General features: G+C 33.3%; 2 protein-coding genes across 2 annotated transcripts; both read left to right on the plus strand.

Moving 5' to 3' along the window:
- Nucleotides 1-4,627: 4,627 nt before the first annotated feature.
- On the plus strand, nt 4,628-20,225 carry LOTGIDRAFT_201804 (hypothetical protein). The gene is made up of 22 exons (XM_009053009.1): nt 4,628-4,718; nt 5,671-5,775; nt 6,186-6,257; nt 7,955-8,092; nt 8,763-8,804; nt 9,208-9,288; nt 9,582-9,725; nt 10,186-10,206; nt 11,159-11,296; nt 11,888-11,971; nt 12,524-12,667; nt 13,174-13,254; nt 13,682-13,825; nt 14,228-14,308; nt 14,521-14,664; nt 15,132-15,155; nt 15,708-15,854; nt 16,443-16,601; nt 17,135-17,299; nt 18,129-18,278; nt 19,049-19,201; nt 19,475-20,225. Exons 1-22 carry the CDS (start codon nt 4,679-4,681, stop codon nt 19,588-19,590), a joined length of 2,373 nt encoding a protein of 790 aa, XP_009051257.1. The 5' UTR covers nt 4,628-4,678; the 3' UTR covers nt 19,591-20,225.
- A 5,063-nt stretch (nt 20,226-25,288) lies between these two features.
- Nucleotides 25,289-41,431, plus strand: LOTGIDRAFT_239125 (hypothetical protein; the record flags this gene model as incomplete). Its single annotated transcript, XM_009053010.1, has 26 exons — nt 25,289-25,337; nt 26,397-26,498; nt 26,930-26,977; nt 27,624-27,719; nt 28,112-28,159; nt 29,654-29,734; nt 30,763-30,843; nt 31,164-31,247; nt 31,832-31,975; nt 32,342-32,425; nt 32,746-32,829; nt 33,240-33,380; nt 33,662-33,739; nt 35,039-35,122; nt 35,584-35,667; nt 36,013-36,036; nt 36,340-36,489; nt 36,889-37,047; nt 37,477-37,632; nt 38,116-38,259; nt 38,842-38,982; nt 39,556-39,705; nt 40,012-40,161; nt 40,326-40,475; nt 40,624-40,767; nt 41,189-41,431. The coding sequence occupies 26 exons, from the start codon at nt 25,289-25,291 to the stop codon at nt 41,392-41,394; spliced, it is 2,862 nt and encodes a 953-aa protein (XP_009051258.1). The 3' UTR covers nt 41,395-41,431.
- Between the last annotated feature and the right edge of the window lie 30,658 nt (nt 41,432-72,089).

A 72,089-nucleotide genomic window follows, 5' to 3' on the forward strand; every position in this document is an offset into this window, starting at 1 on the left:
TTATATGTTGTATTCTCAGAGACTGCTGAAAAAGTCTTTAAACTGCATGGAAGCCAAAAACGTGTACATAAACTGACGCCTTTCTGATGCCTTATGATTATTAGACTATAATTCTGGGTAAAACAGCACTGAAACTGCGAAGACACGATTTTGAAGAGACTAGACAATTCGATACAAATTTTCTGTGTTGAAACCCAATACATGACCTTTTTGAACTAGTTGATGTCATAACAAGTTAATAACAGTAGCATAATAAATGTATATCCGGTTCGAATCGGGTATATAAAGCGATAAATGAAAATCAACTATTTAAGAAAAGCAAACTGATTCGTCATTTATATTGCTAAAATGAAGTTGTTCATTCTAACTTTAGCTGTTTTTACAGGTAATCGCATTTTATTTTTATAAATCTGTTTCTAATGGTGTCCTTACACCATAGCGATTACCAGTTGCGTGTGGTTGCGAATATTGTCCCAACGCAGCTGACAACTCAGTTGCATGAGAGTTAAATGAGCACTATTCCCATTCGCAACTTGTGATCACTATCGTGTAAGGGACACTTACACTTAGATAAGAGTGTGATATTTTATTAATTGTGGCATGAAGCTTCCTTACATCAGGAACCTTTGTGCGTATCTTCTTACGATGTGGAATTATTTTTGTACGTTTTAATAAGCTAACATTAATTTTGACATATCACTTTCTATTTCGTAGTTTACTATTTAGTGCCCTGCGATAAAATTAACAAAACGTTCTGTAGCCTTTTTTCTATTTGTGTAAATTGACAGTAATGCAAAGAATACTATTAGATATATACTTTACGCGGTTAAATATGATCATCATAATCATGGAGCTCTAAATCAGATTCATTACCATGCCATTCACTGTATTTTTGTATATTGCAGTTGTATCAGGAGCCCTCGTGCCAGGTAAAATACTTTATTACATACATGTCTAACATACTATACGATTCAAAGAGATTCACAATTAAGGTTCATGTGATAATTGTATCCAATTGTCGTAATATATAGAAAACGGTCGGAACTATGTTCTCTACTGGCGTCATTTAATTGCATAACCCTTAAGCCATCCAAACACCAGTAGACTAAAAATTTCCACAAGCGTTATTTACAGATTTGACCAGAGTTTAGCGAATTTCCCGGTGGATGTAATATTCCCGAACTCTCCCAAATGTCCGAATTGTGTCAGAAAAGATCTAAATCTAGGCTAAATTTCCGATTTCCAACACGTAGATTCATTATTCCTATTGTTCATGACGTTCCCTCAGTTCTCAGACATTCTTTTATCGCACTAATATGTTTTCATATAGGATCATGTCCCCCTGGAGAGATGGTTCACTGCTTCGTTGATCCATGTCGTTTCGCAACTTGTAGTAACCCTGATGCACATAAATGCGTGTAAGTATAATTCATCTTTACAAAATGTCCCTTAGTTTGTTATTGAAGCAATGAAAGGTTCCCCAGAAAAGTATCAGCGCAATTTAAAATAAATTAAAATGTAATCTAAACTAAAAACTACGTAGATAATTGCGAAAAGGAAGCAATCACTTTGCAACAGGGTACATAGAATATAGTAAATTGTTTAGTATTGTTTGATGAAAGGCAATAATTAACTGAAAATGTAGAAATAAGTGCCGCAATATCTTCCAATTCAGATGGTTCTCCTGAAAATTCTTTTTCTTTCAGATCTAATTATTGTGGTGGCTGCAATGCTGTGTTCTATGATGTTAACGGAAATATTGTCAATTGTTAAAATTATTAATATTTTCTTTAAACATGAATAATAAATAACATGTCATTTCCTGTTATTTTCATATTTTAGTGGATTTAAACTTGGAAATATAATCGGGCGTCCTATATCAAACAATCGTGATGGTTTCTGAGAATTTAGAGAGGCAGAATAAGATAACCTTTCTGACACAACTCTCATTGAATATTTTCAGATATCCATAACGCTATGACCAGCATGTTCACGTGAAATTTCTCCGCGCTACTTGATACGATATCTCAGAATAGATGCACTTAGATAACCCATTAGCACCCGGTTTTCGTCCAGCTCACGACATCCGCCATAGAAATTAAGATATGACTCAAATTGCAATGTCTCAATTTAGTTTTGTCACAACATAAGGTTCTATAACACGATATAATGTATTGAATCAGAACGACCATTACGATTTAATGGGATCAATTAAAAATATATAGAGCCCATATCATGTCGCCACGTGTTGCAGATACACAATCTTCACCAAGAAGTCACTCAGGAGCATACATAGGGAAATATACTTCATATAAGGATCTAAAATCCAAGAAAATTTCTTCATTGAAATGATTTTATCGAATTCAATTTTTTTTGAAAGTTTTTTGTTGAAATATTACTTCATTATGTATATTCGTTATGAAACAATGAATTATTTCTGTCCAAAAATATTGCTGAAGTATTGATTATTAAACGCCTTCAGAAACATGAAAAAAGACTTTCAATTTGAAAATTATGTCTATTTTTCTCGGTACAACTGTACTGAAGCTATGAGAACAGGTGCACTAACAAAGAGAAGACACATATATACTAGTAAGAGGATGGGGCAAAATATTTGGTATATAAGAGCAAATTCAACATGTAAAATCCTTTTTCATCCGACCTTTGGGTCAAGGATTTCGGAAAACGTATTGCTTGTAAAATGACACCAGATGGCCAAATCCGAAATCCCATCTTCACGATTATGAGTACATGTACTAAGAGCACTTGGCAGTATGGACCTTGGTTCTTGAATGTATTTTGGGTCGAAAAACCCCAGTTATCATGGTGGGGCGTTGAACGTAACACCGTTATTGTCTGGCAGATGTACCCCATAGTTTGATGGGGTTTTAGGAAAGTGATCGCGAACCAATTTACCAGTTTTTCAGATCTAACCCAACATATCAGTTGGGAATCGAAATTTGTAAACAAGTTACATCGCCTTTACTTCCATTCCATTAGTTAAACAGGGAACAAAAACACTAGTATGAAAGTTTCATTTGCAGTTTTCACACTCTTGTAAATATACTGTCTGCAGTCAAGCACTCCACCATGTTTTGTAGGGTTACAAAAGTGGGAACGGCTTGTTATTGTTAAATTTTTATTCGGGATTGTGCCAGTAACTTATGTCCTGTGGTAAACTAGAGGATCGTCCCGGATTTCCTTGTATCTAGCTTTGAGGCTTTTGGCTTATGTCAGTTATTAAAATATAGCTCACGCGACATAAACATATTAATATATTTAAAATTAAAGTTATTGATATATGCATGATATCAATGTGATTAATATTTAACGAGAAATGAAATTGACTGGCAACGACAGGCAGAATGTGAGTAATGAGGACAATTTTCCAGGAGAGCAGAATCAGCTGAATTCGATTTCAAACTGTCGTGGGTTGGGTCTAGCATAACCTAGGGCAAAGGGGCCTCGAAAATGTTCACATCCGCTATGGAGGCTTTTCCAATGGCAGCCCGTCTCTGACCTGCATCGCTGACTAGATATTCATCATAAGGTATGCACCGAATTCAAAAGTTCTTTTATCTGTCACCACATGTTACATCATGAGTTGGTATTGTAATGCGCAGGTACTTGTTAACATGTATGCAAAGTTATTTATGAAATCAAAGGTTATTAATGAACATCTGTCAATGGATGTATTTGATAATTGCTTGTATGCATCACAGAACATGGAAGATAAATAAAATAACCTTGTATTTCCTTGATCTAAACCGAGCTAGGGTTCCAGCTACGCATGCCACGATTGGTCATTAGTAGCTGAACGTTAAAATTCTCTAAAAACAAAAGAATTCTAATCGAGTCACTATGTTCTGATACGATTTATTGTGCCCGTATTCAACCTGTTGTTGTCACGGTTCAGATACAATTGCACACTTTCGTATTGAGTCAAGATTGTGGCCCAATCTGACATTATCAGGTTCCCCGAATTCCCAGATGATCTTGTACGTGCAGATACGTTCATCAAGAATCGGTGCTCTAGGTTATGATAGGATACGATTGCTCATATTCAATTTGGTCACGATTGATCGATCTTCCGTCCAGATACAATCACACACTTTCCGCAATTGACGATGTGATCTACTTCGTTACAATGATAGACGATCGGATACCATGAACTCGATTGACAAAAATTCGGTAAGGATCATCACTATTTGTCCTGGAATATTTCATTCATGCTGTTTACGTGATAGTGGGAAACCAGCACGATATTTGCGTAAGTTACGATACAAAAACAAATGAGTAAACGAGCTGTGAACTGTGAACTCTCTGATTTAGACTGTTTATTGACCAATATCTCATACAAAAATCATTTGGACAAGTAACATTGAAATTGAATAGGCCAGTCATTGAAACACTTGACATTATTTTTACTGTGAAAAGAATAATTACTCCAGATGGTGAAGTGAAGAAAGTGAAGAAAAATTCCTTTGATTCACGTGACACGTACCTGCGTTGACTGACGTATGGTTAGAAATTGAACCATATTGGAGTGATGTGATGTCACAGCCAATGATTGACTGAGGTTTGATTGAAAATTGAGGTATATCCTGTTTAGAGTGCGAATATATAAGGCAATGAATGAAAACGCAATTCATTTTGGTTGAGAGGATTTCATAGTAAAATGAGGTTACTCATATTTACTTTGAGTTTGTTAGTAGCAGGTAGGCATACGTAAATTGAACTTCGTCTTTCAAATAGTGGTAGATAATTTTAATTTTTCGGTATCGTAATTTCCAATTGTCGAATTTTCAGATTTATGTGCAGCAAATGTTAAGAATCTAAATGGAAATAATCCATTAAGTCGTTATACACATCAGTCTTAATCATCATTAATAGCTATAGGGTAGAATTAAAATGATAGATATTCATGGCCCGTTGTTCATTGTTAAGTATCTAGAATCATACCGGTATATAGGAAATATTTTACTATTTTTGAGAGTTTTGTTAAATGAAGACATTGCATAGACAACTTGCAGCGTCTTTAAAATTATACATATTATATACAGTGGCTCAACTAGATAAGTTGACCTTGGACTTGGTTTTATTTAAAGATATTGTTCTACATTTTTATCTTGCGGTGGGGCCCTTTCAGGGGTAGGGTTCGTGGACTTGGTTCAACCAGTAGTTGGACCACATTCTTTATTCTGTCATTGAAATGTGAACCTTTTTTGAATAATATGGAAGCAATTAGAGGTAAATAGTTTGTTGCCTGCACCCGGCAACAGTCAGAATTCATTGTTTTGGTGGTTTTCTGTAATTTCACACACCGATACCAATACATCGTAAAAGCGCTATACCGTCTTCTAGGTCGCAGTATAATGGTGATTTTTATGAAGTTCGTAAATTTTACGAGACTTTATCAGAGACATTTTCTGGCGTTTTCTTCACGTTTACTTGCTATCTAAGTCGCCGTAAGATATTTATGATATGTTGGTGAATATTTGAATATTTTCTTTAAAAAAAAGTGTTGGAATTGTTTTCAGCTTTCTATTCTCGATTTTTTTAGATTATTTGCATCTATGTCCCTTTTAGGTATTTTTAGATTCAATTAAAAGAAAGCTTTCAATTGTTTGTCCTCTGTCGCTTATATTTATAATCTCCTGTCTATTTCAGTAGTAAGGTCTGTAGATGCGTCACAGTGTCCCGAACCACCATCAGGATTTGGACCCTGTGTTATTACAGATGCCAATTGTCTTACAGATTCTGAATGTTCAAACGGTAATACATTTATATTTTACTGATTTTTGTACCATTGCATTGTGCATAATTAGCAATACTTAGCCATACATTCCAATGATGCGTATCATTTTCAGTAACGGCATATATGGATACAATAATTTGAAAAAATCCATAGATTTTTTTTCTCGTAATTGAAACAAAGTCAATTGATTTGAATTTCAACGTATGTGTTTTTAACGGAAATAATATGCATATCTATAAAGATATCTGTGAAGAGGTTTTCTAACAAAATTTTATGTGTTTCGGGAACACTGATAGCAACAATTTTTTACTTTAACATTTTCCCCGTAACAAAAATTGTATTTTTTGTAGAACGCATCCTCCATATCTCACTTATATCTATTCGCCATTACAGTACTTCTTCATACAATATTAAATTCTATTATTAGGTCAGATTTGTTGCCCTCATTTATGTGGTAAAATATGTAAAGATAAAGTGAGTTTGACTGTCGTTAAACCAGGTAAGAGTTTTATATTATATATTTAAAAGTTAACCAACATTTCTAAAACAATCTGTCGTGTTGATATTAGAAGCCGGAAATGAGCATTAGTCAATTAGAATTTCATTTCAAAGGTTATACTCTAAGCTGAGATATCTGATCATTAAATGAATACTGTATATATGCAAATCTATTCTGCTTGTCATTTAAAATATTATTTTCTAAACTTGACCATGGTCAAGTCTAACACACCAAAGTGAGACTTAAAGGAATACACTAAATTTTAACTTTACATTGTGTGTTTCGGAGGTCACGGCATCCTTGTTTGCTCGAACCTGAGTGCGAGATTTCCTCCCCGCTGGGAAGCACTGCCTAGATATACTCTCGTAGATCATGCGCGCTGTGTCAGATAACAGCAAACCGTGGTAAGAAAATTTAAATGTTTTACCACACTATACCTCCATGTTACGTCACGGTCTATAAAGCACTGCACGTTTTGTTACGATCACCCAGTTTTAGTTCTTTTAAGATTCGCTGCCGCACCAAGGATTCCGTGAATTTATTACAATTTTAAATTTTGTTACTTCATCCACGGCAACTACAGTCTTCCATCCCTTTGTTATCTAAATCCATCCCTTTTTGTGCACGTTGGCCTGAAACGTGATTTCCGTGGCTGCTGGAAACGTAATGTTAACTAAGCACAACGATCAAATAAAAGTTCAGTAGTACTGAGTTCTTTTAAACGGGTGTAACACTTTTAATGTTTGAAAAAGGTTTATTTTTTCTGTCCTTAACCCAAATTGCAAGGCCGTGAGAATTTAACAAAAGGTATTTTTTGAATCCAAGTTAAAAGACCACTCTAAGTCTAATTAAAATATACTCAGTTATTTAGTACAGTATTGGCTTTTCATTTTTAATTATTGACACACGTCCACGTCATCAAAGTTAACATAGTTAACTTACTTCGACAGATATAACTTAAATTTGATATCTATCATACCATGGTTGGTGATAAGTTATATTTGTCATTTATTTCATTATGATACAATTGCAAAAATACCAGATGCATTTTCGAAACAGTAGAAATTGGACGAAGCGAATCGTTTCCATTCAGTATCCTCGGTAGCTTCCATAAACTGAATTTACCTCGATAGTGAATTGAAGATTTCGTTGTTTTATTCTGGGTCGAGCGTCTTTACTTACGGCAATTTGCAGTAATTTTTGCAACTACCGTTTGATTCCATTTTGAAAGGACCCGTACCTCGTGTATTCGCACTTCTATTATATCCGCAATTTTGAGTCGTACACATTCCGTCGTCTTTTCACACCATATAGGCCCTAACGCACCTGGCGCTAAGGAATTCAATTGAAGGTCATACACTTGTTCATCACATGAGCTACGGTGACGTAGAAAGAGCAGCACTGAAATTTCCTCTTTGTCTTCCATATTGATGGATTGAAAAACACAGAATTTGAAGAACTGATTCACCACGTAAGGTGATGAATAATCATGCATCTCTTGGACATGTCAGCTTTGCAACAGCGAAATTCCACTGCGACCATAAAAATATCGAAACTTTTACACGCGGTGGTTAACGGTACCTCGTGCGAAACCGAGTCAGGTCTATGCGTTTTGACCATAACCCTTAAATAGCCTAGTTTTTGGCTTTCCAAAACTGAATAGCATCATTGATCAAAACAAGATACTTTCGCTTCAGGTACCTGTCCATCGAATGCTGCCATATCATGCTTCGTAGGTAGTGTTGCTGATACTTGTAGTTCTGATAGCGATTGTCCGGGAAACCAGAAGTGTTGTAATTTGTGTGGTAAAAACTGTTCACCACCACAGGGATCAGGTTTGTCAAAATCCATTTTCTTTTCTCAAAACTATATCTTGAAGAACATATTCTCAGATTAAAGTAGAACACAGCTGCTACTTTAATCTGAGAATATGTTCCTACTTTAATCTGAGAATATGTTCCTACTTTAATCTTAAGGAGTAATTGCATTCTTTTCATTGCAATACTACAAAAACAGCTAGATTTCTATGATCCAATATTCGGGTAGTCTGATTTTTTTCTATTAACTTTATTGGTAATTGTGTTCACAATATGCGTGAATTTGTTTGAGTTTGAATTTGATTTACAAAAAATATTAATTTGGGTGTATTTGTCGACAAAAACGTCACGTATTATGTAAACAGTTTGGTGTATCAAACCTTAATGGTGTGCAAAATAGTCTATATTAACTAAACAATACTACATAGAGTCTGAATTAACAGATTTTTAGCTTATTTTCATATACCATAACGTAAGCTGATACGTATGCAGATAGATGTTGTTAATTAAACTAAGATTCCAGATTGAAAAAAATTAATTGAACCTAGATTGAGGACCTTTTATTCAAAACATATTGGCAATTGGAAAATAGTAACTGCCGTAACTGTTGTCTACAGTCTGACTTATAAATGGTAAGAGCCAAAGAAGGCCTTACTTTCTAACTAATGAAGTGGGTTTAATTTTTCAGCTCCTCAGTTACCCCCCATCGGTCTCCCTGCTCCTCCTCCAGGTATTTATTTATTACCATTTATAAACATATCAAGTCATCCCATTCTTCGAGCGAAATTAAATCTCATTAAATCCCTTTCATTTAATGGATGTTTAATATAAAATCTCATAGTTTTTTTATATCTGACCTCCTGTTGACGTTTTGTCAGTGTTATTGTGAATTAGATAAGGTATATTGGGGCCTAAAAAAAACCTTTCCTCGGACATACTTCGAGAAGTGGGATTTCAAATATCATAGGCCATGTTACCAGACGTAGTAATTTTCAGTGTAATGGTCAACCACTATAACAATTTATTTTCAGCTCTTTCTTCAATATTTACGACCAACATCACTGTTACGCTTTTGATACTTTGAATTTCCAAATGAAATAAATTACCACAATGAAAGTAATCTTCAATTTCAGTTTGCCCTCCAGTTTGTGCAATCGCATGTGAATATGGAAATGTACTTGATCAAAACGGCTGTCCAACGTGTTCATGTAAAAGTACGTACCAGTTTTTTTTTATATTTAGTTATATAATCTAATAATAATAAGATATTTTCACTGTTAAAATAGTGCTCAATACAATAATTGTAGAGCAATAATCTTTATAAATATACAGCAATCAAGTACTTTATTATTTGATAAATAATGACATTTTTCCATTATTATGTCTGCTTTACATTATTAAACCCGCCCTATATCTCATCCGATACTGGAAATCAACACTCTTGATATCACTGTCCCAGAGTTATTTATTTGTGTTCTCAATTGTTGGTTATAAATTACTTTTCTAGAAACACCATGTAAAGGAGAAGCTCCACTAACCTTAGATAGGAATGGTAATACCATTAATTGTGGTCGTGGAGGAGTAAGATGTCCACTAAATTCAGAATGTAAAATTCATCCAGCTGATGCTTATGCTCTATGTTGTCCAATAGGTAAGAGAAGGCATAACATTAGTCGGTATCCTGTATTTGGACAACTTGCCAATTATTGAAAGCTCTTTATGAATATATAATATTTCTATCTAAGAGTGACTGTTAAAAATATAATGAATACTGCATGTCAAATGTTGAATAGACTATTTGCTATGGAAGACCAAATAATCCAATATAAAGATGTCTTAATTCTTAGTTCTTAATGCTTAATTCCTACTGCTCCATTTATTCGTTATTTTGACATTTTTTGATTTTTGTCAATTATGTGAAACAAATGTCAATTGTCCTGTCGGAAATTACTTGTCCCATGATTAGCATATATTAAGTTGATTTTGAAGAAGACATATAGGCCTTTTTAAGCCCTTAGTCTCTTTGTATTATTGTCATGATACCTGCTAGTACCAGCATAAAAATTCTGCTAATGAAATCAAAATGGCAATTTTACATTTCTCTATTTTAGAACCTGATGACCCAAAACCAGGTAAATACCAATTTCATAGATAAACAAACATTATGAAATGATATATTGTTGGTCAAAGAAAAAGGTTGTCTCTCACTTGATGATGCTGATGATAAACCTATAAGCTTAAACAATTTTTACATTATCTTTCTTTTCTTCTGTATCTGATTGTGTAATAGTTACGGGCATCGCCAGTGGTATTACCCTAAACCTTTTCAATTTCTAACTATCGAGGGATCTCTTTTAAAGTTATACTACCTCCTTGGAAAAAAAATGAAATTTTTAAACTTGGTCAGGATGAAACTTTGTTGATCAGTGGACTTTCTTGTTGTCGAAACTATACGACAGAATCCCTCGATAATCTAATAAATCCATAAAACTAAGTAATAATTCATTAAACTAAGTTTTCAATAATTACTTAGTTCAATTGATATATCGCCTTATATAGAGATTCTATTCATCAAGGGAGCTGGTAAGTCCAACTGATTAATATAATATACACTTCTTGACTTGAGACTTTAAATGCAAAATCCATTCTAAGAGGTAGTATTCCTTAAAAGGATTCCCTGTAATCTTTACCTCGCCGATAAGACCAGTATGTGCCTTCCCAAATACTCCACCATGTAAAGTTGATGGAGATTGTTGTCAAGGAGAAATATGCTGTCCTGGAGTATGTTTTAACAGATGTGTCAAATCATCATTGCCCAATACTAACAAGCCTGGTATTATACTTTGATTATCATACACTTCGCACCAAATGTGGTTTGTCAGAAAATGCGTCTTTCTGTAGTTGCAGTCGATTTCAACAATAATTCATTGTCCATCTTGAATTAGGTGCAGAAATCTAACCCATTTGGTTTTACCATTGAAATCTGCATGAAAACCTAACGTACTAACAAATTTTATGACAAGAAAAACAAACTCATCCCGTGGTATGGAAAATCTTTCCATTCATCTTATTTTTCCTAAATAGGTGTATGCCCAAAGTTACCTAATCCACTACCACGATGTTTAATATTCCAAAATGATTGTAAGCAAGATAGCGAGTGTCCTGGTGATCAGAAATGTTGCAGTGTCACATGTGGAATTGGGTGTATTGACCCTGTAAAACGTAAGTACAATCATAACAATACTGACCTATCCATGTATGTACTCTTATTGACCACGCTTAAGACTTTAGATTTTATGTATCTTTCAAAGGGACAGTTACACCATTTCTTTGACCAATCATGCCTTAGTCTGAGATTTTTTTAGAAACTTAACCAATCAGTAATAGTGTTCACAGCTCACCTTCGAAATTTGAGCCTTCAAATCTTTGCTTTTCCAGAATTATTATTTGAAAGTTAAAAAGAAGAGTCGTCTTTTCTTGAGACACTGTCATATATTATAGAAAATACATCTATAGAAATAAGAAAAGAAATTCCTAGTTTGAGATATTTTGAAGGAATTATGTGATTTTCGTGCATTTCTAGTACTTCTGAAGACTGTTTATATATATCAAAGACGCAAATCAACCCCCCAAAATGGCGCATTTAAATTGCACAGCCTTAAGCCAACGGATTTATTGTCCTATCCATAAACAGATCATTTTTGTATGAATTTATTTGGTGATATAAGATATGCATTTTTAATACTCCTTACGCACATATCATAATTATGCATTTTGAAAGTAGAGTAAAATAATGTTACAAATCATTTACAGTATGTCCAGTTGTTGATTGTTTACAATATTGTGAGTTTGGTTACAGACTTGATTCAAACGGATGTCAAACCTGTCAATGTAAAAGTAAGTATTATTCCTTTTCAACACATTATTTCTAGTGAGCGTCATTTAATGTCTTCAAGCATGTCTTCAAGAAATGAAAAAACAACTATATTTTACAAGGATAACAACTTAGTTTCACAATTAAGGATCATTTCTTCCAACTGGGATTGATATTTCCTGGTTGTCCGAACCCATTCAAATCTGGGTCGTCTTGCATTGTGAGTGAAGATGATTTATTCAAGGCTTTTAACACGCCGATCAGAATCGGAACTCTCACATTTTGCTTGACGTAACCAAGTAAAAGACGCCATGTAAAGAACCATATTATTATACCAGATCTGGTTATTAATGTAACCAACAAAACATGCAAAACATAAGCATATCACCAACTTATTTGTCTATTGTATCTGAGCATTTTAGCTATTCATTACTTTTTCAACCCACTAGCACCAGAACTTACTACTTATTGGTAAAAAATTCTAATATTTTTTTCTTGAACTCGCCACTGTTGTACACCAAATTTTCATATTAACTAGTATCTTTTTATCACCAAAAATGTTGAACGTTTTTCAGAATCGCCCTGTGAAGATGAAGCACCAATGACCCTGGATAGCACTGGTAATACCATTAATTGTGGCCGTGGAGGAGTAAGATGTCCATCGAACTCGGAATGCAAAATTCATCCAGCTGATAGATATGCTGTCTGTTGCCCAAAAGGTAAGTCATCACACATTGTTAGAAGTCTTGTACGTTGAAATTTTATATGAATATATGGAAATAAGCTCCATTAACATAACAGTATTTCCACAATAATTTTGGGGAAATATGAAACATAATAAGTATATGAACTGCCATCTTCACAATATCAATTTATTCTTTCTTATACTAAAATAGTCACTATACTGGTCATCGATACATCGGTAGAGTACTAGAAATATGGTTTGCACTCCCACTTTATTTGAAATAAATTTAAAAAGATAAGATTTTTTAAAATTTTTTTCACAAAAATATCTTTCAGAATGCATCAAACCTTTCAATGTTTTTGGGAGAAACCTCTCAGAAGCCACGAGAGACAGAGTTACGGCATTTTGAATTAAGCCTCTACAGGATGTCCCCACATTGAGGAAATAGAAACAGAATTAAATAGATACAGCAATTTCTTCAATATTTACAACCAACGTCACTTATTATATACGCTTTGAAAACGACTTTATTTATTTCAGTTTGCCCTCCCGTTTGTGAAATATATTGTGAATTTGGAAATGTACTTGATGAAAACGGCTGTAAAACATGCAAATGTAAAAGTAGGGTTCCGTAGTTTTTTTTTTATCTTTATTCATGTTATGTAGCCCAATTAGAATCTCTTATAAAACGGGCGTTTTTACTGAACCCATCCTTCTGTATTAAAGTGGTCTAAAATCTTGACCTACATAACTTGGTTGTATTGTTAGGTAAATAATAATCAAACATTGGTCTATTTTTAGAACCTAGTCCAGTATGCAAATCCGATAATCACCAACTCATTTGTCTATCGTATGTGGACAATTTTTGGCAATTCATAAAATTTTCAGCCCACTTGCACCAAAAGTTACTGCTTATTGGCAGCAAAATACTGATATTTTGTACTTGAACTCTATTTCACGACTGAAAATTGAAGTATAGTTTATATGTCCATACAACTTTCATATCTACAAGTATCTTTTATCACTAAAAATGTTGAACGTTTTTTAGAGTCACCCTGTGAAGATGGAGCACCAATGACCCTAGATAGCAATGGTAATACCATTAATTGTGGTCGTGGAGGAGTAAGATGTCCATTAAATTCAGAATGTAAAATTCATCCAGCTGATAGATATGCTGTCTGTTGCCCAAAAGGTACGTCGCCACGCTAAGTAAGAACTCAATAGCAAGTTGAAAGGCTATATAAATAGATGAAAATGGGCTCTTTGTCTTATACCTTATTAATCGATGGGGTCCTCGAAATATGGTTTGAACCCTTACTTTATTTTTTACATTTTTGCACCAAAATATCTGTCAGAATGCATCAAACCTTTCAATGTTTTTGAGAGAAACCTCTCAGAAGCCACGAGAGACAGAGTTACGGCATTTTGAATTAGGCCTCTACAGGATGTCCCTTCATTGAGGTAATAGAAATATAATTAAATAGATACAGCAATTTCTTCAATATTTATAACCAAAGTTACTTATTACGCGTTGATACTTTTAATTTCCAAATGAAATAAATTACCGCTTTGAAAACGACTTTGTTTATTTCAGTTTGCCCTCCAGTTTGTGCAATCTATTGTCAATATGGAAATGTACTTGATGAAAACGGCTGTGCAACGTGTACGTGTAAAAGTATGTACCAGTTTTTTTCTTTATTAAAAATTATTTCGATATATATATGTACAGCAATCCACATATCATGCACCATTATTTCTACTCTACATAATTAAGCCTATCTTTATCTCATAATAAATTATTGACAAAACTGTCCCGGAGATATTATTTGTGTTCTCATTGATATTTCAAGATAAATAAGTTAACCTCGTCTAAATTCCATTTTCTAGAAACACCATGTAAAGGAGAAGCTCCACTAACCTTAGATAGGAATGGTAATACCATTAATTGTGGTCGTGGAGGAGTAAGATGTCCACTAAATTCAGATTGTAAAATTCATCCAGCTGATGCTTATGCTGTTTGTTGTCCAAAAGGTAAGATCATGTATTTGGATAAATTGTCAATTATTGAAAGCTCTTTCTGATATACAATATGTCGATCTAAGAGTGACTGTTAAAAATATAATGGATACTGCATGTCAAATGTTGAATAGACTATTTGCTATGGAAGACTAAATAATCCAAAATAAAGATGTCTTATTCCTTAGTTCTTAATGCTTAATTTTCTGGATAACAATGGCTGTAAATCTTATCAATGCAAATGTTTGGAGCAGTCTTTTTGAATTTCTATACCTTGGTTTAGTTTATATAGGTTATCATAGGGTTATATCACCAGAACAGAATTGCTTTCTCTTATAAATCCTCGACACGGATGTTTTCATAGTAGGCCTACTAGTACTGAACCATCCTTCTGTAATAAGTTGATCTAAAATCTAGACCTACATAACTTATCTTGACTGTATTGAAATGTAAATAATAATCAAACATTGGTCTATTTTTAGAACCTAGTCCGGTTTGCAAATTCGGTAAGTACCTTCTAATAAAAACGCCCTTTTTGAATTACAAATATGTTGTACAAGGACATCAAGAATGACAATTTTTAATCTATTAACATTACACATTGTATGTATATGAATTGCTACGATCTATATAGGCGTTTGTATTTGTGACTTAATCAATTAAGTATTGAACGGTAACTCTGAAATCTAATTGTCCAACATTGATGTCTACAAATGTACTTAAAGGGCGAATCTAGTAGACACAAAGACAATGGCATCGGAAATTCAATGATCAAAAGTCATATGCGAATTTTGAGACCTGTATTGTTACTATCTACCTTTCTTCTCGAAATCACTTCAAGAATTAAAAACGTGTACGAACGATCCAAGACACAATACGAAACGCGAAATCCAGGAGCCGATTGGTAGCTAAAGATATGAGGAAGTATACCACGCATGAATGAGGAAGTATTTCATAATGAAGGTATTATCAAGTATTTAGAGTAAGCATTCCCTGCCTGATGGCACCACATCTATGGTTACTAGACACTTTATTAATTGCATTTGACCTTTTTGTAGGTAGTTGTCCAGTGCCACCTTCATCATTTCTTTTAAGATGTGCCAGCATTGACCGATGTAAATATGACAGTGAATGTGAAGGAACGAAGAAATGCTGTAAACATCCTTGTGGAAGGCAATGTCGAGATATTGTCAAGTCTAAACCAGGTATTGTTACTTCCTAATGTACAGTTGCTGTTATGAAACAAAATAATGGTCGAAAACCACGCTATTCCTTTTTCAGATGAGTAACTCATAAGAGTACAAACTTGTACGTAATAGACGTATATGTATGATGAATAACTATGTTCACCAACATCAATAGCATTCTAACAATAACATATCTGGAAAGATTTTTAACAGGTTGATTATGAAAATATCCAATAAAATTTATCATACAGACATATTGTGTTTTGGCTAGGAGTTCCCTTGCAAACAATTGTTTAAAAAATCGAAATTTGCCCTTTTTTCAAAAGTTAATATGAACACCAGTTTTAAAACACTACTGATATTCATATGCTGAAAAAGACGTTTTTGTTAAAACTTCACTCCTAAAACTTACCACAACCAAAAATGTCAGCAAAAAAAATGTCAAGTTAAAATTTAAAGTTATATTGTGTACTCATGTTTATGTTGAAGCTGATATTGAAATTATCATAAAAATACATGTAATTGGTAAAATTCTATTGTAGTGGTGATTATTCGATTCAGGAGTTTTTTCTTATTTACTGTCATTTTCATCTATCCTCTATCAAGGTGTTTGTCCCAAGAAAGCCGACCCAACACTAGTGCTTTGTAAACGACGTGGAGATGATTGTTATGAAGATGCTACTTGTCCCGGAAGTCAGAAATGTTGTCAAGGTGCATGCGGAAATGCATGTATGGACCCTCGTTTAACCTCTACTGACCATGCAGGTAAGACAAATTATATAACAAAATATACTTCAAGATTTAGCTTCAAGATTATGTATAGGCAGTGTAAATTTAGTCCCACGCCATCGTCTTTAAACTAATACTTATAATGAAACGTAAACTCCAGGCAAAGATACTTCTTACCATTCTTTTCGTCACAATAGTCAAATAGTTTATAGTATGCATGGACAATTAACCATCTTAAACCATATTGACATCGATCTGTTTCTTTCTGCCCAAATTTGTCAATGGGTAACCCGGTGGATGGACAGACAGCACTTACTCTATTGGAGGGTATCTGAATTTCTATTCAGCAAGATCTTGCTTGGTCCCAGAATATCTGTTTCTCGTATATTACTCCAATCTTTTCATTTTCGTTCTTTTGTGACTTCACATTTGTATGTCTTATATGCTACTTTTGATAAGCTATACATTCTGCTATAGAATGTTGGTGGATCTGAAGCTAACGAAGACCCATTTTCCCTCTATTTCTGGTAATGTTTTTATTTATACGCATATTTTTGTTCACCATTTAGGTACATGTCCTGCTTTGGACCCAAAAATACAGTCATTAATCTTATGTGCAAGCCTTGACACTGAATGCGAGTTAGATAGTGATTGTAAAGTTGATCAAAAATGCTGTAAGGATTATTGTGGTATTAAATGTGTCAAAAGCGTACCAAAGCCAATAATCAAAAAAGGTAAGATATAATTCTGTATCTTTTATATAATTTGTTTTCTTTATTAAAAAAAATGCATAAGATATGGAAGTAAAAGAGGTAATAAGGGATTGTCCAAATGCATCACAGTTCGATTTGAGAGATTCAGGCTTCAGGAATTATATCCTAGAAACTTAGAAGACGCTCGTGCTCGTGTATGTTTTTTTTATATTTACATAAGACTTGGACGTCATAATTCTTTCTGAAAAGTTATACTGTTGGGAGTAAAGGTTGTAACTTTGTAATAATGGCAAAGTTATGAAAGCACAGGAATTAGAATCTTTCAGTTCTTTAATTTGAATACAGAAAATGTGTATTAATAATTTAATATAATGAAAAAATTCTTATGGATTAAAATTACTAACTTTATTTGAGCGACGTTTCGACCAGTGTTCTCTATAGTCTTTATCAAGCAACGAATGACCAGTGAACAGTGGCCGAAACGTCGCTCAAATAAAGTTAGTAATTGTAATCCATAAGAATGTTTTCATTATATCCAACACCTTTACTAAATGCCATTCAAAGATTAATAATTTAATGTTTGTAATTCTGGGTTCTGTACACTGTAAACTGTAGATAATCTGAAATTAGCAGAAAAATCTCCTAGGAAATTTGGGTAAAAATCATAACAAATAAAAAAAAAACCGTGGAAAAATGTTTACAATTGGGTGTGACTAAACATACGTCTCTTAAAATGAATACATCAATCTGTACGATAATGAGTACGGGGTATGATTTGGTCGAGATTTGGACTATTAATCCTATTTCATTGAAGTTAATTTCGTGTGCATGTTATGTCTTCTCCAAATAGGTACTTGCCCGCGTTTAAGATATAGATGTCGCCGAAAACGACGTGACTTCTGTCGCTCAGATGGTGACTGTCCGGGGGACAGAAAATGTTGTAGACTTCCATGTGGATATAAATGTAGACGTCCTAAAAGAATTCCAATCATCAGAAAGGGTACATGTAATTCCCTCCCATTTTGCACTAACCCACATTGGCGCTGAAGTTTCCACACTTTTTTCCAGATAGATATGCACTGTTAACCAATGTTAATACCCATCCCTTTAACCCTTTATTTTTCGTGATTAAAGTTATTAACTATTTCTCTTTAGTATGGTTTGATTTAAAACAGGACATACATTAAATTTTCCGATATATTTTCCGTAACATGTTTGTTACTTTGTACAATTTTTTAAATTTCATTTATTTATCAATGTTTTCAAAAGCATTATGGAATTTAGTATTTATCTAAGCAATATGGTGTTGGTAGTGCGTTTGTTTTATAAAACTGGTCTCGGCAGTTTAACCCTGTTTGATGATAGATTAATAATACAGCCTGGAAACTAGATATGGCATACATGTGCGCATTCTTAGACGTGAGGGGCATTGCTTCGCACGTATTAAGTCGACAGCCGCTGCCGCTGACATTATATTTCGGAATGCTTAATGCTTGCCTGGTTATTGGTTAATTCTGGTGTAATATTTTGTACATTATTAGATGAAACTGCATTTAGATAATAATAGTATCGCACAAAAATTACCAGAAGAATGAAAATAGTATTCTCGTGAATAATACAAAGTGAATTTAAAGGTTCTTCATTTGATCTGTTAAATGATTGCATCTCATCCGAAAGTGGTAATTCATCTTCATTACCCAGTCTCTAATTATGTCACCAGAACACATTATCTTGAGATGACATCTGCTAACATCATATCTTTATTTTCAGAATGTCCAGCTGTAAACACACACCCCATCTATAAACTGTTTTGTTCTCCTCCATTAAATCCACCATGTCAAGTTGATAGAGATTGTCCTCAAGGTAAAATATGTTGTCCCGGAGTTTGTGCTAACAGATGTTTGAAGGCACCAACCAAACCAGGTAATGATATTACATGTATTTTTTTTTAATTTGCACGCTTTAATGTCGTATCTATAATCAAAGGTTCTTTTATACCTTGTCCGTTGAGGAAACCATCGGACATTTTTGATTTTATTGCAGGCTTCTCCAAAATTGTAACATCAGTACCTTATTGCACAATGATTTGCAAATGACTACAGGTAATCCGGAGTTTTATCTTTGAAAGGACGATTGACCAAGGGTAAACTGTTGTACAGGTTTTTATTTCTTTCTAATATTTAGTTATTATTTCAGTTTGTGATCCAAATCCTTGTGGAGATGCCCAGATAAAATGCCAATATGGTCAGACGAAAGATGAAAATGGTTGCTTGTTGTGCCAATGTAAGTCGTATGACTTTAAGATGTCTTAAAAGAATTTTGATCTAAGGACCTTGCTGCGGTATTGCATTTTTGGCCTTTTATAGATTTTACTTTAAGTTTCGTGTTTTGATACTACATCTTAAAACAAGGTTTAGATACTTCCATGATAAGGGTACTTCCGGATCTTACCTATTGGTGTTTCTTTGGTATATTTAGTGTACTAATTGTTGGTATTTCTGTAGGTAACCAGTGTCCAAATGGTCAAGTTATAGTCAACTGTTTCGCCGATCCATGTCAAGTTAGCATATGTAATAATCCAGCAGGAATACGATGTGTGTAAGTATTCAACAATATGTATATGAATCCCAATATGAAAACCTGTTGATATACTAAGGGAGATTTGTTATTTTCTTAATATTTTGTTTTTTTATAAATTATTATTATGCAGTTGCATAAAGGGATTTTCTGAAAGAAATACTGATCTGTAATCTGTAGATCTCAAAGATCTATCATAATAAAAATTTAATTTCATGCACTTCTCTTTCAGATCTAACTACTGTGGTGGTTGTAACGCAGTGTATTATGATGCCAACAACAATGAAGTGGACTGTTCTGTATCTATGAAAGGAAAATAAACCCTAAGAAATCCAATATATTCCCAGAGTAATAAAATGTAACCCTGTTATCTGGTTTTTTAAATTTTTTCAGGACCCGAGGAGTGGTCAATGAAATAAAAAAAAAATCTATCTTACCTTATAGTCCAGCTAAGTTATTTCTGCTCATTAGTGCTCATCCAAGTCCGATTCAAAACCTCAACACGAGCAGTCCAATTTATTTTTCGGTGGAATAAATAGTAATAGAAACTATACAGACTAAACTTATATAGTGTTGATTACTCTTGAATATACCTAAAAATAAAAATGGATCATGTTTATGATTTGAATCAGATGCAGATAAGCAGAAATATCTGTTTGACTATAACGGTCACATCGAAAATATTTTTCAAAAACATAGCTACGGTGGAATTAATCTACAGAGTACAAGGCAAATAACCCCTCCACGTTTCTCAGACATGAAATATGGATAGGACAGAGGCATTATAGAATATCTGAAGATGTCTTGATGGTCCCTATGTTCCTTTAATTCTTGATAAGTCTCAAAGTAACATTACGATATTATCCACATCTAACTGTTGCTTTGAGACTCAATTATCAGGATGCTAAAATTTTGTGTCTGGTTATTCAAATATTTTCCCACAATGTTTTCTTTGGCATAATCTTATTGGTCGAGAAATACCAATCAAAATTAATATATATTAATATCGGATTGTGAAAGCACTGGTAGGTTATTGATAATATACTATCGTTGATAAAGGAGCATGGATGGACTCAAGGTTCGGCTTTGTATGGGTACTTAAATTTATTCGAAAATTAGTGAAAATTCTCAAAACCTAGTCAGCTCCAGCAACTCCCATAAAAAAGTGACATTTTATGTCAGGCCCTAAACGTGTCGATATCAAAACCGTATTATCACGATCAAGAAACCGGTAGGGTCAGAGTTGTCAAGCTACATGCAAACATGTAAAAGAAATATGAATATAATTGTCCCCTGGATTGCATAGTATATGATGACTAGACTAGAAAAATGTCAAGTGTCTTTATTAGAATAAATTCTTTACATTGACATACTGTCACTCACAAGATATATTTTACTTTATAGCCGACCTCAAATTCATACCTCTTCAACTGACGAACATTGATTTATATTGGTTAATCACGTTTTAAAACGATAGCTGCCAGGCAAGGTAACATACGCCCACTGACAGCTGCCAGAAATGACACTAGTGTCTTTGTTATTATTTAAAGAGCTTCATAATGCATTTGCTGTTCAAAAACTTATAAATATCTCATCAATTTACGAGTTATATATACTGAATTTTCCTCAAATCAAATCTGCAGTCTCAAATTTGAAAAAATATTTTAATAACATTTAAATTACATGTAGAGACTACAAATATTAGAAATCATAAGCGATACGATATTGTTATCTAATTGTAATGTTGTCAAGGAAGGGTGATGGGGATTAAAACACCACACCAAGGGTTCAAATCGTAAAAGATTTATTATATAACAAAAACCCTAAAAGTACCAAAATGATATAGTTACAAACAGTTTATAAAATAAAAGAAGAACTGAATCACAATAAAAGGTAATGTTAAACAGCAATACTTAGGCCACATAAAAAAACAATTGGTGATTGTCCCCGCCCGTGCCCGAAAACGGCCCTGTCCTTGATTTTTTTTTTTATAAAGGCATTTTCAGAGCCATATTTTTATATTATGCAAATAGGGAGGAAAATGATTGGACAATAAACCAATGAATTTTAAGAGTTTCAAGCAAATTTACTAATTTCCAAAACAGAATATATGCAGCCTGTGGGATATATTTTCTGTAATTTATTGTTGGCATGCTTCTGGTGAGGAATAAAGCAGTATCAGCATGTGGGATTAAGTGTTTTAGGGTCCGTTCAATTCAAAAAAAGACCCCCACCCCCTTCCCCTGCTTGCGGTCATTCAAAGGATGATCACCAATTTTTTTTATGCGGCCTTATAGTAGACAGGCAACACGAAAACCTACTCTATGCCGTACTTAATTAATTAATATGCTAATTCAAATAATAGATTGTGCATGAATATAAATAAATACAAATAAAGCTTAGCCTAAAAGGGGTTTAAACTATAACCTGTGTAAAGGTGAAATACCTTACCACCTAAGGGTTTTAAAGGGAATCTGTAATAAAATAATGTATGAATATAAGATAATGCTTATGTAATAAAATTGTTTAAATATGATAATTAAATGAATGGATTGAACGCAGAAATACTTGAACTTGAAAGTGTATAAAACCACTGTATAAAAACTAAGAAATACCAAATTGAAGAAACTTCAATTTACACCATATACTTGTATTTATTTATGAATATAATCTTGATGGCAGTATAAACCATCCTACAGATACAATTTCTACAACAGAATGACCATACCGGTAAGAAAGAAACCAACTTAGATGGTCACTACAAAATCCCAGAAAAGACAAGGTTCAAGGTTAGGATGAATAGAACTCAGAAAGAAAGAATGTTCAGGCGATGCGTTGATGTAAAAAATAACAAACTAAAACTTTGCATTCATTCGATGGAAGACGATACAGAATGAGTTAAAAAGCTATACATGACGATGTTGAGTGGAAGCGTGCTTGATGTAAAACTGACCTTCACCCAGAAGCCGGAAGTGTCAAAAGTTGCGCACAAGGTTCAATGGAAGCTGTTCGGTGCGTTCGAACCACCGTTCTTTCCACGTCCCGACATTCTGAACAGAGAAGATATAGTAACTAGTAACTAGATAGGAAAGCAGAAAAGGCAGTGAAAAGGCAGTGAAAAGGCAGTGAAGTGTAATTATTAGTTATACTGTGAACTGAATACAATTAATTACACCCTTCAACATTAATAAGATTGATAAAAAATCTATTCATCCGATTAATACCAAATTCGAACTGATTGGCATCTTATTTACAAGTTTCAAGTTCAAATCTAAAGCCTCTATGTCCACAAACTAGGTGACGTCAATATAATTTTCATGATTGTGTGAGTATAAGAATTAGAAAGTAAAAACTATTTCTGTAGTAAATTTTGGAAATATCATTATTTTGTATTATATGTGACGTTTGACATTCAGTATACGCTTTTTTTGATGGAAATGGTTGAAATTAATGTACATGAACTGTTAAAAACCTTTCTCTTTGTCTTATTTTATTTTCATCAAAATTTTGGCTGTCAGGTCAATCTAAACTTAAATGTAACTACAAATAATATAAAAAATTACATAACGGAACACAAAATGTCGCCAAAGGAATAAATATAAAAATGTGTCCTTGAACATGAAAGGTCATTTCAGACCGCAAATTCTAACCTAATATATGATTCTTATTGTTCCAAAACTAGGTTCCAATTTACGATAGTATTGATATCAACAAATCAACATATCAGTCCGATATCAGCATAATATTAAACAATAAAATTTTAAGTACAAATAGGATTGTAAAGATGCTTTTTGAACTCTTTATGTGTGACAGGGATACTGATTTCATCAATTTGAATTATTTCAATATTCAGTCAGACGTCTGTGGTTGTTGCAATTTCACGAAAAGTTTGATTTATGCGTGACGTGACTATGGTAGAAACCTGTTATTGTATTAGGACCTTTGGGCTAGTGACATTATAAAACGTTTAAATGAAATTGCAAGAACCATAGACGTCGGTTCCAAATTGGAATGGTTCTAATCGATGCTCTCAGTTTCACTTAAACACATACAATTTCTTTTAGAAAACCTCTTTACAATCACTTTTAGTCAAAGATGAAGGAGTACACATAGTATATTTCAAGTCATATGGTGTATTGTATCCGTACACTAAACATGGTACAGGTCGACATTGTGACTTGACCATTAGCCGAATAAAGTGCACCGACGACTTGAAAATGGCAATTGCCGTCAGTTGCATGAGCTCCACTTTCTTTTCGTCACGATTCTGGGACAATCCAGTTGACCGTAGTAACTATGGCTGTCAATTAGGCGCATTTCATGAGAAGCTTTATCCAATCTAATTAAAATCAGATTACAATTTCGTTTCGTTATTATTTTTCAGTCAGTACGAGTTTCGCTATTGCACAATTTATAGTCGATATACACGGATTCTGCTTGACGCACTGTGATTAGTTAAAATGGAGGTCAACTGTACGCGACCTTGATAAAAATACTTTTAGATTACAATCGAGACCGACAGAAAAATAATAACGCAACGAAATTGTTATCTGATTTTAATTAAATTGGATAAAGCTTCTCATAAAATGCGCCTAATTGACAGCCATAGCTACTACGGTCAACTGGATTGTCCCAGAATCGTGACGAAAAGAAAGTGGAGCTCATGCAACTGACGGCAATTGCCATTTTCAAGTCTGATTTTAATTTAATTGAGCTTTAACCAACCTGGACCCATTTTGACATCGATACAATTTTTTAACACAAGAACAAGTTTAGTAGATTAAGAATAAAAATATCAAGAATTACAATTTAAAATTTAGATTGAATCTGAGTTTTGTCGTTTATGGATGGCGATTGGCACACCAATATCCAAAATTAGTGAACGACTAACTATCCAGTTTACTTTGACATAGACGAAGTTGGAAGTGAAGCAATTTTTCACAGAGGATCACGTAGAAATAAAAGAATAATACATATTTCCATGATCCTTTCTACAAGAAAATATCAGAACCATGTGTCCTTTCAGCATTTAAATTGTTAAAAAAAAACAACATACTTTACAAAACAAAAAAATAATTTATTTGGCATAGCATTGAGGAATTTACAGCTGAGTCGACAGAATGCAGGAGTTATTTATCAGTTATCCGTGGAAGACTTCCGCATCGCTGCTAGATCGGATGATGCCAGGTTACTAACAGTGCAAAAGTAATTCATGACTAGCATGTACAGTAATCTGAATAATAATTTGGTGACAGACATTTTTCGAAAAACAAGTAATTTCTGCAAATCACAATAACTTATAAAAAAAAGATATGTGTGTTGAAAAAAGGTTATATTGCATAAGACAGTAGGCCTAATGAGAGATATATCATAAAATGTCAATTTGATTTATATACATAACGGTAAAAGAGAGTATATGATCACTCGAAAGCAATGTATCAAGTCATGAGGATCATTCTGTTTGCTTGTTTGGTCATTGCAGGTAAGATCAGATTATAATTTTTTTGTTGATCATGGAAGTGACATAATAATATTGTTAATGTTAGTGAACATCGGGTTGTTAAATTTGATTAAAATGTTTTGTTCCGTAATTTGATTCCATTTGCCACGTGTGATCTGACGATATGTTAGGCATCTCATTTACCGGGTCATTTATGTATTGACTATCAATCCTCTTTAAATAGTATTTGATTGGTTAGCATAAATATGAATTATCACAGCCTTTTATGCTATTGGGTCAAAATTGTACAAAAACGAGCGGATATACTGAAGAACATACCCAGTTCTGCATTTCAATCAGATAGCGGGCTGATTTTCGTAAGAGAAATTAAAAGGATTGTAAAGAGGTTTTCTTAACTTTTTATGTGTATGAGGGACACTGATAGCATCAATTTGCACCATTTCAATTTTCATTTCGACGTCTGCGATTCTTGCAATTCCACTAAATCTAACTAGTTTTAGTTGAATTGCAAGAACCACAGACGTGGGAATGAAAATTGGAATGGTGCAAATTGATGCTATCAGTGTCCCTCATACACATAAAAAGTTAAGAAAACCTCTTTACAATCCTTTTAATTTCTCATGTATCATGTATCAGTGTCCCCGATACCCATAAAAAGTTTAGAACATTACGCGCAATCATGGTGGTCTCGGGAAGAGAGTTTCCTCAAAGGAACTCCTCTGATTTGTTGTCAAACTGACCGACTACAAGAAAATCCGATTAATTAGCTGTTAGAAGATTAATGTCAGATTTACGACAAATTAAAAAAAAGTAGAAGATGTGCAACGGGTGGAATCTGGCGAATACTGCGCCGCTTTTTCGACCCTCGGTGCGCTAAGGTCCGGTTGTCAGCAGTGTTGCTCCGACATGCTCTCGACTTGAACATCCTCTATGATTTTAATTCTGTACTCTTAAACATTATCCTGTTTTCCTGTTTAAGAAGAAAATTCAGCAGAATTTAGAAAATCTGAACTATAATATACACAGTCTATAGAAGGAATTTGACATTGAAAACGTAATGATCCTTGTCTACATTTACAGCTCGTGCCAGTGTGGACCCAAAGTGCCCTCCGCCATCAGGAGATGCTGGGTTATGTGTCATCACAGAAGCGAGTTGTTTTCCAGGTCGTCCATGTCCTGAAGGTAATGTCAATCAATCTGTAAATAAAAGGTTTGATATTTTCGTTATCCAATTTTCAATTTTAATATTCCAGCCTCTACAGTATGTAATGACTTTGTTAATTATGTACCAATTAGAATTTCCGAGTCGAAATCTCGAAAGGAAAATGAAATATATAAGTCAATTGACACACGTGTCAAGTCTAACTTTCACCCATCCTTCTTGAATTTAAAAGAATAGACCATGACAGATAAAAAAAAAAGCTAACTAATGTACTGAATGTAATATCAAAGATAGCATATTTTGACAAGGACAGCATTTTTCTGACAAGGATAGCATAGGGTACATTTAAATACTAGATCCGCTTTTGACAAGATTTGATGACAAAGGCATTTAAGACCACAATTTAGATATAAATGATTTATTAATTTTTGTGTTTTCCTTTCCCTCACAGGTCTTGTTTGCTGTCCAGAAGGGTGTGGCTCAATTTGTAAACCACCAGGTAAATTTCTGTAATATTTTGAAGTGAAGGGCTACTTGGCCTGAATTTCTAGAAAAAAAGCTTCTTGATTTTATCAATATGAGCGGCAGATCGGGCTTCAAACCGACGGCATTTTACCATAAATACAGGAACGAACATGTACACTGCATGAAGATATATCGTATAGATCACTGACTGAAATGAAGCAAGGAGATCGATAGTGGTTGACTGTTCTTCGATTTCCAATGATCTTAAACTTAAAGGTATTATAAAGAGGTTTTCTTAACTTTTTACATGTATCGGGGACACTAATCGATTTGCACAATTCCAATTTTCAATCAGACGTCTTTGTTTCTAGAAATCCACTTAAACTTAGACTTTTATCGATATCGCAAAAGCTGCAAAATATCTCATAATAAGGTCTTACGGATAGTTAAGCCACAAAATGCTTATAACTACAGCCGTCCCAGTGAAAATAGAATGGGGCAAATCGATGATATTATATAGCGTTCCTAATATACATAACAAATTAACCTCTTTACAATCCCTTTAAACGCGCATAATCTGTATCATACGGAGCCAATTAACATCGATAGACCATACAGGAATGTATGTATCACGAATAGTATTATAGTCATAAATAAGTATTTCAACTCTATGATTTTAGTAAACATACCAAATCCAAAATGTCCAGTCAATGACAAGTTTGGTCCCTGTGTAATCACCAAAGACAGCTGTTTAAGCGATGTAGACTGTCCTCCAGGTACTAATAAGTAATTCTATTTTTTCATTTTCAATGTTGTATTCAGTATTAATAATAAAAGATGTTTTTTTACAGACAAAGCTTTCACGCTTCTTAATTAGCAATTAGATAATGCTATATTGTGAAATACTTTAAGTTTACCATGCTAAATATTTCACAAACATTTAAGTAATTCTCGTCCCATTCTTTAACTATCATTGCTTAAAATTAATATGCCATGGGACTTCATCACATACGGGACTGTATCACATTGGACTCCTATGGTCCAAGATATTTTTATAGTAAGGTTTTATTTAGTGTATGTGGTACATTTTCATTATAAAATTCAGTGTGGTTCTCCTGTCCATACTAATACAGTTTGTTATTTTGGTTGATCATATTTTACTTAATAGGTCGTTATTGCTGTCCTGATGGGTGTGGTAAAAAGTGTAAAAATCTGGGTATGTATGCTAGTTGTTATATATCGCAAGCAAGTACTACTCCAATACAAGATTTTGAATATTTAATTTCAAACCGTAAACACATTTTACACATAAAAATTATAATTCCGAAAACTATAAGCTGGACATATAGTATACAGAAATCGAAGTGATCAGCGTTTTCCCTCGGAATTTTGGTTCTCTTTTGTGGTTTGGTTTTTGTATAAATATATATTTTTTGTTATACGTGCGTATTTAATCCAGTTTTACATACTCTCTTGTTGTTAACGTCAATATTAAATAACACGAAGGCATGGGTATGATTGATGACTGAAATAATTGTCTGTTTATGAATTAAAAAGAATAAAAACTCTTAAAAACTCATAAATGTACATTTGACAAGGTGTTTATTCAATGTAGATTTGTCAAGAGACAAGGGGAAATTTAAATATAAGTTTAATAACTGCGATAGATCTCAGATGTGAACATAAGTAGCGGCGCGGGTGAGGGGCATTTGCCACCTAGAAAAATGGTTTGCCCCCACTCTATATCTAACAAAATTAAAAATGTGATTTCTTCTTTAACGTTTTGGTCCAAAATATGTGTCAGAATGCACCAAATTAATTTTTCATTTTTCTTGTGGGAGTACCCGCCCAGACGCTCCGTGTGAGCTGTCGCATTTTTATATATATTATATTTCTCTCGTTATCATATTGCTATATTTCTCTCGTTACCATATTCCTATATATCCCTCGTTATTATATTTCTATATTTCTCTCGTTATTATATTCCTATATTTCTCTCGTTATTATATTCCTATATTTCCTCGTTATTATATTCCTATATATCCCTCGTAATAATACAAATATGTTCTTATATTCCTCTCGTTACCATATTCCTATATATCCCTCGTTATTATATTCCTATATTTCTCTCGTTATTATATTCCTATATTTCTCTCGTTATTATGTTCCTATATATCCCTCGTTATTATATTCCTATATTTCTCTCGTTATTATATTCTTGCATATCCCTCCTAATAATACAAATATGTTCTTATATTTCTCTCGTTATCATATTCTTATATTTCTCTCGTTATTATATTCCTATATTTCTCTCGTTATTATATTCCTATATATCCCTCGTTATTATATTCCTATATATCCCTCGTTATCATATTCCTATATTTCTCTCGTTATCATATTCCTATATTTCCCCCGTTATCATATTCCTATATTTCTCTCGTTATCATATTCCTATATATCCCTCGTTATCATATTCCTATATTTCTTTCGTTATTATATACCTATATTTCCCTCGTTATAAAATTAGTCTAGCTAGTGTCTTGATTATTATTTTTGAGGCCTACTTCAGAAACCTTTTCTATTTTTTGAGGCCTACTTCAGTAACTTTTTCTATTTCTTCAGCCAAATAATTTTGATAGAAGGAAAATTGTGATTAAATATTTAACTGACTAAATAATTGCTAAATAATCTTGTGCCTTTTATATTGCAGTATGTCCACCAGTTTGTGCAATTTATTGTCCGAATGGTAACGTTCTTGATAAAAACGGATGTCCAACATGTCAATGTAAAGGTAACTGTGTTGGATTATTGTGATATTATAGGAGAACTTATAAAGGTCTTCTAACCAGATGAAACACACCTCAAGTTTGTGTAAGACTTTTCCTAGCTCATAAAACATACTTCTAGTGCAAACGCATTTGTGTCTAATGTATATTAGGAACGCTATATAATATAATCGATTTGCCCTATTCTATTTTCACTGGGACGGCTGTAGTTATAAGCATTTTGTGGCTTAACTATCCTTAAGACCTTATTATGAGATATTTTGCAGCTTTTGCGATATTGATAAAAGTCTAAGTTTAAGTGGATTTCTAGAAACAAAGACGTCTAATTGAAAATTGGAATTGTGCAAATCGATTAGTGTCCCCGATACATGTAAAAAGTTATTATATTCCTATATATCCCTCGTTATCATATTCCTATATTTCCCTCGTTATTATATTCCTATATATCCCTCGTTATTATATTCCTATATTTCTCTCTTTATCATATTCCTATATTTCTCTCGTTACCATATTCCTATATTTCTCTCGTTATCATATTCCTATATTTCTCTCGTTATCATATTCCTATATATCCCTCGTTATTATATTGTCATATTTCTCTCGTTATTATATTGCTATATTTCTCTCGTTATTATATTCCTATATATCCCTCGTAATAATACAAATATGTTATTAGATTTCTCTCGTTATCATATTCCTATATTTCTCTCGTTATCATATTCCTATATTTCTCTCATTATCATATTCCTATATTTCCCTCGTTATTATATTCCTATATTTCCCTTGTTATAATATTCCTATATTTCCCTAGTTATTATATTCCTATATATCCCTCGTTATTATATTCCTATATTTCTCTCGTTATTATATTCCTATATTTCCCTCGTTATTATATTCCTATATATCCCTCGTTATTATTTTCCTATATTTCTCTCGTTGTCATATTCCTATATTTATATATAGAGGGAGAAAATTGCCCTTATGGTTCACAATGTGCCGCTTACTAAATAAACTTGTGCCTTTTATATTGCAGTATGTCCACCAGTTTGTGCAATTTATTGTCCGAATGGTAATGTTCTTGATAAAAACGGATGTCCAACATGTCAATGTAAAGGTAACTGTGTTGGATTATTGTGATGTTATAGGAGAACTTATATAGGTCTTCTAACCAGATGAAACACACCTCAATTGCAGTCGCGTTTGTGTTCATTTGTGTAAGACTTTTCCTAGCTCATAAAACATACTTCTAGTGCAAACGCATTTGTGTTCATTTGTGTTTATTTATGGAAGACTTTTCCTATCTTACGAAACATACCTCAAGTGCAATAGCATTTGTTTTCAGTCGTGTAATATTTTTCCAATGTTATAAATCACACCTCAAGTGCAATCGCATTTGTGTTCATTGAGGAATTAATTGTTCTCTTTTTCATTCAGCTTGTCCGAACGTACTTTGTTACATGTATTGTGAATATGGTTTTGAACGCAATGAAGATGGTTGTGAAATCTGCAAATGTAAAGGTAGAGCCTACACTATTAGTTCTTATTTTGATATCTAGATTATTACTAGGCCTATTAATGTGCCTTAGTCAGCTATGATTCGATGCATAAAAGTCGAACAAAAACTTTCGTTCCATTTTTTTTTTTAGCTTTTATATTTAATATAGCCACTTCAGTTAGGGTCTAACGAAACGCGTCAAATTAACCTTTTGACCTAAACTGGTAAACATTGCGTCACAAAATGTCAGCGCTGAACAGACGGCATCAAGTTAGGTCAAAAGGTTAATTTGACAAACGTTCAGGGTGACTGTCGTTAGACCATAACTTAAGTGACTAATAAAAAAAAACCGAACGAAAGTTCATTCTGTTTTATTCGAAGATCTATTGATCTTTTTAGAAAATAAAGGATTATGATGAGTCTCATATTAGAATTTTTCCGCATTATAATATACCACTACCATAATCATCTTTAAAATGCAAATATTGTGTCCTGTTCATCCACAATGAAAGGAAACACAATGACGAACCCTCATCCGTTTCAGTATTCAAACCGTCAATAAATCCCAAATTACAAAATTTATCATATTACAAAAATTATCATTTAGACACACCATGTAAATACGGTGCCACGCCAATTAGAAATTCTGTGAATGAACTAGTAAAATGTAAAGTAGGCAAATATGGTTGTCCCAAAAAAAATACAGAATGTACAGCCACCAATAACGCAGTAAATGATGTATGTTGTCCGAGTAAGTGACTTTATTTGGATTATTATTTATGTTATTCTTATATTTTTTTATATTACTATCAATTGCAACCAATTCTGACTACATTAAAGACCATTGTTCACTATAATCGGGGGCTGATTTGGATCTTGAATATGTAAATAGTCTCCAGAAGTACCAGAACTGCACAAACATCGCATAATCCCTTCAAATATATCTCAAACTAGAAATTTTCTCATCATTTTGACTTTCAAACTTTGACACAAAAGTGGTTTTGAAGACTCAAATTTTGACTGAGCTTTCCGTTTCCGAGACAAAGGTACAGTTTGTCAAAAGGATAGTGAACTGTCCCTTTAAGATGTTATATTTAAAAATGCAAACATTTTCCAGCATGTTCACCAGTCCTATGTAAACTGTATTGTAAACATGGTTTTAAAGAGGGAAAGGATGGTTGTGAAATATGTGCTTGTAGAGGTACGTTTAAATTCGAGATGCTTGCTCAATATGTCTATGAGTGCCATAATGCATTTCCATATGATTAAATGATATGGAACTTGTTAGCTACACGAAGTAGCTCCAACCATCATTAATCAAGGTAATGCTAATTTTAATCTTTCTGATTTGATTTTGCGAATACTTCCACGGTCCATTATCGACGGGACAATTTTATACCGTGAAAAATAATTCGTCCCAGCATGGATGCTTAAAAGTACCATAATTTGTGCGAGGACAATTTTCTTTGGCCAGAAGAACCACCCAATTCAGATAGTGGAAGTTCTTTTCATTTTTTCCAGAATGTGATCCCGTCAGATGTAAAATATACTGTAAATATGGATATAAAGTTGATAAGAATGGTTGTGAATACTGTGGATGTAAAGGTAAATATTACTCATATTTCATGACCTTTTTCAGCAGATTTTGTTTATTGTAAATGGTACACACATTGTGCTACCTATTACCCTGAGAAGTATTTGTAGTTCACGAGTTACGCCCCCTATATACTGAAAACAGTAAATAATCGAATACAACACCCTTTCTTAATAGCAGAAGACCTCAATTATGCGTGATTTTGGTGGTGGTAATAATTTATTAAATTCCATGAAATGAATTGCTAAAAGCTGCCGCATTAACGAGAAAGGAGAACTTAATTGGATTCATTGGTTACGCTAATGCTTTCTAAAAGATAATATTTGAAGATAAATCAAACACTTTTATTTTCTTGACGAAACTTCAATTTTAATGATCTCCCCTGGCCATGACTATTTTGTAAATTCCCATTTATTTGTAGAAACACCATGTGGATATGGTGCTCTGCCTGCAAGTGACACACATGGAACACATATAAACTGTGGACGAGAAGGAACTCCTTGTCCCAATGGTACCAGTTGCGAGATAGAACCCAATGATCGATATGCTGTCTGTTGTCCAGGTAGGGCGTTTAATTAAAAATGTGCCAAGTAGCATAGTAGCCTCTATCATCCAGCCCCTCTATATCTATGCACAGTTGCGACAATCCTCAAACAGGAGAAGTCTGGGCGTCAGAGGTAACCCATTCAGATGTCAGGTAAAGGGAAGGGCCACTTTTTACAGATGTATAATCCTAGAACGCTGTTGAAATCATATTTTAGGTTGTTTTTAAATCTAAATCGATACTTTCATTGGCTAGTGTTTTTTATCGATTTTCAATGGTCGTTTTATTCGTTCTTGCAGATTGCAAAGCTATTTGTTCAAGGCTATGTTTATACGGATTCAAACTGAAAAATGGTTGTCCAACGTGTGAGTGCAAAGGTATGCAGCATTACGTAAGACAATATATATATATATATATATATATATATATATGTTTATATAATTATAATAATGATCTGTCCATCAATGTTGTTCCTCTGGATCTTAAAAATGTTCAATAGCCTAGCTTAGAGTTATGCCTGCTAAATTGATGTAGATAGTTATATGTAACTCGCTCCTTACTTTTTTTTACAGTTTTCAATACTCAGCTCTTTAAAGATGACATATGGTAGTGATTTACAATTTAATGTGCAAGCATTTCAATCGCTGTTGTATTTTGTTATTGTGTTACACCAACTTAATTGGATTATGTTTTCCAATATTACTCTGTATATTTAAATTTTGTTTGATTAGAAACGCCATGTGGACATGGACTCCTGCCATTGACAAATGTGTTAGGTAACACTGTAACATGTGAGCGTGATGAATCCCGGTGTCCTCAAGATTCCAGGTGTAAAGCCAGCGATTACGGAAAATATGCAGTTTGCTGTCCATGTATGTTTTATTCTTTTGACTTTTTTTATGTTATTGTCATGTCCATGGTGTTTTTTTCTTATTCTTGCACAATCAATTCTGGATCTTCATTTCTTAAAGTCCCGTCACACCGTCACTGCGACCATTTACGATTACTTGGACGCCGGTTAACTTAAACAAATAAAAGTCCTATAGAATTGTAAATTCTATAACAATCTCACTCATATTGCTATATATGCGACAATACTGCGTCTCCAAGGCACATTTCTAATAAAATCTACGGGCTTGGTGCATTTAACTGTCACGACGCTTGTCTAAAGACATTATCGATTCCATGGGGATCTCAACAGCGATTATTGGAAACAAACGATATTTGACGCTTCCTATGCACTAATGTTACGCTCACGGCGACCTAAATACGCTCTGAGCATCTTAAGTGGCTTTTAGTAATTGGCCAATAAATAACTGGACACAATTATATGGATAACAATTACTTTAATAAAATATCTTGCGTCTTGCAAATTACTTGATAAATACGGAAGAACCTTCGCCGAAACTTTGCAAAATATTTTATTAAAATAACTGTTATCCATAAAATTGTGTTACGCTCTGAGCTAATTGTCCGTCGCGGTAGCGACTCATTAAAGACACCTTTCCGGTGTGACAATGCTATTAGTCAGGAAATAAATATTCAATAGCCTTCAATAAAAAATGATGGTTGGCATTCTACCATTAGAACAATTCAAAAACATTAGAAAGTCGTATTTAGTCGTATTGATTATACTTATTTATTGTTTCTGTAAACTTTGTTGTTTTCCCATTAAGATTGTCCACAAGTACCATGTGATTTAAAGTGCCCACTTGGATATAAAGTTGATAAAAGAGGCTGTGAAATTTGTTCTTGTAAAGGTAAGGAATACATTTTGAAATTCTATATCATACTTAGCAGCCGAACACACAACTCTATTTGGTTACAGCAGTAATTGTTATGCCTTGAAAATCTTTTTTTCTCTCTTTAAATAATGTTTTCAATTTTATAAATTCTACTTCTATTATATTTTCCGTTTTTGTACAGCAGTTTAAAAAAAAACGCTTCGTCGTTCTGGCTATTGGTGGCTTACGACTCATTCAGTGGGAAAAATACGAAATGTTTTTCTACCTGCCTAATGTGACGATCTCTCCAGGAGAATAACTTACCTTGCTGTATGCTTAAGTGCCAATACATAAATTGTACGCGGTTTGTTAATTAGTAGGCATTCAAAGCCAAAATCTCAAAGTTTTGTTTTAAATTTGGTAGAATAAAGGATAAATAAACATTTCTAAATTCACTTTCTGAAATCAATGGTACATATTCTTTTGTTTTGTTTCAGAGTGTTCTAAAATAATGTGTGATCTTCACTGTCAATATGGATTTAAACGAGATAAAAATGGATGCGAAATCTGTGAATGTCAAGGTGCGTATTAACACATTTATATAATTTAGGCAATTAGATTCAATAAAACCAAAAAGCCATCGTGCTAAATTGACAAATCGTGCCATAGTATCAGAAAAGGGAATTTGTTTTTAGCGAAGCCAGTCAGTTTATAGTGTTCACAGCTCACCGTCGAAATTTGAGCTTTCAAATGTGTCCAGAATTATCTGAGTTTGAAAATTTAAATGACGACTCGTGTCTTCCTGATACTATATAAAATTGCTAGTTTGAGATATATTTGAAGTGCCATTTTTGTACAGAAAATGACGAATCATGGCCTTTAAGATACAGAACACAGAGTAACCTTCTGAAAATTTTATTTTACAGATTCACCGATTATACCTCACAACTGTAAGTTCTCAGCATAGCTGCATATTATACTGAACCGCTTTGCCAATTTACTCCCCCCGCCCCCCTCTTCCTATATTTTAAAAGAGACTGTTGGTATTCACACCATTGCATTCTTAGTGGGGTATCGCAAAGACATGGTTATGGGGTGACTAATCCACAACCTGAATTTTAATGGAATTTGTCATCCACAAAGATTTCTGTAATTATTTCTACGAGCCACATACAAATTAAATTTATAGTGAACAAATTCCATTCTTGGCTACATTTATTATAATATATCGTCAATAATTTGATATATTGCAGTTGGGTGTCCAACTCCACCATCAAGATTCTTGGTCAAGTGTAGTTTGCACAATGATAACTGCAACTCCAATTTTGATTGCCCGAATGGTAAATTATGCTGCAATAATCCTTGTGGTAGATATTGTTCAGATCCAGTGCCTATTAAAGACGGTAATATGTTTATGTTTATGTTTAACGAAACTACTTCAATCCAGATTTGAGCTTTTGCCAACACCTTTTTATCCTTTTCCACACGTCTAATGATGCTTGTTTGCTATTACACGTGATCAAGAATTGTCCCGACGTCATTATTTAATTTATTGGCTCTCTGAGTCTTCAGTCCAAAACCCCCATTGAAGTTGATGTCCGGAACAGATGATATTTTCCGATGATCTTCTCCAAATAACTCACAGAGCTAATATTATTTATTTTGGTATTTTAAATACATTCCAACTGTTTATTGTGGTTTTCACGTATTCTAAATGTTATCTTATTTTAAGCTGTTCTACGAGTTTTGGGAATCGCAGAACCTACTGAGAAAAATGCTAAAATCCAAATTTAATGTTTCAGGATTTTGTCCTGCTCAACCTGACCCAACCTTAGTTGACTGTGCTTCACTTCGAGATAATTGCTATGTAGACAGTGATTGTCCTGATTTCAGGAAATGCTGTCCTACTTCATGTGGTAACTTCTGCCAGGCTCCAAGTCCTAAACCTGCTGATAATCCAGGTATAACTTTAACATACTTACTTTTAGCTAATCAGTAACAGTGTTCACAGCTTACTGTTGAAATTTGGGCCTTCCAATGCACGTGTGTCCAGAATTATCCTTGTATGAATGTAAAAATAATGACCAGTTATTTCTTAAGACTCTCATATAAAGACAAAACATATATTAGAAATAGAAAGAGAAATTCTTAGTTGAGGTATATCTGAAGGAATTATGCGATTTTTGTACATTTCTAGTACCTCTGAAGACTCTTTACACATGTTTAAGACCCAAATCAACCCCCTAAAATTGCGGAACTTTCCCTTTAAGCTATACATGAAAAACAAGTACACCAAAACGATGATTTTCGAAAATCAATGTAAATATTTGTTAATTGTAATGATATACATGATAATAACACTCTAATTCATAAATATTCTTTCCTTCAAGGTGTCTGTCAATACGTACCACCTTTAGCACAATGCTCGAATTTTCAAAATAAAAGAAAATGCGACGCTGATTTCGAATGTCCCTTTTATGAGAAATGCTGTGAAACAAAATGTGGTAAACTTTGTTTAGAATCTGAACGATTGGTTATAAATCCAGGTAAATTGAAATTCTATAATTAATAAGTAGCCTTCTCCTTTCTCCACCAACGTATCGTCTGAATACAGTATAGTACCTTCCTTTTTCGTTCCAGCCGAATGATAGGTTATTATTTCTTACTAACCCAAAAAGGGAAAAAGACTATCGGATTGCCTTTGGAGCTTGTTTTGCGTTTGATAATCGATAATCAAATCGCTCCCCTGTCCAGCGCTGGGATTTTGTGACAGGGACAAAAGTTATAGTCCGGGAAGCATTAGACACTGAATGCATCTTTGGTTCGCGTCACAAAATTGTTATAGAGGGAAGAAATTTGATTGGCTGGTGGTGCCATCAAAGAATGTAAAAGAGGCATTAACTGAAGTGTCTAAAAATAACTAATTTCTTTAAGACTAGATACCAAAGAGGCATTAGAAAGGAATTGTTCAACAGCCGTTAACAATTCTTTCTGACACAGTAATAATTTGCTCATTATTTTTATCACAGGTGATTGCCCAAAACCGGACAAAAATATTGTTATTTGCCTCATTTACCAAAAGAAATGTAACCAAGACGGTAATTGCCCACCAAATCAAAAATGTTGTGATAATAAGTGTGGTACGAGATGTCAGGAACCACTTCCTAAACAAGGTAAAGTGCAACTTTAGAATTAAGTAAAAAATTTTAACACCATTCTATAGCGAATGTCGGAAGCGAGTTGGATTGTCGCCTGCTAGGCGATTAGGTGCCTTGGGTTTGAATTATCCTCAAAGTGGGAAAAAATCTGATGCCTGTGCCTGTGCTACCGAGAGTGGGCTTTTGCGCCCTAATGCCTAATATTAATACTTAGTTCAGCAAATGTTATAGTTATCTCAAGCTGACCGCGATCGCAATATTCTGTTTCATATAACCTTAGAAATGATATGATGCACGCGTCAAGCGAACAAGGTTTCGTTGTAGATCGCTTCTTGCATTTGCAGGCTTCATAACAACCTTAATTGCAACCTTTGTCAAGTCTGAAGTTCCGTTATAAAGGAAATTATGCCTTTTCATTCCTACATTTATCGTTTACCATTATATATTTAAAGGTCAAAAGTTTATTTTAAATATGTAACTTTCAATTTAGCAGTAACAGTCGGTCATAAAATTATGTTTCTGACGCATGTATCAATTTATTATCTTTTCAAGTAATTTCTCGTGATATAAATGTGTTTCTATTTTGATTGATTGTAGGGAAATGTCCAAACGTTGTAAAGTGTGCTACATCAGATGAATGTGTGAATGATCTACAGTGCCCTGGAAATGAACTTTGTTGCGCTGCCTCAGGTTGTAGTCGAACATGTGTTGATCCTGAAATAGCTTTAATCAAACCAGGTATTTACATTTACACTGAGAATTGACATATTTACTGTCAATTTATTTTCTTCACACTGAGATATTACCATCTTTACTGTCAATTGACATTATTATATCCTTAGAATTGACACATTCACTGTTAATTTAATTTCCACTGAGAAATTGTCACCTTGCTGTTACTTTACGTAAAAAGAGTTTCCACATTTACTGTTGATTTACATTTACACTGAGAATTCCCACAGTAATTGTCAATTTGCACAATTACTGTCAATTTTAATTTACAATGATCATTTCCATCATTTACACTGTAATTTAACACATTTACTGTCAATTTATGTTTACACTGGAAATTGAAATGTTGTGATTATCCTTGCGATAAACGATGCGACCTTGTTAGACCAATAAATGGTAAATATTTTAACAACGTTGCAAAGCACAAAACAACCGCTAGCGGCGTGGCTCTTACACATAGGAAAACGTATGATTAATTTCTGCTCAGTTACACAAATCAATGAAATCTAATTTGTACCCTAAAGTTTCTTAGGTTGCTAGATGGGTAGTTTACTGATAGACAATGTATCTAATTTCAAGGTACGTGTCCAGTTCCACCCGATCCATCAGCAGTCCTGTGTTCTATTGACTCTAAAGATGAATGTACCAATGACAATGACTGTCCTATTGATCTTAAATGTTGTAAACATCCTTGTGGTAAAAGATGCGATCTTGTTCGACCAAAACCAGGTAAGTATCTAACACATGCTTTCAAAATTGAACCTTTAACCAGATACGTTTGAGAAACAAGTTTATTTTTATATTTTAAAGCGGATATATTAACGTTTCTTCTTAAAGTAGAAAACACCATCGTTGCATGTGCTTTTAGTGCTTAAATCTTACCTTATCCAGCAGTTATATTGGGTTCTGTTGATTTCCGTTGGGAGGGAAATTTATTGATCATTGATTCAGACATTCCAATGTCTCATCTTAAAGAAACAGAGGCTTCTATTGACGCCGTGGTAAGTGATTATTCATTTTTATATTCGTTATCAGGTGTGTGTCCAGTTCCACCTCAACCATTAGCAGTCCTGTGTTCTATTGACTCTAAAGATGAATGTACCAATGATCGCGAATGCCCTATTGATCTTAAATGCTGTGATCATCCATGTGGCAAAAGATGCGATCTTGTTGAACCAAAGCCTGGTAATTATATAACAACTTGTTAATGTGCTCTTCATAAAAAATGCAAATCTTTGAGATCATCTTTCAGTTTGACATTAAAAGATACTAAATCAGCACATTTTTGGGGAATTAAAAATCTTAAGTATATGGATATAGATGAAACTGAATAATAAGCTTAATTTCAGGAATGTGTCCAGTTCCACCTCATCCATCAGCAGTCTTGTGTGCTATTGACTCTAAAGATAAATGCTCCAATGATCATGACTGTCCGATTGATCTTAAATGTTGTAATCATCCTTGCGGTAAAAGATGCGATTTGGTAAGACCAAAACCAGGTAAGTATCTAACACATTCTATCAGGGGTAAACTTTTAAACCAGATATAATTATCATTGATTCAAATATTCCAATGTATCTTCTGATAGAAGCAGAGACTTCTTCTGACACGTTGTATGTGCTGATTCATTGTCATATTCATCATCAGGTATGTGTCCAGTTCCACCTCGTCCATCAGCAGTCCTGTGTTCTATTGACTCTAAAGATGAATGTACCAATGATCGTGAATGTCCTATTGATCTTAAATGTTGTAAACATCCGTGTGGTAATAGATGCGATCTTGTTGAACCTGGTAATTATTTTATTAATGATAATGATACTAGAGAGATATGTCTAACTGAAAAGAGTTTTAGGCTATGATGAACTGATAATGAAACTCATTCTATTACTGTAAGAATTCGTCGTAAGGCTGTCCAACATTGGAAGTATAACCATTGCTAGAACAATTTGATTTTTTCCAAAAACAATTATTTCATCTGCACTGTATTCGCATTTACCATGTATTTTTAATACCAAGCAGAAAGGGCGGTACTTAGCGAGATCAAAATGTATAATTAAGTATACATCTTTTTTTAGCCTTATTTAGTAAATTTAGTCTTTGATTTGAATAAGCCTAATTCGTGACCAGATTATCGAGTGAATTATCATGTTAAATTCAACCTCGATAGTTAGCTCTACTGACAAAAATGAGTCAACCAATTTTTTTTTCACAGGCTCTACGACAGAAGAAGATTCGTCAAATGATTCGGACTGGTCTGCAGATTCATCAGCTCTTTCCTATTCAGAGGAATTCGATTCAGCACATGCATACTCAGAGGAATATGGATCAGAATCCGACACGTCTGAATCCGAATCAACAGAATATTTAGATCCAGTTGATACCAAGAAGAGAGCTATGAAAGAATCTAATATTCTTTAGACTTAAATATGAAATGATAATAAAAAAATCAATCAATTAATGTTTTATGTTTTAAATGGTTACCAGGATGCTGAAGTCATTTCCAACTGTCAAGGGATCTGTCACCAGTTTCACCCGAGGAGCTTATAGCACGGCACATGCCTGATTTGATTTCATATTATGATACTAACTTCTATCTTTATTCAAGTTATCTAATAAACAATGATTGAATAGCTATGACGGGTGTGGCGCCAGGCAGGGTATTCTAACTCTTCTATACTGATACGATTTTTCATTATGAAATACCTACTTATTATGATAGATGTACTTTTTCGTGCTACCAACGTTTTTCCACTATATTGTTTTGGATTTCTGGTTTCGTTATGCAGTTCGGATCGTTAGTACTTGGTTTATTTATTCAGCAGTGAACCACCATAACTATTGTCTAGTATTTTTCATAACGACAATTTTGAGGGTTGCCTCCCTTGTATTATAATAAATACCAACACGTTAAGAAAGCAGCTTTGTAATATCTCGTTCTCTGTACTTCGTGTACATGATCAAGAATAGATGTGCAGTGATGCCTGTTGGAATTTTTCATAGCTATAGATCGTTGGCGGTTCAAATTCACAACGAAGCCTCAGATCTTTAATGTCCATCCAACTTGCTTTGAATTTCCTTGAAAGATCTTGAAAGTGGGTATTTTATCCGACTAGAATTATACTGTCTCCAGTAATCAGTTAAGTTAAAGGACCGACTCCGGTTATTTATTTGCCATCTGTTTCCATGTTTAATATCGAAATTCAATCTGACATCTCGTTGAAAACTTTCCAATATGTCACATGAAAGCCTGGCCAATGCTTAGTTTCTGGACAAAAAATAAATATATCATGACCATGAAAATCTCGAGCTAGCCAAATTGAAAGTAAACCACAAAAGACTGTCACTGCAATATCTTGTCCTCTGTACTTCGTGTACATGATCAAGAATAGATGTGCAGTGATGGCTGCTGGAATTTTTTATATCTTTACATCGCTTGTGGTTCAGATTCAGATCGGAGCCTCAGATCTTATCTTTCTGGATAAAAAGACTGTCTCTGCCCAAAAAAACACTATTTTAAGAATTATCATTCCGCATGAAAATCGTCCCATCATCTCATAAAATCTGAGATCACCAAATAGCCCCTCGTTCAATATTTGTACTACCCCAAGCCTGTTCATTTGGTAGAAGAAAGTCGTGGTTGAAGTAAAATATTCAACATAAAAAAGTTTCAAACGTGACATAACACGACAGTAGTAGTCGCCATTTAATGCTTAGCAATTATCAGATTTTCTATTGGATTATTTTAACAGTTGTTCACATCACGATATAAGATACTTAATAACTAATGTTTATACCCCTTGGGTAATCTGATGGTACCCGAGAAGACCTAACAATGTTGAAATACGCTGTGGTTCTAATTACTGTTTGCAAGGCTGCTCTTCAAGCAACGCACGGCGGCGTCATCTCATCAAATGACAGAGAAAGCCTCTAACTGTGGAATTCTAATTAAGGGTTGGTTTTTCAGAATATGGAAGATGGTTTCAGGTCAGAATGAAGTACAGTATAATGAGAAGGATGCCCCTGGGTACCCGTGATTCACTCATTTGATCTGCACTGCTTTAATGAGAGAAACGAATGAAGCTTATTTTACGTACAAAATGGCAATTGATAGTAATGCAGAAGTCAAAATTATTCATTAACCTTTCTCCCTTGGACCAATGGTTCGACCATGGTTCGACCATTGGTTCACTACATAATTGAAATATCTCACAATTCTCTTTAAATATCTGTTTATATCCTCTGGTATTTGTGCAGTTCCTTCTCTTTTAAGTGATTTTATGATAAATATTTAATTTCATGAACCGATCAAGTGGTTTTGTTTTATAGATATTTCAATTATTCTGTTTTAAAAGCTAATTCTACTCTGCAATAATATGGTTTGACACTGCGGTTAGGGAAAAAGTTGAGGTTCTGCTACTTATTCTGCTATAGCGATATGAACTAGAAATTAAATGTTATCTAGTTGTATTATAATATCTCTTGTTTTTCAATTATATCCTCCATAATATTGTCAAGCCGGCTCATATCAGCATTTTGCCTAGCGACAGACAGGAATGAGTCAGAAAAAAATCGGATTAAGGAATATTAGCTTAATGAACATATTCCACAGACGATAACAAAGCTACGACTCAATAGAACGTTTACACAAGCAATTACAGTACAGGCATTTCATAGCAAGCACTAGACGGAATCAGATTATTTTATTCCTGCAATTTTCTGACGGCCAATATTGGATAATTAGCTTGGAGATTTTCTCTTTGATGTCTGGATAATGATATTATATTTAATTGAACCTTATCAAAAAGGAGGTTTACATAATTGTTGTCTATCAAACAAGTTCAGACAAATAGTCTGTAATAGCTGTACACTATTTTGTACTCTTTCGATTTGAAATCAAATGAAGCTATTAATGAAGTTGTCGGTCTGTTCGAAGCATGAGTCATTAAGCCATTCCAGCAAAACACGATTTAAAGGAATACTAACTCTTAGAATGGTCATAAAAAGTCTCAACCTTGGCCAAGTGGCACTAACCAGGTGTCAGGAATAGAATCTGCATATAACATCATATATCCATTAAACTAAATAATTATTGAAACACGCTTCTAAGATTTAGTTTAATGGATTATAGAGGGATTCTGTTGTATAGATTTGACACCAGGTAGGTCCACCGATGAACAAGGACTCAAAAGGTTAAGTTTAAACGTTTCAATTCATCTAAGAGGCGAGGATTAGTCTTTGAAACATCAATATCGCCTTTCTAGGCCTTTATAAACAAATAAACAAAACAAGAAATATACAATTGACAACATAAACGACATATTTTTGAAAATTTTCAGTCTCTGGCTTACTCTTCCTCATTTGTAATGTTACATACTGCTTTTGTGACTGTTTTCATTTACTTTCATCAGTTCTTAGCATTAATTGATATGTCTTTTGTATCGGGAGAAATGACTGAAAAGTTATGAATTACCAATCACAAGCTAGCATTTTCCAGCTTGAGTTTTACATCCAGCTGGGTGACACTATAATTGGCTTTTAGTTTCAGAAGTTCGGAGTATTAATTGATACAACTCTGATTTCTTCCGCATCATCAAGTGTTCAGTTGTTCTTTGTTAAAAGTTCGAAATTATACTGGTCACGTGATAAAGAATTATCCAATAATTAAAAGCAGCCATAGTGTTAATTAAACTGTTCTGTTCAAGAAAATAGGATTATTCCTGGAATAATTATCAGGTTTCCTGTGATCACTTGAGATAACATCCAATAATTCCCAAGCTTTAAAATAAAGAGGGATTTTAAGGAAGCTGAACTGAATTTAAAGTGTTTCGCAGGAAGGCAAAGACCCCATAGAACTACTTGTGTTAATACTTCTACTCTCCTGTTATCGATGATTGAAGCTTTAACACTTCTAAAAACAAATTGCTTTTGTTGGCATATTGCTTGGTCAGAGATCAAACAAACGTGCATTGTGTCCAGAACAGTTTTGACTCATTGAAGAAATCAAACAAAATGTAATAGAGACAATATTGAAGGATTGGGAGAAAATCTAGAACGTGCATTAGAAGCTCTGGTTGACGAACACTTGTAGTCAATAATGTTAAGCTTAATATCGACCTCTGGTTGCTGGGTTATTCTAAAAGAAAACTTGATCAAAGAAAGAGTGACACCGATTCCGTTCTTTCAACTGACAAAATCTGAACTGGGTGTCTCTGTTGATGACAAATCCATTATCTCTTAATGTGACGATAAACGAAGCATGCATTAATCAAATAGCACATTTCAAAAAGAATTTCATTAAATACGACGCTTTAATTTGATAATTCTTAAGATGCTAATGAGGCTGGCACGTGCATTGGTGATAACAATTGTGTGTGTGAACTGAGACGAAGGAATGGTGAATCATTTGATTAAGTTCTGGAATCTCGGTAATTTTAGCTCTATTATGTTGGAATGATGCTCTTTACACCAACATCACACTTCCTAAAAAGAGTTATTGAAATTACTTGGTGAAATCATTACAACCCTGTTTTTTTGTTTCTATATAATGTGTAATATGGAGGGTAATGATTAGATTGCATGATCAACTGTTATTGTACTTTTTTTAAGGTTAGTTATTAACATGTCTTGAAACAAAATCAGAAACTTAAATATCTTCAGTTAGTCTTGGACATCTTTGACACGTTTTATTAGTTTTTCAGCCATGTTTTTCAAATGAATGTAATGGCCTAAATGAAGAACGATTTTCAGTTAAATTTTAAAGCTGATATCCCAAATAAAATAAATGGTAAAAGTCATTAGGTAAGACTGTTAGGTATGGTACATTTTGTGTATATATTATTTTCACTTAGTCCAAAGAATGATAACGGAAATTTACCTTTATAAATTTAATTCTGAGGCGCCAGTCTCCTGGAAGTTGGGGTACAAATAGCGATAAAACTGACCCTCTGCAACCTTACTCTTGCCTCCACTGTTGATATATACCTGTATGTAATAATAAACAGAACCTAAAAACCTGAAGTTACAACGTGTATGCATGCTTGGCATTCCCTTTCGTGTTAGGTATTAATGCAACATGTAGTGAAACCATACAGTTAATTTATTTTGAAATCTTCTATAAGCTCAATGTTTTAATAAGGCACCAAGTAGCATTTGTCCGGATTTGTACAGTGAGACATAATGGCGGATAAAATGATTGAAATGGTTTTTGTTTCAACTCGAACTCCTTTCTGATTAAGTTTGGTAATGAAGTAAAAATTACAATCAATAATCATGTATTGGGGAATAATGAAATGAAACCATATTTTAAGTCTTGACGAGCCGACCTGAAACCTCTCGAGTTGGACATATTGTCTTGTTAAAACATGATTCATTTCCTGATAACTACTTGATGAGCTAGATCCATATTTCTCGTGTTGTTTTAAGTTAATCATTAAAGCTTGTATTGGAATTCCACGGCCATGTTACAATTTTATTCCGGAACCATTCTTTTCTGTTAATTTCTTTAAAGGTGCCCTCACACCATAATGATTACCGGTTGCGTACGGTTGCGAATAATGAAAGTGGTCAAGAGTACCGAACGCAAGCTGCCCGAGAGTTGCGTTCGTAACTTATGACTTATTCTTATTTAGCAGTGAGTCCTATAGCGTAGGGAAATACAAAAAAAAATAAGCTTACAATACAATAAATATTTGTGTCACCATACATTTCCCTCTGAATGAAATACAAGTTCTCGAAAATAATATACAACCGAACTGAAATACATCATAATCTTGATCTTTCGAATGTTTGAACCGAAAACGAGTAGGATCATGCAACTGTTCAGGCCTCATTGAGCTTTGTAAGGCGCTTCAAATCTCCATACTTTCATAATACGATATATCCAATCCAAGTGTAATTTTAACGACACTTTCCAGCGGTAAATTGAGACGATAAATGCTAAAAGTCTGTGTTATGGAATGCCAATTTTTGTATCATCATATTACCAACAACGAATGGATCGAAATAAAATCTACAGACCATCGTGTCTTTTTCATAAATCAACTTGTCAGATTTTTCGAATAAAAAAACCTAGGTACGAACGAACTTGAAATCAAAAATAAGAGTTTGGCAAAACATAAACAGCAACAAATGAACAATTCATTTAAGGAAGTATATCAATTATAAATGAGTAAGTATTTCATTATAAAATTTGGAAGGCATACGCATACCTGGCGCCACATCCGTCATTGTTGCTCAATATTGCACCCAAATAACTATCCTTTTCAAATGTCTTATCACCAATTTGCCTTAAAACAAAAGAAAAAGTATAAATACAAAATTCATATTATTGAATTAGGTCGATTAAATATATCGCCTGCTTGAAACTATTAAGAATTTCAATGAATAAGTCTTTGTATTGTTGCATAGATCACAAGACAAAAACTATTAATTATGCCTTTCAAGCCCGTGATTCACGTTAAATATTGCTCTAGAGAAGTAAAACGTGTACAAAACATGCTGTTGATGTACATTTTTAAAAATTATTAGGTACCTTTTAATCGAAAAGAAAAAGAGAAATTTCTTTAAATCCTAACCTAACTGGTAGTAAAATTTGTACCAAATGACTTTTTGAACAATTCTTAGTGAAAACGTCAACAATTCATGCATAAAACTGTCTCTTTTGATGTGGATTTCAATGGTGTCTTTCAACCAAATAACACTGCTCACTGAAAGTATATTTTTTTCTCGAAATATTTATTCAAGAATAAGTCTGAAGAAATGCAGTAAAAATAATAGATAAATGTTGAGAAAGTTGGATTCTCCTTTGAAATGGTATTTACGAAAAAAAATCGTCTGGCAAAGTGTTTAATGATGTGTGCAAATGCATAAAATCGTCGATAATCAAAGCAAAAAACTGTTTTCTTTGAATATAATACCGTGAAAGTTGGATTCTCCCTTAAATTTGAATAGTTTACAATTTACAGCTTTTTTTACAGTTTTGACGAATTTGCATTGTCTAACAATGGGTCAATAATGTGCACAATGTTACCTTATTAACTGTGAAAAGAAGTATAAACCAGTAGACCGAATGGGAAAAAATAAGTAGCACAAATAGGAATTAGTCCTTATGGGATTTAGCCCAAGACATTATTAACGTTAGTGGTTGTTGTTAATTCGAAGACAACCACAAATTTAAGTTGTCCAAGAGTCATTAAACCATCTGTATTATACTAGTACGCCATATACCCCTATCATAACAAAATGCTAAATTCTAAAGTGGTAAACTAAATGCGCATCTTTCTAATTGTGGATGAAGAAAGTTTATTTTGTCCTTAAAGGCTTACAAAAATTGATTAAAACTTGAACGCTTATAATTCATTTATTTTCATTCTTGAGAACAATGCCGATTAGTTTTCCAGGTTCCCTTGTACTTGGCAGGAAATTAACTGCATGTCATTATTGCATGTTGCGTTGTCCGTCATCATACTAGAATCTGGATTGGAATTATGCAAATTAATTAATGCACGTAAGGGATTTTTTTGTGCACACGGTGTCACTGTAATCGTACATGACAGACTTGGTCATGGCTTATTTCCAAAACTTAGTAATTGAAAAACTTTAGATACGATTGCATATATATTGGGCTTAATTGCTTCAAAGATGTTTTGGCAAGTCTAAACTGTTTAGACCAGTCAGTTTGTTCTTGTCACTCTCCATTTACCTCAAAAACGCGAGACAAAATGGCGACCTATATAAACCATGGGATAAATTGGATTATTAGGTATTAGCATTTGACGTCATATTAATGTTCTTTGTAACGGAACACTCGAGTACGACACTTACGAATTTAAACCAGAAACGCGAAACAGTTTAAGCCAACATAACGAATGCCTTTGTTTTGCGTTGTTGATGTATATGACGGTTTCTTCTGTAAAATGTTATGCATGTATATGGGGTTTTATAACTTTTCTGTACCAAATTTAGCAAATAAAGACAACGCCATACAGTGTACAATGAGAAAACTTTGGACTGTACAGCGACATTAGCGTACTGTACTGATTTCCAACTGTAAAAAGAGGTTGCTTTGGGAAGGAACCAGATACAATGGTTTAATAAGTTATACAATACAACAATTTAATTTCAGGAAAGTCAATTTGAAAAAGGATAACCATGTTTATATGTAGAATCATATTGATATTTTCCTGAGGTGCCATTATATTTTCTGTATATTTACGAGCAAAGTATTGATTTCTCTTCATATTTTGAGATATATTTAGGTTATTAAATGGTCTGTTTAGATGTCATCTAGGACACTTGGTCTATTCAATCCCATTCAAGAGTGACTCTTTTAGTTAAAGCTACCATATGTTGAATGGTAGATTACAATATTACCAACCAATGCTTTCAATGAGTTGTACTGACCTAAAGTCATACAGAACGCCTACTTGAATACGATTTGTTTTTTTTTATATGTATATATGTAATTGAGAAAAATGGTAATAGAAGATGGATAATAATTAAAATACCAACACCGAATTTTCGATATATGATGCAATTTGTTCACAGTCTATAAGAAATTCTAATATCACTAACATTTCATAACAAATTCTAATATCACTAACATTTCATGATAACAAATTCTAGTATCACTAACATTTCATGATAACACTATCATTTCATAATAAATATTCTAATATCACTGGCATTTCATGACTACACTAGCATTTCACGATAACAAATTCTAATATCGCCATCATTTCACGATAACACTATTATTTCATAATAACAAATTCTAATATCACAAACATTTCATGACTACACTAACATTTCATGATAACAAATTCTAATATCACTAACTTTTCATGATAACAAATTCTAGTATCACTAACATTTCATGATAACACTATCATTTCATAATAAATATTCTAATATCACAGGCATTTCATGACTAAACTAGCATTTCACGATAACAAATTCTAATATCGCCATCATTTCACGATAACACTATTATTTCATAATAACAAATTCTAATATCACAAACATTTCATGACTACACTAACATTTCATGATAACAAATTCTAATATCACTAACATTTCATGACTACACTAACATTTCATGATAACAAATTCTAATATCGCCATCATTTCATGATAACACTATTAATTCAAAATAACAAATTCTAATATCACAAAAATTTCATGACTACACTAACATTTCACGATAACAAATTCTAATATCGCCATCATTTAATGATAACACTATTAATTCATAATAACAAAATCTAATATCACAAACATTTCATGATAACACTAACATTTCACGATAACAAATTCTAATATCACAAGCATTTCATGATAAAACCAACATTTCATAATAACAAAAACTGAAATCACAAACATTTCATGATAACACTAACATTTCATGATAACAAAACTGATGTCACAAGCATTTCATGATAAAACTAACATTTCATGATAAAACTAACATTTCATGATAACAAAACTGATATCACAAGCATTTCATGATAAAACTAACATTTCATAATAGCAAAAACTGAAATCACAAACATTTCATGATAACACTAACATTTCATAATAACAACCATTGAATATTGTGAGTTTAATATTTCCAGTGAGTGGTTTGAAAAAGGAATGTTCGTGGGCGGTCAACCAAGCTTAGCTAAAGGGGCGCCTATGAAGGAGATATTTTCAGTATTATCTATTATATACGTCTACTATCATTATTCTGCATCAGTTGATCTTATATCCAATCTATAAATATTGCTGAATACTATCGTTACTGGCTTAATAACTTCAGCAACTTCATTTCACTGTCTGGGCTATATCATATAAAATATATTGGATGATAACGAAATACTTTGGATCAGACGAAAATGTGTTGTATTTCGCTACATTATACAAAGGTATAAGGTATAAACTCACATCGAGAAGTGGCCCGACTCCTTGTTACTGTGATTAAAGACATGGACGCAAATTCCAATTACAAATTCTTCAGTCTAAAGTAGAAACTAATCATTACAGCTTTACTACTGATATTAAAATGCTATAGGTTAAAGGTCAGTGAATATTGGCCCTCTCCGATTCATTAACTGGTTTCAAATGTTGTTTATACAGATTGAAATCACAGCATGTTTATCGTATTAATCAAATATGCTAATCATCAAAGTTGGACCTAGTTCTGACCCTTCTGTCACATGTAAGAAATATGGAAATGGTCCTGAACCACATCAATATTAAACCACATGTGGTAACCATCTCATCTGGTACGATTGCTGGAAACGATAAACTGCAAAATAACACACGTTTCCGGTTTAATTAGGCATGTGCGCTCTGTTTTTGAATGATGTTCATTATTTATGTTTGTTGATATCAACAGTTCACTACAATTTAGATCTATTTATATCGACATGAATTAAAAATTGTGGTGTAAATACAGGCACGACCAGTCATCTGAAGAGCATGATACAAATAATATATGAACGTAATACTATATGTGAATATCGCAAATATGATGATAATATCGAGCTTAATTCTTTGTTTACAGCGTTATGTTAATCAAGAATTGAAGTGTAAGGGGAAAAGTGTTTGCATTATTATTAACTTACCATGAACACTGTGTTCTAGAAAAGCCATTATTCCAGTGAACCAAAGGAATATATTAAATAACGAAACTAAGTAGTATGGTAGACTACTCCTGAAGTTTATTGTACACAACGTTTCAACAATTTACATCATAATATTGAGCTCCGCTATTTAATTTTATCTTTTCCACTAAATGTCGCGGATTAAGGATATAACATAAAATTTGAGTTTTCATATATATCATCTTTACTATTTTGTGGTTGTGTTATTTTATGAAGCGGAGGTGACGTTCAAGTTCGGGCTTCGAACCACATACCTTTTTTCATGCGTCAATTTTTGATAAATGGATAGAACTCGTGTATTGGTTAACTTCATAGACTAATAACACAACAGCACGGGCTTTTGTCAAGAGAACAGAATATCATAAATATTTCTACACATTCCAGAATTAGGACGCTCGTCTTTAAATATGTCATCAAAGCTATTTTTAAATTCCACCGAGCAGAAATTAACACGAACATTCTATAGCTATGGCCAATATGTAAGTAACCTAGACATTAAACCATACATTCCAGTCATACCAATGATAACATGGTCACTCTGAAACATTTGGTATAGGTTTATTTGTAGTACTAAAGGTGTAAATATTGTGAAGGGATTAGCGATAAGTACCAACATTTGTTTACCTTGAGGATTGACTCACACAGACTTGTCCGTACGTGTTAAAAATTACTTAGTCGTGGAATTCTTGGTCATCTATATCTAGTTTGACAGGACAATTGGTAAGTGCATTGCGAGATACTAATGCTCTTGATAAGACAGCTAATGTTGGTCTGATATAAGACTTCTTATGGACACATTGTTATACCACAACTACAAAATAATAAATTTTGAAAAACAATTGCAACTGAGCTTCTTCGTGACAAAGACAGTGAACTAAAATGCATATTGCGAACATTAAACAACATGCAAACATAACCAATGTTCAAAACTTCGATATAGAATACTATATATCATTTAAAATGAGCCAAACACTGTGGTTTCTTAGTGTTAAAATTCCAGCTATTGAGCAGGCGAGTGTGGTCTCTATAGTGATCAAGTTGCAAGAGATAACTCAATTATATAGGGATAAAATTGACTGAAATGTTTTTATTTGTTTAGTTAAAAGTTCATCAACAAATATGTCCTATGTTTAAAATGACCCAGTAAATGTTGTCGTACAGGCGACAGGTCGGGGTTTAAACACGAACAACAAAGCATTGCCTTTGATCATCATCGTGGTTTGACCGGCAGATAACCGCTTACTGTCTACTAGATCTATTGACCATCAGTATTAGTACTATACTTCGTACTGCTTCTCAATTACATACTAAATGTTGACAGAAGGTATTGGGTTGGTATAGTACTAATCGTGATGACCATTGTGTACTACCAACTGACTGCTCCATACTATTTTGTATTGATCACTCAGTGACCACTGGTCAGTCATATGAGAAAGCAACTATGAACAGTACTGTTATCGAACATTGCTCATTGTGACAACATGCAAGATCACACTCGTAAACAATTTGCTTCCGATTAATTAGTTTTCATCTAAATGCATCCTTCTGCATTCTTCTCACAAATTTTGCCTTTCAAATACAATAATCTTCCACTTGAACTCATCCCGAATATAAACTCCCAAGTGTAATGTTCTCACAAATGCAGTCTCCTTACATTACCTGGCATTTACTAATTATTCTATCCATTGAGAGTTTGTTATGAGGCATAAAGAGCAAACGAAACATATATCCTTTAGTGTAGGTATCCTCTATAATAACTATTTCCACTAACGAAAAAGCCGGCTTTAAGCTAGTGGTCGAACCCTTTCGGGTACCGAAAGCCTGTCGGCGTTCGCCAATTTATCGGTAACAAAATAAAAGCCAGCTGAAAGCCGAGTTTCACTTTACTCAGTGGAAACGCAACAAACACCTTTTTCTCGTTCAGCTAAAGGGGCCTGCTGGTTTTTCCTTTTTTTGTAACAGAAACATAACCCAGATTTGGACCTCCTTTCGTCTATCTAAATAACTTTGCATATCCCAGTTACATCAACGGTTAATATGTTGTCTTCTTCCAAATGGTCTTTCAACCTTCGTAGAAAAGTCAATACAAATTTTTTCTAAGTAATTTGTTAATGGCTTTGTTTTGTTATTATCTATAATGTGAATTGTTTCCATATAGTCCTGGATATGTTTGAAGCTTGCTTTTAAGCTCAAACAAATATAGTATATGCATGTACAGATACTTGTAATCAACGAGCTAAAAACTACTAATAATAAATCTTGGGAAACATTTTAGTAAGTGCTATTTCATGATAAGACCAATGTCAACATACTGTATAGATTTTCTCCTTACTTTAAAATGACCAGTACCGAAAGAATCTATAAAATTGTAGACAAAGGTAATCTAGATCTATATATCAGCTTTATACACAGATTTATAGTGTTTATATAAAGATTGAGGTAATCTATAATCTATATTTAGTTCGTTGAGAATACTTTAAGATGACAAGTTTATTGGAATAATTGAGATATATTAGATATTCTATCGATGGTTTAATATACTGGTGTGTAAAAACTGAACCAAATCGGATGAGAAGCAGAACTTAAACGATCATATCTATTTCTAATGGACTTTTTACAGTAAAGTTTATGAGCTCTTAGCATGAAATATAAAGCACCAACGAGAACAATGGGTTTTAATGAACAATAAGAGTTGGATCTGCTGCAAAACGTATTTTGTGGTCGCATCGTTGCATCGGATCCGTTGCGAGAACATTGGATTTTAATAAACATAACGAACTAGATCTGCTTCAAACACGTATTTAAGTGGTCGCGCTATCGCATTAGATCCGTTCTGAGGACATTAGATTTTAATAAACAGAAAGAGCCAGATCCGCTTAAATGCCCTAATTTGGTAGTCGCAACATCGCATCCTATTCCGACTTCTAACAACTTCTAACAAGAGGGCAACATTTAACATACGTTAGAATAAGAGCAAATGATGACAACGGGTTGCAACATGGATTTTCCAAATACTCTAATATTGAATCAAACTTTACTATTTTGTTATAGCCACCTTGGCATTTTCATCACATTTTTTTAAAGGCAATAATCAACAACTACTGCCAAACTATTAAAGTTTAATGAAACTACCTATAAACCTTTCTGATTTTTGCTATAAAAAGTGAACACCATATGTTTTCTGTTGATTTATAACAGTATAGTGACCAATAAATTATAAATAGACTACCCCACGGACCAACGTTGACCATTAAATATACTTTATATGCTGTAGGTCAAATTCCATTTCCTTCAAACCAAACTATTGACCCGAGAACTCCTACTGTGTAGATTCCAGATGTTGATAACTTGAAGTTAATGCCAAATTGCATTCTATGTTTTTTTTCAAATTTGGGCTCGAATCCAACTCTCGATTACAATATCCATTCATTTTTTCCCTACCAAAAATGTTTTTTTAAAATGAGAATTGTAAAATCACGAATTTCCTTAAATTTTACGCGTTTTCCAGCTGGAAAATATCAAATAATTCCACATCGAGTGCCCTGAAAATAGAATGAATACGAAGTAATTAGTTATATTGGGATCGTAAATAAAAAAAAACGTTCGATTTCTCACGAGAAGCATCTAACCTTACTATAGTTTAGGTATCAAACAACATAATCCTTCAACCCAGAAAGAATGATAAACATATTACTTTAAATTTAGGTTTCCATCGAAACCAGCATGATTTAGTTCAAAGGCAAAGTCCTCAAAGTTAATACTCATCTCATCTAGATTAGATTTAAGTGAGCAAACAGCGATTAAAACTTTGTTAATCAACATATTAGATTTAAGATTATCTTAATCTTGCCTTTCATCTGTTGTTTTTTTAAACTTATGTTGGCATAAACAAACACATACGGCTGATCCAAGTAATATAAATGAATTTCGGTAAGTCTAACCGACTGTAAAGCAAATGAAAAAAGGGATACAAAAATGGTTTCTAATTTCACACCAAAATTGGTGCGGTTGTTCATTATAAAGTAAAAACCAACATCCAATAATGGTTTTTTGTACTCAAGATCCATATTATGTTATGGTACAGATATAACGATTGTCTTGGTGCAAATGTCTTGGTGATAACATCATTGACCACCAGCGAAAACTGGAGTGGAACAAATTTTAATGATCGTCCGTCTGTATACTAGAATCAATGACAATATTCCTGGGAGATCAGAAAAATTGTCAGTGTTCAGGAGATTAAATGAATAAATATGTAGAGCCACTTTGTCTTCTTGTCTACAATCCAATTTGATCATTGGCTTGGCTGGAGGGAATACTCGCCTGGTACCAGTCTAATAATTAGTTGAAATAGAGTCGAATTGCTTCAGTCTATTGAATGTCTGATAATATCAGCTTTAAGAATCGTTGAGTTTATCTCCTTTATTATTTCTTACATCGATTAATTCGTTTTCTAAACGGATCGCCTAAAGTAGTGGTAACACCAGTTAATATATCTTATGAAGAAACAAACTGAAGAAAGTTGTTTGAAAACATCTGACGTTCTATGATGTGCGATGTTTAAATTGTATAATCAAGTAACTCTTCAGCTCCGATAAAAGATAATCTGCTGGTGATAGCCAGCTTCTTTAACACGGGTTTATCATAGCTCTGTTAAAAAGTCAGTCTTTACCAGAGAAAAAAACTGGTCTGCGACCATCTTTTAAAAATTCCCTTCGTTGCGGGCTCAGAAATTATAGCAAGTTTTATGTGCAGTAAATTTTTTGAAAATAACTAAAGTTATTCAACCATTTCGCATAAAGATATCCATAACTTGGTTGTAATAACATCATCCTTTGTCACATTTTCCCGGATCTTGCATACAAGATGACATTTCTACCAATACATTATTTCCAAGTAACTGCTTTCTTTATCGATTATGAATTTTACTATACATGTATATAATAAAGTTTCATTGTCTATCAGAATCCAAAGACTACTTGAACAATCTCTTTTTATTGTGGTCAAATGATGTGACCTCATCTCATAATGGAAGTTATCGATCTTGGTGGAACTCTTTTTTATCGGAGGTAAGTATGAAGTAATTAGACTAAAATCTTTGGTAGTCTTGGAAACTTGTGACATTGATGGCCTTAGAAAAACAAGTGATGGAACGATGTGATAGAGTGGTAAATTATATCGTCTAATGAATCATTAAATGTTGGATTGGTTCATATGGTTCCGATTGGAACCACTATATTCAAGTTCCTTGAAGGTTAAAAATCGATTATTGGAAGTCAAATTCATTCATATTGTTCTGATTTGACTTGAAATGTTAAGTGTGTTGCTGATTGAAACGCTGGCAAACGGAATTGAATTTTGATATTTTGTTTCAACAGATGTCATATTCATTAAGGATTGTTGAATTAATGTGTAACCAACACTTTTGAGATTTGGAAAGGTGTTCACTCTCAAACAACCTTTAAGGTTTTAAAGGACATGTTTGCCTTCCAAAAACCTTTGGAAAGGTCTCATTTTCTGATATCCGTCTCTATCGAGACAACCTTCCAGATACATGTTGATGTCATTGGTCATAGCTGCCGTGGAAATGTTATTAACAACCTACAATACTTTCAATTACAGGGGAACCAAATTTCGGAGATTAATTCAAAAAAGTGATATTTGAAATTTTGGCCTTATCAGCTGGTCAATAAAATATTAAGGTCACTATCCCTTTCAGAAAGATAAACTGTTACATATGGTCCTTTGTCCAAGTGTGTTGCACTCTTATCGACTTTTGAAGGTGGTTGTTGCCACATATAATAGCAATGCTGTGGCCTCGATTCTTTGCACTCTTCCATTTTTACATAAAAGAACCAAGAGTAAATTAATACTCTGACTTAATATTCAGAAGTCTTTAATCCTCGAACAGTTGGCAATGACTAAAATTATGCCGAGGTGAGATTATGTCGAGACGGAGAAAATCTTTATTTTAGACTCTATTGATATGTGTCTCGTTGGGAGATATACGGCTAGTTATTGTATTGAATATATAATAAAATCAGTTAGAAATATTCAATTATTCATCACATTTCGTCTGGGCTTTATAAATGACTGTAGAAGACTGGTCATTGAAATGAGACTGAATAAGGCAGACATGGTTGTGTATAAGAAAGGCAATAATTACACTTAGATTATACCATATATCTCGAATAAACCATATTCATTATTATATATAAATCCTTTGACCTAAAAGCATCTGATAATCCCGATGGTTTAGAATAAATGAGATATTGGGGGTCATTGCTATATCTATAATAGATTTCACTAACGAAACCATCATGTTAATATCGATAAAGTTATTACGCAATATTGGAATTGCTCCACATTCGAGCAAAATAGAAAAGGGGAGGTATGGAAAAAAACTTGTTATTGCTCCTACGTTCAGATGATACGAATATCAGGGTCCGTGTGCTTCACCCACTGCTAATGACCACTACCTGATCGATATTGTACCTCATTGCCTAGATCTACTCTTCAAGTCTTCATCGGTAAGCCTAATTAGGAAGTATGAAAGTACAAACAGGCGAAAAACTCATTTCAGATTCCAATGATGGTTCATTTTAACCTCAGCGGTTTTATCACCAGGACATGACTTTTCTGGAAGGAAGGATATTTCACAAGGTACATCAAACCGTTAACATGCTGAAATTCATAAGCCCGATGAATGGGATTACATGTTATTTTAAGGCTCAAATTGCGACAATGAGCTGTGAACATTATTATTGATAAGCTTAGCTTTAAAAAAAAATCCAGTTCCTGAGACTATGGTATACGATTAGTCAAATGGAAGGCGGTTCTGTCCCTTTAATTTCGTAAAGAAATTGGTAGAGAAATTAATAATGTAGAAACTGTCTTAAGAAGGTGATCTGTGGATTAACATGACACGACTTCAAACTAGGATTTTCTCACCATTAATAATGTTGTATTTTCATTAGTAAAAGTGAAGTATTGTTGTCTTGTTATTTGTTTGTGCTGTAAATCATCTTAATTCACTAATCTGACTACATCTCCTGTCGTGTAATCTTTAATACCTTCCTGTCAATCATCCGCCATCAACTCCTTTTATTTTATTAAACGGAGACACTGGGCCTTGTTTGACTGGACAGATATAGATCTGGATTTAAATGTAACGAACTTATTGCAATTTCCGTTTAGCTCTGACCCACGTTATACCGATTTTAAACCAACAGCCTGAAACCATTTCTGTGGAATGGAGCCGGGTTGTAATTCTCATCAGATGTTACCTTCGGATTTAGCAACAAGGTTAAAGATGCAAATCGGAGGCAACGTCATTAGAATGAAATTCCACAATGAGGCCCTTTGCTCTTCGGGGTGTTAACGTAAAAGAACCCTCAATAGTTGCAAATCGAAGTAGAGTAGACCAATATCCCTGTCGCCTTTTTGCCCACTGCAATGATGAATTTGTAGTCCAAATCTAGATACGAATCGAAACCATCCAGCAAGACCAACGGCACTAATGACGCCGAGGTAGTGAACAAATCTATTTTGTCACCAATGACATGTCTTATACGATTTAAGTGCACTTAAAACGTCATGTCACTAACCGTACATCGCCCTAAAGGCAAGGAGCAGTTGATTTTTACCCCCGTTGGTCACAAATAATATGATTTATTATTGCTTACAAGAACATCAGCTGTGCAATATGGATAATAGAATTCTTGAATGCAGTCAACATTGTGGAAATTGCACTTGATGAACGCCATAAATATAAATCAATTAGTTATTATAGACACGTGAATGTGGTCAGTCAGTGGGAACGACCGCCGTGTACAAATAGTATGTGCGGTGGGTCGTATCAAACAAACAGTAAAATAAAAATTCGACCACCACGACAATCGGGTTGAAATCTTTTGTTCTGATGCATATGATATGTTTATAGAAGCCCAAAGTGGACTTGTAACGTTAGGAATGTACACAATTGACGAACTCGTCGTTTTTACTTTCCCCAGTAAATAAGTCAGTCGTGTTTTCCGGTTACAGTCTTGGTGGTACTAATCCTTAACACACATTGCATTTCTGTCACATGTCCGTGTGAACAAATTGATTCTTTTGGCTTCATCATGTCACGCACCTAAGGTAACCCTACACTTTAAAAGTTACTACCTTCAGCTTAGAAAGTCATAGTATCACTAGCTCATTACGCCCGAACTATTCTTTTGTGCACTATCTTTTCCCAAACTTTATAAATTTTGGAAAACTAATTCTGAATTCCAACCACCAAACAGAACTTGTCTTGCCTGTACTATCTTTGATTCAAATTTTATAAATTTTGGAAAACTAATTCTGAATTTCAACCACCAAACAGAACTTGTCTTGTCTGCACTATCTTGGAACCAAATTTTATAAATTTTGGAAAACTAATTCGAAATTCCAACCACCAAACAGAACTTGTCTTGTCTGCACTATCTTTGAACCACATTTTATACATTTTGGAAAACTAATTCTGAATTCCAACCACCAAACAGAACTTGTCTTGTCTGCACTATCTTTGAACCAAATTTTATAAATTTTGGAAAACTAATTCTGAAATACATTTGTATATCTGAGATTAAACAGGATTAAAAAAACGATGTGCTTCAGAGTTATTCGAGTAACTGCTTCTAAGTTCTAAAACCAAAGATTTTATATCAAAGAACATAATTTAACATGAGAAATGAAGATAAATAGTTTGTAATAAACAAAGCAAAATTCTTAAATTAGATCTTTTGATCAGAAGATTCATGTAGACATGCGTATAGATTTTAATTTTACTAGCTAAATTATTTATAAAAATTTGCTTGTAGACGAATAATTCACATTAACAGATGCGTTGATGCGGGACAATGTACATCAATTATTTGCTTGTCGTTGTTGATTCTTGTATTAAGAAGAATTTCAGAAAATGCAATCGATACCCTGAAAAAAACGTCAATTATTTTTTAACTGACATGATTGACTGGCTGCTACCAGTCGAAGTGCGCATGACAGTTTCGCCCGGATTACTTGTTCTATTGTATCCCATCGTTCACTGCTATTAGTCAGCGGTTTGAGTATCAACAGCCTTCAGTTATTATTCTTTACTATCAATATCCATTGATTCTTTAAGCTGATACGGACTTTAATCTCAATTCAGATTTATCATTATGATAAAGGTAAGTTAAAATTTTCCTCAAATACTTATAAGATAAACAACGTTTATTCATTAAATAGATGGGGTGCGAAATATTAAACGATGCTAAAAGCTTGATGACACACACAGGCAATGCCGAGATGCAGAGTGACATCAGGTATCCAGGAAGGTTGAGCATGCGCAAAATCTCAATAGCAAATCCAACGCATCACTTATTAAAAGTATACTCCTGATAGTAATTCTCGTTTGTCCACTACAATACAATTATTGTTCTCGATTATGTCTTGCTTTGGACGAGACTTTTGGTAACTTCACTTGTTCGTTTGTACGGATTTGTAATATCGCTATCAGTGGTGTGGCTAAAACTAATTGATGATGTTTGTAAAAAGAACATATAAGAGGACAATATAAGCATGGTGACGAATGCTTAGCATTTTGTGTTGAGAGAGTTGGTTTTAACTTCACAATATCAGACAGTTTACTGCAACCCTCGTAGCTGTAACTTTTATTCAAACTGGTTGATTAGGAACTATGCATACCTGTGTAATTATTTTGATAGCACCATACCCACATTCGGGAGCATTCTGTTCATTTTGTCCATCTTGCTTGCAGAGGCGAAGATGCCTTACGGATGCCAATAGCTTCAAATTTATTTCTGACATGTACAGATATTCACAAGCTATTTTTTCTGAAAGAATTGATGTTCTTTGAAGTTATTTCCTGTGGAACTCTAAACATCTGTTTTCTTTATTTTCGAGAGATTTGACATGAGTTAAGGACGATTTCTGACAAGGGTTTGTCTTGTTAATTTGCCAGTTGTCACGTTCCGTCCATATTATTATGAGTCGAAGGGCAGAGGGTTAAGATATTAGTATTATAGATAGTCACATCAAGCAGAGGCAATGTTCTTTATTGAGGGACATTAATTGAATAGTATACTCTTTTTGGAGATTTTTCTGAATACAAATTAGTACTATGTCTACAGTTTTCCAACGAGAGCTCTGATTGCGAATCAAATCCCTGCATTCTGTGATACAAGAATAGTGGCTATTGCATTAATGGTATAACGGTAAGGCAAAGTTCGTAAAAGTTTAACATTGTGTAGACACCAAACAGAAGCAAGATTTCCTTAAGCATTTTACAAGATAGTATTCGTATGTCAATTAATTCGTGTCTCTAAATCAATGAAGCATAAATTATTTGAAAGCATTCGTTTGAGAAGATTCATAGTGTGCTATTATGTAGAATTGGACGATTTAGTTTTATTATGGCATTAATTGTACATCAAATGACACTGCAATGTAATCCCTCACAAAAACCCTATATGATATCATTTGTACGAGTCCTATTGCTACGTCTGTATTTGGAAGAAATGATATTTATAACAATGAGAAAGTCGATGGCATGACGTTTTGATGACTCGTGGTGTCTACAAAAGAAGCTCTATATTTTATTTAAAAAGGTATATATCTATGTACAATGTGTAATATATGATTATTAGTATATCAAGGACATGAGAAAGTTTAATGGCATTCTTTTCTAGTTGATGGGCAGATATTTAGGAAATACTTTCACATTCTTGTCGTGTGATATTTTGCCAGGTGAAATATGCTTTGATGTAAACCTGGGAGATTTACTCGTCGTTGACGAACGTCTAGCTTTAAATCAGCCCATTTCTTTCATCTTGCTATTGGTTCAACAATTTCTCTCAACATCCTTCAAATCTTTTTCTACAAAGTTAAGTTTAGCGTTTAAGTTGGTATTGATTGAAAGTAAACAGTTATTAACATCGAATAAACATGACACCAATATTTAGACTGGCATATTATAGATACAGACCAAACTTAAACCACTTTCTAATGAAAAAATATCACTTATACTTTTCACGATGTACAAGCTTTTGATGTAGATTGTAATACGGTGAACGGAAATATTTCCACTAGCCTTGTTGACATTGATGGGACGAACTAATTTAGTCCCCGTCAAGCCAACTCGAATCGTTTGAAGTTATTTCGAAATGTTCTAGTCTCATGTCTACAAATTGGATTTTTATTTGATCATTAGCAATGGGTGTAAGTTTTTATTTTAGCGGCTTTCAGTTCGTGAGCAACTTTGATTGTTTTTCTTTGTTCAAAGTAGATTTCTGTTGTTTCACCTACATGTTCGTGAAATTTTTATTAATCCTTAGCTAGAAAGGTTTACATACGAGGACAATATAATTTAATAACCCGGTAATTCGTGATATTTATGTGCAATTTGTTAACATGGATACTTTTACTTTTTTTGATAATCGGTTTTTGACAAGCTATAAAATTCATTTGGGAACATATCATGTTTATTTTTTGCTTCAATGTAATTCCCTTAGTAGCTGTTTAAGTGTCATTTAAATGTGTTTTGAAAGAACAAAGAAAATCAAACTAAGAGAACATTTTGTTCTTGAGAACTAATGTTCCTGTATATATGGTTTATGTCCACGAGAAAAGTGTGCATGTATAACTTTCATGTCATCAGAGCAGATGAGGCTGGTTTTTACACCTTAAAATGTGTCAAAAAGAGAGTAAAACGTATTGATTTTGGTGTTAAATTAACAATTTACCTTTAAAATACATAGTTTTAAAGTTCAACATTGATTTCTCGTACCACTGTGTGAACTGGAAGTGTCACTGCAACATTCTAATGTAAGCAGAAAATTTTTGTGGTAAAATATCTTCTTGTCCTCTCGAACATTAAACTTTCAACAACTTCAAGTAATAAACAAGAAATGTAATATCAGATCAATATGCTGTCAACACACATTGGCCATCTTGTATATTTTTTAACGCTTCTGTACAGAGCATAGTATGATCAGTTCTCTAAATTACATTGGTTAATTTGAATATGTTTGCATTTGCATTTGTTTAGGTAGCCTTAGAGACCGTTATCGGCACTAGTTTTGGTTTACTTCGTGTACACATTTATCTATCAGTGGCCTACATTCACTATGGTTTCGGTACATGTTGCATTTGAACTCGGCAAAGATTTCTACAAATTGCTTGTAGAGAGAGACTGGCATTACGATAACGTCTTTGGTGTGACTTGATCATAAGAGTTAAAGGATGAAGGTGGATTGCGATGGATAGACTCGGTCATTTAATGGCCATAACTAGGGCGGTATATACAATAATTAGCAATGAATTTAAAGCAGTGCATTGACAAAGTAAAGGAGAAGGGATATGTTTTCACTTTTGAACAGCTAGAGGCACATCTACTTTAAACTAGATCATTAAGTCACTTTTTTCAGATTGCGACGAACTGGCTGGGTCACCTAATGCCTATAACGAGGACGGAATATATACAATAATTAGCAATGAATTTAAAAGCAGTACATTGATAAATCTATCAAGACAATAAGAAGGGACATGTTTTCACTTTTGTACAGCTAGAGGGCACATCATGTTCTTACTAAGTCTTTAAGATGTTTATCTGGGGTTTATTGGAGACATTTAGTCGTATTGTGAATGAACATATACCTAACATCTATAATAATTAACTGATGTGATTCATGATAATATTGTTGAAAATGTTAAATTGGCCGGAACTATGTAACTGAGCAATAATATATATTCTCTCAATTATATAAGTAATTGAAACGGTAATTGCCTGGGTATAGATAAATATTTCTAAATTATGATCATAAACATAACAATGATATCACTACAAGTTATCATAGGAGTGTCCTTTTTTTTAAGAAGGTACGATCCATTCTACCAAAGATGATCGGTTGTTTTTGCATGGTACATTTGTATGGTTGAACCGTTTGTGATTACCCCATGTTTGTGGGGTTTTTTTGTGGTTTCCAGTTCACGAATTATTTATAGGTTTATCTTCGTGATTATCAACTGGCAGTGTCATTTATTCTTCTGAATATCTTTCCTAGATGTTTACAGTTTCCATTTCCATATTGTTTATAGTTCCTATTTCCAAGATATGTATTGTTCCTATTTCCAAGATGTTTGTAGGTACTCTTTTTAAGATGTTTATAGTGACTAATTCAAGACGTTTATGGTGACTCTTTCCAATATAAGTAGGTAACTTTCCAAGATGTTTATAGTTACTCTTTTCAAGATACCCTTTAGCAAATGTTCATAGGAGCTCTTTCGTCTTTTCAAAGTACTTTGTTGTAGATCCGACAAAGCATTATAGAATATAAAGGCGTTTCTGAAAAACAGTGTTCAAAATATGTCTAGTTTTGAACCGCTACAAGACTTAGAAAACGCCGTTATAATTCATTTAATCATATCACAAATTGAGGTAGCGAAGACAGTGTCAAATGATTCAAGTTAATCCGTAAATTTAAAATTGTGTCTCCGTGGAATTTAAAATCATTTTAAAAAATGGAAATCAGACCATTGGCTACACGATACAATCTGTTAGCTCTCATCAGTCTTAGTGAACGAATTCATTTTAATCCCATGTAACATTTCGATGCATTACAAACTCTCATTTGCCGGAAAGGTGATTTCGTCGGGCTATGATTGAATTTCACCAGTTAATAAATGTTAGGTTGTCAATTTTCTAAAGAGATTGTCTGCAATGGGTATGAATGAGTCATAAGGATGAAGAAATAAGGGTTATTTATTAGAGTCAATGTTACTATTAGGAGTAATGTGTATCAGTTCAATGCGTTTTTGATCGGTATTTCCAGGTCAGGTGCTTCCTGCATTTTTCCAATATCTTCCTTAATTAGTTTTTCTGTATCTGCATTAAGTTCAATGCGTTTACTCGAAACTGTTGCTTGACCATTCCATTAACTCTCTGAAACAGTTGCATTATGTTTAGTAGATTTTTCCAGAATTTATATTGTTGTAATTTCTCTTTTAACGCAGAACGTCTTATTATACACAATTTCATGTTAATTTACGTAAAAGAAGAGCATGTATGTTCTCTTCTTGTGACCATGGCCATGACCAGTGCTTCTATAACATCCTACACTGGTCCTTTATAGCATGTTGTCATGATCACGTCGGCATTGTTTTGCTAGCTACAGTATCAATGCTTTTAGTGTTTAATCGAGTTTTATGCTTTCACTTTAAAGTCAAATTATAGTAAGGTACATTAAAATTCTTCTTTAAGTATATGAGCTTCCAGTTTGTCATTTTTGAAAATCGGTAATGTGTTTTATTTCAATTTTAATGTGTTTTCATTTTAGTAGGTTAAGAGTTTTACATAAAAGAGTAAAAGTAAGATTTATAGTTAAACAAATGAAACATATTTCCTCGAATAATAAAGACAATGGCACAGTCATATAATATATAATATACTAGGCATATACAGTCTTAATATTTTACATATCTATTGTTTCAATTCTAACAAAGCATTTACTATATGCTTAAAATATTTTAATTCCAATTTCCCAAACAAAAACAATTAAGTTATCTGCATAAGTCAGAGATTTGTCGTTATATTTTTTCATGATAGTTTAAAGATGGGTTTCCTTATTTTTTAGTGTCAAATTAAGAAAACTATTTGAGTACTTTGTTTTGAATTATAATGTATTGCATATAATTAAGGATTTTAACCAATCATAAATGCCCTGTATGTAAAGTCTGAGTAAAGAAAAAAAGACTTTTTGACCTTTCTTGATTGGTCACTCATTGGAATTCTGCTGGTAATTCTCTTCTAATTTAACTATTTATGAATTAATTATGGATATGTGAGAAACTGGTATTTTTCCAAGTCATTAGAACGCCGCTACTTTCTATTCATATAAGTATTATCATTTTCATAAATGAAAATAAGGGAACCCATCTTTAATGAATTTTAATGGAAATGAAATGATCTGCCAAACCTTTTTAAAAACTCGCGACTTTTACATACTGTATTATTGAAATCGTTTAATGAATAAGAGATGCATATAATGCTGATTATCGTGATATAATGGCATATGTTAATGTTTTATTCATTTTTCAACGTGAATACAAAGAATGCTATCTGTTTTATATTTTGCGTGAAAGATGTAGATGCAAAACTACAATTTTCGCTCTTTTGAAATTGCAATTTACATAAGTCTACAATAAACCAATATCTTGTACTCTTTTTTATTATATAGAGATAACTTCCTGTACACTTCATGACTAATCCCCTCCGATTTAGAAAAGCAGAGCTTTAAATTTCATTTCATTTACTCTATCTAAACGCAAGAAGGACATAGAAAGAAAAACACAAAAGTGTGTATCAATCTGCATTAAAACTTCAATACAATCTTGTTCATCTGTATAAACATTATTGTACCCAACGAAGGGTTGTAACAACCTTTGGAAAATCCACTTAATTTTGACCTTGAAATGTACTTGGTTGCCGTAACGGTTTACGCTTCTAGGAAATTGTTGAAAAATTACTGAAAAGAGATGTATTAGGTTATTAAAACCAGTAAAAACTGCAAAATATCAAAATATTTTTTAATGATGAAAACTTTTGTAATGAAGGAAACACGTGTAAGAAAGTATCCACCATTTTGCTGTCGGCATGAAGTTACTTGTAAAGGCTTCTTCAAGCGAGTTAATAAATTCATTTGAGTAGTAAATAGAATGGTGAATAGAGTGAATCGTTATTGATGATAGAAGTACATTCAAAGATTCAATTTTTCAATGGAATGAATTTGTCTTTGTTCAGGGTTTTTTGTAGCCAACTATGTATGTTATTATGTTAGCAAGCTGTAATATTGAAATCTGATTGTCATTATATTGTTAATACCTGTTCTTTACAGTGACCTAAATAAAAAAGTTTTTTTTCATTAAGTCAGGTATTGTGCGAGATATAAAAGGTAGACAGATGAAGAACATGACCAACTCTATTAAATATTGTATTAAAGCGTGTATTATGTTGTTATTTGAGGTGTAAGAAGGTTTGACGACGCCATATTGAATAACTTGTCAATTTATATTTGTATGGATGAAAAGAGCTCTCCATAGATCTTATTTTTTTAAAAGTTCTTTGAAATTGAATCGGGAAGTAGATCCCAGTGCGAACTGGTTGCATAAACAAGGAATGGAATACTTCTTCAAATATATATATATATAAATATGAAAGTATCTGATTCAGCAGAATATCTTTATTTTCAAATGTTTATATATGTTTGTAAGGACAATGGAGAAAGTCAGTTTTAAATGGATTTTAAGGCAACAAAAAGTAGCAATAGAACATTCAATGAGTTTATTGATCACAGAACATGTAACTGCGGGTGTCTATTAACCTTTATCGGTATCAGAATTGTGGTTTTTTTGCATTCAGCATAATATATTGAATACCTATATATATTTGAATATTTATAAATGCTATATATTCTGAAGTAGACAATGAATATAAATGTGACGATGTATGAATAATTTATTATGATTGATAGTCTATGTTTGTCATTTTATTTTAAATATTTCTTTTATTTTACACTGAATTACACTTTGTACAACGTCCGTGTGTCAATCAAATATTCTTAGACAACTTTTATATTAACATATCAAAGCTGTAAGATAGACAAAAAGTAAGGACTCATGATTTATTCAAGCTGAAATAAGCATATAGCTATGAATGTACAAAAATGATGTTTAACAAGCTAACGTGTTCCGAAACTCTTTAATATTAATATCTTTTGACATCAAGAACTACTTGAGTTAGTGAAGTTATCAGTGGCTCAGCTATCATAGGAACTGACTGAACAAAGTCCACACTAAAGGCGCCCTCATCTCCAGAGTACTAAGCTATACAAGCATTATCAAACTAAGCAACCAGCAATATATAAATGAGTGAATATCATTAATTACAGACTGACAATCTTTACAGAATCCATTATCAGGCATTAAATAATCTTACAGAGGGGTCTCAGAGGCAGGAGAGCATAAGCTTAAAAAGAATTCCCTGTGGAGGGACCCCAACCCACTGAAGTTCACAGGCCCCACTTATTTAATTGAGCCTCTGGAAGTTATACACTGTTTACTCATTATGCCAAGACAAAACCAAGAAGGTAAAACAAATAACATTTCCGAGGGACAATCGATAGTTAATGCCCTATGGCATTTCCTCTTGTAAACGCTTCCCATGTCTTAATCTCCTCTTTTCATGGTTTATGTTTTGATCTAAATTTGTAAAGGAAATGACGCGTTAGTTCAATTACAGATTTTGCATCTAATTTGGAGAGGAAATGATGTTTTATGTGAATGACAATGTGATAAACACTATCGTTTACAAAATGTCCGGTTTCCATAATTTACAGACGTATAATTATATTCATTAGTTATTCTTTCAGATAGATATATATCCGGTTTGTATGACAAGCTAAAGGTCAACATGAGGTCGAGGGTCAAGCAGGTTAACATTTGTTACCTTCAACCAGTTACCTTGCGATTACAATCACGCTTTGCAATCTAATTCAATTGTCTCGTTAAAACGATTTCTGGTTTGGATTGCATCGAAAGGCATATTTAAAATGCTTGTCCAACTAGAGTGTACATTAAGCAATTTTGAGTTAATACCTATGGGCTTTGATTGTGGGAGAGAATAAAAACTGATTAAGAATTTTAATAACATTTGAACTTTTTTTTCTGCAAGACGTCCTGATGCAATTTGATTCAACAAATATTTCTTAAAGGCTTACCTGTTTAGTGCAATTAGCTTTAAAGAACAACGTAAAATTTATTTATCTATGAGTCACGGAATCTTAATCCGTGTTAACTGACTAAAGAGAACGGAGACTTTAGCTATTGTTTTTGAAGGGTTTTGGCATTTGTTCCACACGGATTACCGTCTTTGTTTTGTTACATGCATTTATCACCAACGCCAATGTTTTCAATCTGGAAGTTCATTAGCTATCTGATGCTACAAACTGTTAATTTGTTACACGATGATAATGAAGGATTATTTCCACGTATCTCCCAAGATAAATAAATGTGTCCTTTCGACGACACTTAATGTATCTAATCTTTAATCCCATTGAAGGGTTATCCTTCTTTAATGCTTATCTCACAAGGGTTATTGTTTTTCTATTCGTGTCGTTTAGAAGTTATTGTTGTTGCATTTGTAAGGTGATAAAAAGGTGATCTGAAGAGGCTATTAGTTAATTATAGACACTGATATGGTCAATTAAAAAGTTAACTTCGAATAATACTTGATGTCATAACGTTGTAAACACAACCCTTACCTGTTGAACCACATTTTATACTGCTTTCTGACTTTACAACCCTATCACAAAAAGGCACAGAAATATTAAAACAGAACCTAAAACATGTTTATTTTAGTTCTGAAACAGTTTAAAAGACAGAATTTACTTTGTACAATAATAAAAAATTATCACTGTTAAAATAGTGCTCAATACATCAATTGTAGAGCGATATAGAAATACCACTGTTAAAATAGTGCTCAATACATCAATTGTAGAGCGATATAGAAATATTAAAACAGATCCTGAAACATGTTATTGTTCATGTATATACATATTATGTAACATCAAGCATAGATAAGAGTTGAACATTAAAGCTTCAGATACACTTTAATGGAAATGTATAAAAAAAAAAGTTTCTACACCCGCTGTCTATAAAGCTTTATAATAGATTTACTTTCATTTAATAGTCAATGCATTAAACTATTTTAATTTGAAAATTGATTTTATTTAATGTGTTGAAGTTAGTCGTTATCAAATCAAACATAATGTAATCTATTTTCTTCCTTCCTTTTCAATTTGGTTAGCTGGTTTTTCTAAGTCACTTGAAAAGCTGTTATTTAATAACAGTCACATCAAATGACATAAACAGCTTAGCTTTATTAAATTTCTTATCGGTTGTGATTTAAATTGCATTAAAAAGATTTCTCCGTAGCTAGACTCGAACAACATTTTCATGTCGCCCAGTTTCTGATTTTTAACAGGTCTTAATCTGATTGAGGCTACATTTTTGCACAATGTTAACGTAGTTTTCTGTAGACGATTAACGCCTGGATAATGGTGTAAAATGTCAATCAGGTGTTTGATTTGTTTATATTTATTTAACACTATCTTCCGTCTTCGATCAGAAGGGATTAAAGCTTATCTAAAGTAGCACTTAGCTGTCAAATATTTAACTTCGTGGATAATTCAATGATTTATTTTGATATGTCAGCACCATTTAACAATAGTCATCACATGGTTAAATGGACGTGAAGATATGTTGTTTTGAAAAGAATTTGGTTGGTAAGTTAAATAGACTGTAGTACCAGTCAAAAGTACCAGTTTATTAGTAGTAGCTCAACTGAGAATCAGTCTTAAAAGATTTGTTCAATAGGACGGAAGGAATAGTGTTTATGTGAGGATATATCTTTATTACCCTTGTGATTTATTCATGGACTAGATCAATGTCAAGTGAGTAGTCTTTTGAGGATATTCTAATTATCTGTAAGACATTTCAAAATCTCGTGTTTCCTGTTAGTGACAATATCTATCATGCTAGACCATTTTTAACTGCATATATTCGACCTTTCTGTGAAAAAGTAGGACTCAAACCCTTGTTGATAAGTTCGAGTCTAAATGCAGTTATGTAAATATCAGTGTTCCATGCAAAAACGGAAAATTGCTGTTACCGATTTCCCATATATGTATTTAATGTCTGTCCAGTACACTTTTAAATGGACCTCAAGCGAAATGACTCGTTACAGCCCAATTGCAAATAACTAATGTTCTTTAAGACGGCTCCGTTCCATGGATCCATTTTGAGCTGCAAACTCCATCTCGACATTTCGATGGTGATATGTATTTCACAGTATGTGTGCGCTCTAATGTTACAGACTGTCTCTATAACATATATTGAAACACGCATTAATTATGTTCCAACCTATATTCTTTGAAAAGTAGATTCTAACGTTCCATTACGATGGTCTATAAGATAACACCGCAATTAGTCTTAACTATAAAAATTCCAATGCTATATGGACTATAACTATATATTATTATAGGACATAATAACAGTAAGCCTTAATGTTGATATATATGGTTAATGTACTTATTGATTTTCGGTATAAGGGTCACGTTGAAATTCCAGTATATGGGAATATATTGCAGTCCAGTTCTGTTAATGATTTTTTCTGGTTTAGCAGGAATTAATGAATTCGTGTACTATTTCATTGTAGAGAAAATTAGTTCTCGGTAGTTTCTGAGGGATTGTCACTTCGATCGGAATTAGATATCACCTCTAGTTCTATTTCTTTTACACGTGTTACCTTCTCGCTGTCATACTTTTGCACATTTTCAGTATATTAGAATATAAATATTGTTCGAAATTTGAAATTTCAATGGAATACTT

Source organism: Lottia gigantea (genome assembly GCF_000327385.1).
Source record: "Lottia gigantea unplaced genomic scaffold LOTGIsca_195, whole genome shotgun sequence".
NCBI lineage: Eukaryota > Metazoa > Mollusca > Gastropoda > Lottiidae > Lottia > Lottia gigantea.

What these genes read in the sequence shown, in the direction of transcription:
- LOTGIDRAFT_201804 (XM_009053009.1), top strand. Translation starts at nt 4,679, where the DNA reads ATGAGGTTACTCATATTTACTTTGAGTTTGTTAGTAGCAG. An exon ending in TTTGACTGTCGTTAAACCAG is followed by an intron (nt 6,258 to 7,954) that starts GTAAGAGTTTTA and finishes CTTTCGCTTCAG; the next exon opens with GTACCTGTCCATCGAATGCT. An exon ending in TATTGTCAAGTCTAAACCAG is followed by an intron (nt 15,855 to 16,442) that starts GTATTGTTACTT and finishes TCCTCTATCAAG; the next exon opens with GTGTTTGTCCCAAGAAAGCC.